The sequence below is a fragment of the Schistocerca cancellata genome, chromosome 9 (assembly GCF_023864275.1).
Source record: "Schistocerca cancellata isolate TAMUIC-IGC-003103 chromosome 9, iqSchCanc2.1, whole genome shotgun sequence".
Classification (NCBI taxonomy): Eukaryota; Metazoa; Arthropoda; class Insecta; order Orthoptera; family Acrididae; genus Schistocerca; species Schistocerca cancellata.
This window is the reverse complement of record NC_064634.1, coordinates 458956927-459029015: the sequence shown is the minus strand read 5'-3', so window position 1 is coordinate 459029015 and position 72089 is coordinate 458956927. Positions and strand designations below refer to the sequence as shown.

The 72089-nt window shown below is 45.0% G+C and overlaps 1 non-coding gene across 1 annotated transcript; it reads left to right on the top strand.

Annotated features, from left to right (window-relative positions):
• Positions 1-39119: 39119 nt before the first annotated feature.
• Trnae-uuc (transfer RNA glutamic acid (anticodon UUC)) lies at positions 39120-39191 on the top strand. Its single transcript has one exon. It is a non-coding gene; the product is annotated as a tRNA-Glu (tRNA).
• The last annotated feature ends 32898 nt before the right edge of the window (positions 39192-72089 follow it).

The window sequence follows — 72089 nt, the reverse complement described above, 5'->3', positions numbered from 1 at the left end:
ACATTTTCACGCAATTTGGGTGCATAGATCATGAGAAATCAGTACCCAGAACAACCACCTCTGGCCGTAATAACGGCCTTGATACGCCTGGGCATTGAGTCAAACAGAGCTTGGATGGCGTGTACAGGTACAGCTACCCATGCAGCTCCAACACGATATCACAGTTCATCAAGAGTAGTGACTGGCGTATTGTGATGAGCCAGTTGATCGGCCCCCATTGACCAAACGTTTTCCATTGGTGAGAGACCTGCAGAATGTGCTGACCAGGGCAGCAGTCGAACATTTTCTGTATCCAGAAAGGCCCGTACAGGACCTGCAACATGCGGTCGTGCATTATCCTGCTGAAATGTATGGTTTCGCAGGGATCGAATGCAGGGTAGAGTCACGGGTCGTAACACATCTGAAATGTAACGTCTACTGTTCAAAGTGCCGTCAATGCGAACAAGAGGTGACCGAGACGTGTAACCAATGGCACCCCATACCATCACGCCGGGTGATACGGCGGTATGGCGATGACGAATACACTCTTGTAATGTGCGTTCACCGCGATGTTGCCAAACACGGATGCGACCGTCATGATGCTGTAAACAGAACCTGGGTTCATCCGAAAAAAATGACGTTTTGCCATTCGTACACCCAGGTTCGTCGTTGAGTAGACCATCGCAGGCGCTCCTGTCTGTGATGCAGCGTCAAGGGTAACCGTAGCCATGGTCTCCGAGCTGATAGTCCATGCTTCAGCAAACGTCGTCGAACTGTTCGTGCAGATGGTTGTTGTCTTGCAAACGTCCCCATCTGTTGACTCAGGGATCGAGACGTGGCTACACGATCAGTTACAGCCATTTGGATAAGGTGCCTGTCGTCTCGACTGCTAGTGATACGAGGCCGTTGGGCTCCAGCACGGGGTTCCGTATTACCCTCCTGAGCCCACCGATTTCATATTCCGCTAACAGTCATTGGATCTCGACCAACACTAGCAGCCATGTCCCGATACGATAAACCGTAATCGCGATAGGCTACAATCCGATCTTTATCAAAGTCGGAAACGTGATGGCACGCATTTCTCCTCCTTACACGAGGCATCACAACAACGTTTCGCCATTCAACGCCGGTCAACTGCTGTTTATGTATGAGAAATCGATTGGAAACTTTCCTCATGTCAGCACGTTGTGGGTGTCGCCACCGGCGCCAACCTTGTGTGAATGCTCCGAAAAGCTAAACATTTGCATATCACAGCATCTTCTTCCTGTCGGTAAATTTCGCGTATGTAGCACGTCATCTTTGTGGTGTAGCTATTTTAATTGCCAGTTGTGTATTTTCGGTCAGAGTATGTCAGTTGACATTTTTCGATAGCTTCTCGTTACTATTCAATAGGTAATTCAGAAGCAAAACACTAATTACTGGCCGGCCGCTGTGGCCGAGCAGTTCTAGGCGCTTGAGTCCGGAACTGCGCTGCTGCTACGGTCGCAAGTTCGAATCCTGCCTCGGGCATAGATGTGTGTGACGTCTTTAGGTTAGTTAGGTTTAAGTAGTTCTAAGTCTACAGGACTGATGACCTCAGATGTTAAGTCCCATAGTGCTTAGAGCCATTTGAACCATTTTGAACTAATTATTGACGTTCATCATAACCTGAAGGAAGGCTAAGATTTGCACTCTGGTTATTAGCAACTGGAGAAATTTAAGTTACTGCTTGTCTCCCATTCCAATAGCTGCTACACTGCTTGACATTTGCTAAACAACAGAGACGCTATTGGACAGGAATAAGCACAGGTGATAATCGGCGACATGAACCACAGCACACACGTAGTAGAGGTGGGGCAGTATATTTAGAACGCGAAATGTTACAGACTTCTCGACGTGCGAAAGCAATGTGACAGACATAACTAATATTCATGACTGACACAGATAAGATTCAAAAGATAAAGGTCGATATCGGACTCACAGTAATGAATATGCCCGTCCCTGGCAGTAACGCACATTTTGCACCTGTTAGTCCTGCTGGTTACCAAACAACTGAGGTGTCCTTTCTCAAGGCAATTTTCAGTTCTTGCACAGTTCGGAGAGGCGGGTGTTCGTTGAGAAACACATCAGTCACTAGCATCCCAGACACGTCCTATGCGGTTTGGGTCATACGTTCAATATCTTCACTTTCCAGTGCGTCCGACGCCGCACTGTTCCACAGAGCGAGGTGGCGCAGTGGTTAGCACACTGAGAACTCGCGCTCTGGAGGACGACGGCTCAAATCCATCTCCGGACATCCTGATTTAGGTTTTCCGTGATTTCCCTAAATCGCTTCAGGCAAATGCCGAGATGGTTCCTTTGAAAGGGCGCGGTCGGTTTTCTTCCCCATCCTTCCCTAATCCGACATTGTGCTCCGTCTCTAATGACCTCGTTGTCGACGGGACGTTAAACATGCATCTGTTCCTTCGCCGCACTGTTTCTGTGGGGGCGGGCATTGTCATTCATAGAAAGGCAGTCGGGATCTGCCACACCACTAAACAGACGGACACTTTCCAGAATAATCTCCCTGTAATATCGCTCTGATGTAACGGTTGCTCACGCAAAGATATGCAGGGGAGTTCGGCCATTGTGCACAATTCGTGCCCACACTATGACTCCTAAGCCATACGGATGGTGTTAATGAACATTCGTTGATGTGTAAGGTGTTCAGTTTTCTCTTCACACTGACTGATGGCCAGAATTACGTACCACAGTGCAGCGGGATTCGTTGCAGAAAATCAGTCTGGAGCATTGTTGCTCACCCCAATCAGCATCCTCCCTACACCAACGAATTCTGTCTCTACGGTGGAGTGGTCGAAGTGGAACGCATTTAGCAGGCTTTCGAGCCCGCAAACCAGCCTGATTTAGTCGCCGCTGACAGAGACACGTGTACGAGTAGCAGTAGCAAGGTCTGCAGCTATCTGCCTAGGTCTGAGGTAGCTGTTCCTTTTCGCCACAGAGCTACGTATCGATCCTCTTGCGGTGTAGCGATGGTTCTCCAACCTCCAGCATGCTTTCCCATAGCATTTCCACCTTTCTTCATAGCGGGATAACACTTCTGAACACACACGTTGCTGTGGCCTGAGTCGTGATACTATGACCAGCATCGAGCCGTCCAAATGCTGGTACACGATCGTAAACACTCAAATTATGTACTGCAGACATGTTGCCGTACCACACGAAATGTCGCACGAATCGGTTCCACAGCAAACTTTGGCACACACCATACCGCATGAACTGCCTAATGTATACAATGCGCTTACGCACAGACTTCGCTGCACTTAACAAGCCCCTCCCTCTACATTTCCTTTTTATATCATTGGCCGGGTGTTTCGAAGCAATTGTCGGTTGTTCCTTAGCAACTGGCAGTTGTTCCTTAGCAGGTGTCGGTAGCTTGTTAGCAGTTGTCAAGCAGTGTATATCTCACATAGTTTTGATATCTGCAGTAATGTATGTGAAGCAATTCAAAGATTTCATTAAAGTAGGTGTAAGGGAGATTATTATAAATAAAATATGATTAACGAACCATGAACCTTGTCGATGGTGGGGAGGCTTGCGTGCCTCAGCGATAGAGATAGCCATATTGTAGGTGCAACCACAACGGAGGGGTATCTATTGGGAGGCCAGAAAAACGTGTGGTTCCTGAAGAGGTGCAGCAGCCTTGTCAGTAGTTGTAGGGGCAACAGTCTGGATGATTGACTGACCTGGCACTGTAACACTAACCAAAACGGCCTTGCTGTGGTGGTACTGCGAACCGCTGAAAGCAAGGGGAAACTACAGCCGTAATTATTCCCGAGGGCATGCAACTTTATTGTATGATTAAATGATGATGGCGTCCTGTTGCGTAAAATATTCCGGAGGTAAAATAGTCCCCCATTCGGATCTCCGGGCGGAGACTACTCAGGAGGACGTCGTTATCAGGAGAAAGAAAACTGGCGTTCTACGGATCGGAGAGTGCAATGTCAGATCCCTTAGTCGGACAGGTAGATTGGAAAATTTAAAAAGGGAAATGGATAGGTTAAAGTTAGATATAGTGGGCATTAGTGAAGTTCAGTGGCAGGAGGAACAAGACTTCTGGCCATGTGAATACAGGGTTATAAATAGAAAATCAAATAGGGGTAATGCACAAGTAGGTTTAATAATGAATAAAAAATAGAAGCGCGGGTAAGCTATTACAAATAGCAGAATTATTGTGGCCAAGATAGACACAAAACCCACGCCTACCACAGTAGTACAACTCTATATGCCAACTAGCTCCTTAGATGATGAAGAGATTGATGAGACAAAATAAATTATTCAGATAGTCATGGGTGACTGGAATTCGATAGCAGGAAAAGGAGGAGAAGGAAAAGTAGTAGTAAGTGATTATGGAATGGGGGTAAGGAATGAAAGAGGAAGCCACCTGGTACGATTATGCACAGAGCATAACTTAATCATAGCTAGTACTTGGTTCAAGAATCATGAAAAAAGGTTGTATACATGGAAGAGGCCTGGAGATACTGCAAGGTTACAGACAGATTATACAATGGTAAGACAGAGATTTAGGAACCAGGTTTTAAATTGTAAGACATTTCCAGGGGCAAATGTGGACTCTGAAAAGAAATACAGTAGATGAAGAATGGGTAGCTTTGAGAGATGAAATAGTGAAGGCAGCAGAGGATCAAGTAGGTAAAAAGACGAGGGCTAGTAGAAATCCTTGGGTAACAGAAGATACATTGAATTTAACTGATGAAAGGAGAAAATATAAAAATGCAGTAAATGAAGCAGGCAAAAAGGAATACAAACGTCTCAAAAATGGCTAAGCAGGGATGGCTAGAGGACAAATGTAAGGATGTAGAGGCATATAACACTAGGGGTAAGATGGATACCTTTGGAGAAAAGAGAACCACTTGTATGTATACCAAGAGCTCAGATGAAAACCCAGTTCTAAGCAAAGAAGGGAAAGCAGAAAGTTGGAAGGAATATATAGAGGGCCTATACAAGGGCGCTGTACTTGAGGACAATATTACGGAAATGGAAGAGCATGTAGATGAAGATGAAATGAGAGCTATGATACTGCGTGAAGAGTTTGACTGAACACTGAAAGACTTAAGTCGAAACAAGTCCCCGGGAGTAGAAAACATTCCATTAGAACTACTGACGGCCTTGGGAGAGCCAGGCATGCAAAACTCTAGCATCTGGTGAACAAGATGTATGAGACAGACGAAATACCCTCAGACTTCAAGAAGAATATAATAATTCCAATCGCAAAGAAAGCAGGTGTTGACATATGTGAAAATTACCGAACTATCAGTTTAATAAGTCACGGCTGCAAAATACTAATGCGAATTCTTTACAGACGAATGGAAAAACTGGTAGAAGCCGACCTCGGTGAAGATCAGTTTGGATTCCGTAGAAATTTTGGAACACGTGAGGCAATACTGACCCTACGACTTATCTTAGAAAATAGACTAAGGAAAGGCAAACCTACATTTCTAGCATTTGTAGACTTAGAGAAAGCTTTTAACAATGTTGACTGGAATACTCTCTTTCAAATTCTGAAGGTGTCAGGGGTAAAATACAGGGAGCGAAAGGCTATTTACTATTTGTACAGAAACAAGATGGCAGTTATAAGAGTCGAGGGGCACGAAAGGGAAGCAGTGGTTGGGAAGGGAGTGAGACAGGGTTGTAGCCTATTCCCGATCTTATTCAATCTGTATATTGAGCAAGTAGTAAAGGAAACAAAAGAAAAGTTCGGAGTTGGAATTAAAATCCATGGAGAAGAAATAAAAATTTTGAGGTTCACCGAGGATATTGTAATTCTGTCAGAGACAGCAAAGGACCTGGAAGAGCAGCCGAACGGAATGGACAGTGTCTTGAAAGGAAAATTAAGATGAACATCAACAAAAGCAAAACGAGGATAACGGAATGTAGTCGAATTAAATCGGGTGATGCTGAGGGAAATAGGAAATGAAAAACTTAAGGTAGTAAATGAGTTTTGCTATTTGGGGAACAAAATAACTGATGATGGTCGAAGCAGAGAGGATATAAAATGTACACTGGCAATGTCAAGGAAAGTGTTTCTGAAGAAGAGAAATTTGTTAACATCGAGTATAGATTTAAATGCCAGGAAGTCGTTTCTGAAAGTATTTGTGTGAAGTGTAGCCATGTATGGAAGTGAAACGTGGACGATTAATAGCTTAGACAAGAAGAGAATAGAAGCTTTCGAAATGTGGTGCTACAGAAGAATGCCGAAGATTAGATGGGTAGACCACATATCTAATGAGGTGGTATTGAATAGAATTGGGGAGAAGAAAAATTTGTGGCACAGCTTGACTAGAAGAAGGGATCGGTTGGTAGGGCATATTCGGAGCCATCAAGGGATCACCAATTTAGTATTGCAGGGCAGCGTGGATGGAAAAATTGTAGAGGGAGACCAAGAGATGAATACACTAAGCAGATTCAGAAGGATGTAGGTTGCAGTAGGTACTTAAAGTTGAAGAATCTTGCACAGGATAGAGTAGCATGGACAGCTGCATCAAACCAGTCTCTGGTCTGAAGACCACAACATCAACAACAACATATGACGTACAACACAGGGACTTGATAAAATGTGCTACACTGCCGGAACAGAATGCAACACCCTCAAGACTATTTTCAGTGACACCAGGGTATAATACACTCCTGGAAATTGAAATAAGAACACCGTGAATTCATTGTCCCAGGAAGGGGAAACTTTATTGACACATTCCTGGGGTCAGATACATCACATGATCACACTGACAGAACCACAGGCACATAGACACAGGCAACAGAGCATGCACAATGTCGGCACTAGTACAGTGTATATCCACCTTTCGCAGCAATGCAGGCTGCTATTCTCCCATGGAGACGATCGTAGAGATGCTGGATGTAGTCCTGCGGAACGGCTTGCCATGCCATTTCCACCTGGCGCCTCAGTTGGACCAGCGTTCGTGCTGGACGTGCAGACCGCGTGAGACGACGCTTCATCCAGTCCCAAACATGCTCAATGGGGGACAGATCCGGAGATCTTGCTGGCCAGGGTAGTTGACTTACACCTTCTAGAGCACGTTGGGTGGCACGGGATACATGCGGACGTGCATTGTCCTGTTGGAACAGCAAGTTCCCTTGCCGGTCTAGGAATGGTAGAACGATGGGTTCGATGACGGTTTGGATGTACCGTGCACTATTCAGTGTCCCCTCGACGATCACCAGTGGTGTACGGCCAGTGTAGGAGATCGCTCCCCACACCATGACGCCGGGTGTTGGCCCTGTGTGCCTCGGTCGTATGCAGTCCTGATTGTGGCGCTCACCTGCATGGCGCCAAACACGCATACGACCATCATTGGCACCAAGGAAGAAGCGACTCTCATCGCTGAAGACGACACGTCTCCATTCGTCCCTCCATTCACGCCTGTCGCAACACCACTGGAGGCGGGCTGCACGATGTTGGGGCGTGGGCGGAAGACGGCCTAACGGTGTGCGGGACCGTAGCCCAGCTTCATGGAGACGGTTGCGAATGGTCCTCGCCGATACCCCAGGAGCAACAGTGTCCCTAATTTGCTGGGAAGTGGCGGTGCGGTCCCCTACAGCACTGCGTAGGATCCTACGGTCTTGGCGTGCATCCGTGCGTCGCTGCGGTCCGGTCCCAGGTCGACGGGCACGTGCACCTTCCGCCGACCACTGGCGACAACATCGACGTACTGTGGAGACCTCACACCCCACGTGTTGAGCAATTCGGCGGTACGTCCACCCGGCCTCCCGCATGCCCACTATACGCCCTCGCTCAAAGTCCGTCAACTGCACATACGGTTCACGTCCACGCTGTCGCGGCATGATACCAGTGTTAAAGACTGCGATGGAGCTCCGTATGCCACGGCAAACTGGCTGACACTGACGGCGGCGGTGCACAAATGCTGCGCAGCTAGCGCCATTCGACGGCCAACACCGCGGTTCCTGGTGTGTCCGCTGTGCCGTGCATGTGATCATTGCTTGTACAGCCCTCTCGCAGTGTCCGGAGCAAGTATGGTGGGCCTGACACACCGGTGTCAATGTGTTCTTTTTTCCATTTCCAGGAGTGTATGTGTGCTTCTGTTCAGGCGACCGCTGACACCGCGACACTGCCAGGCACGGCTGCGCTGGTACGTGAAGGAGTCGACTGGTGAACGTAAGGACGCTGACTCGTCTTCAGCGGTGGCAGTAGGTTCTGTCTGTGGGCGAGTGAGGTGTGTCCACGTGTACGGCGCAGACCTGGTGAGCGGTCTGTTCCGGAGTACACTCACGCACCGCAAACAGGTCCCACCCCCGGCTTCACGTCAGTGACGACTCGCTGCAGTCACTTGGGGTATTTCTGCGAGGTCGGGGGTACCGTCGTTCCTTCGGCAGGAAGGTGATGCTGTTTCTCAGGAGGACAGTCCGTTTTCAGAAACGGCTGCCACGACGCAGCGTGGCGAAAAACAACAGCCTCGACCAGCCAGATCACCAGACCTCGCGCCAGGTAGACACGATGAAACGGGAACTTACTCACTCTCCACGACCCGGAAGAACCATTTCCAAACTACAACGAAAGGCGCGAGATGCGTGTGACACTCTATCACAGGATGCCATTCGGCAGTTTCGTGATCGTTTCGTGCGAGAAACCACGCCCGTGTTGCCGGCAGAGGGAACACGAAGAAAGGGGGAGCATTCACTGTATACTAATGCGACTGTTTGGATACCCTTCACACTGACGTGTGCTTCATTTGGTCTGAATTTGTTATCGTGTACTCCTGCAACGATGTGCTACCTGTCACATCACTCGCAAATAAAATAGCATTGTCCTTGAGGGCGTTGCGTCTTTTTTCCCAGTAGTATCTATAGTCTGTTAAAGAGTAAGCGATTTCTATTTATCATCAAAAATTTCCGACCTAACAGTGATGCATAAGCCATGCAGTTACCATAGACGTAGGCAGCGAGAATGATCAGATCTTTTATACATTTTTAATTTTAATCATCATTACAGATACATATTCCCACTCGCTTATTTTTAAGAAAATTTATCGTTCTTTTTCTTCTTAAAAAATGAAAAGCAAGGGTTATGTATATTCAATCTGTTATGACTGAGGCAAGCATCTAATGAATTGATCGTCTTTCTGACTTGTCCAGTTACATCTTTTGAATGCTTCGGCAATTTTCTACCATTCGTATTTCTTTTCCTTCCGCATTTGCGTTACGGATCTCTTGGGTCACAGGGCCACCTGCTCTTCTTGACCCAACATCACATTCTCTTCAGACCATTCCATCGCTCACATAACTTACGTCAATAACAAATGTGGACAAGGTAGCAGGCGAAAGCTTTCTGCACTCCTAGTGCCGAAGCGAAGGGCAAGAGAATTTACTTTGACGGTCCGCTTAAAAACCGACAACAAGCAGAACGCGAGGGAACACAAGCGAAAACGAACCGAACGCGAGCGAGTGCAGTTCGCTCGTGCTCGCCTACCATTCACACTGCCGGTTGTTCAAATGGTTCAAATGGCTCTGAGCACTATGGGACTTAACTTCTGAGGTCATCAGTCTCCTTGAACTTAGAACCACTTAAACCTAACTAACCCAAGGACATCACACACATCCATGCCCGAGGCAGGATTCGAACCTGCGACCGTAGCGGTCGCGCGGTTCCAGACTGTAGCGCCTAGAGCCGCTCGGCCACATCGGCCGGTTCCGCCGCTTGTGTTCCCTCCGTTGTAAACAAGGGTCGTTAACTGAACAACTTTCTAGTAGAAGTCGATTGTTCGTCTTAGGTACGCATCACATGCCTGCCTGTAAGGTCGATTCCCACTTGACAGAACGTTGTGCCGAAACATTTTACAATGCGTTTCAAAAGACGTCATTCACACGGGCCGTCAGTGAAAAGACACGGAACGCCTACATATACAGGGTGGTCAGAGACAGTCTCAGAGACAGTCCCAGCCTTTGGCTCGTGTTCGATCCTTATTACGGTCCCACGTCCAGTTTTTGCCTCACTCTCTTGTTCGATTTTAGGAAACCAAATGAAGAACACGTCTGGCGACACTGTCTGTGGCACGCCGCTCGAATTTGCGCACCCAACGTCCTGATCAGCTAAAATAAATGCCAGGTAACCTGGAAAGGGGCAATGTATTATAGCGAACTGAAAAATTCTTTCTAATTTCATATAGCGTGCAAATTCCTAATGAAATCGCCCTACGTTGAGAGCCAACAACTGACATCAATAATTAAATGAAATCAAGCACAACAGGTTGTGAGTTAAGGGGTTGATGAATGATTGGAACAGATTGCTTACATGTTTAAAATAAGAAAATATGTACTTATTTTCGTGCTGTTTACACAAACCGTAACAAAATTACAAATATCACGGCCGGTTTGACTAGGTGTTGGCACGACTCAGTAGTTGAGGGGGAAGACTCGTCTAGGCATTGGTCGCGTGCTGCCCTCGGCGGCAGGCACGGCCCCCCGCCTGGGAGGTGTGCGGCGCGAGTCGGCAACCGCGGCTTTGCGGCGGGGCCCGAGCTGCGATATGACGGCGGAGGACAAAGAGCGCGCACGCCCTCTCGCTTCTGCGCTGTCTCATCCACTCCCCCTTCACTCCTCAGCCATCTCTCACCTCAACGGTTCCTCGAAATACACTCCTGGAAATGGAAAAAAGAACACATTGACACCGGTGTGTCAGACCCACCATACTTGCTCCGGACACTGCGAGAGGGCTGTACAAGCAATGATCACACGCACGGCACAGCGGACACACCAGGAACCGCGGTGTTGGCCGTCGAATGGCGCTACCTGCGCAGCATTTGTGCACCGCCGCCGTCAGTGTCAGCCAGTTTGCCATGGCATACGGAGCTCCATCGCAGTCTTTAACACTGGTAGCATGCCGCGACAGCGTGGACGTGAACCGTATGTGCAGTTGACGGACTTTGAGCGAGGGCGTATAGTGGGCATGCGGGAGGCCGGGTGGACGTACCGCCGAATTGCTCAACACGTGGGGCGTGAGGTCTCCACAGTACATCGATGTTGTCGCCAGTGGTCGGCGGAAGGTGCACGTGCCCGTCGACCTGGGACCGGACCGCAGCGACGCACGGATGCACGCCAAGACCGTAGGATCCTACGCAGTGCCGTAGGGGACCGCACCGCCACTTCCCAGCAAATTAGGGACACTGTTGCTCCTGGGGTATCGGCGAGGACCATTCGCAACCGTCTCCATGAAGCTGGGCTACGGTCCCGCACACCGTTAGGCCGTCTTCCGCTCACGCCCCAACATCGTGCAGCCCGCCTCCAGTGGTGTCGCGACAGGCGTGAATGGAGGGACGAATGGAGACGTGTCGTCTTCAGCGATGAGAGTCGCTTCTGCCTTGGTGCCAATGATGGTCGTATGCCTGTTTGGCTCCGTGCAGGTGAGCGCCACAATCAGGACTGCATACGACCGAGGCACACAGGGCCAACACCCGGCATCATGGCGTGGGGAGCGATCTCCTACACTGGCCGTACACCACTGGTGATCGTCGAGGGGACACTGAATAGTGCACGGTACATCCAAACCGTCATCGAACCCATCGTTCTACCATTCCTAGACCGGCAAGGGAACTTGCTGTTCCAACAGGACAATGCACGTCCGCATGTATCCCGTGCCACCCAACGTGCTCTAGAAGGTGTAAGTCAACTACCCTGGCCAGCAAGATCTCCGGATCTGTCCCCCCATTGAGCATGTTTGGGACTGGATGAAGTGTCGTCTCACGCGGTCTGCACGTCCAGCACGAACGCTGGTCCAACTGAGGCGCCAGGTGGAAATGGCATGGCAAGCCGTTCCACAGGACTACATCCAGCATCTCTACGATCGTCTCCATGGGAGAATAGCAGCCTGCATTGCTGCGAAAGGTGGATATACACTGTACTAGTGCCGACATTGTGCATGCTCTGTTGCCTGTGTCTATGTGCCTGTGGTTCTGTCAGTGTGATCATGTGATGTATCTGACCCCAGGAATGTGTCAATAAAGTTTCCCCTTCCTGGGACAATGAATTCACGGTGTTCTTATTTCAATTTCCAGGAGTGTATTCTCCTCTCGCGGCTTTGTCGTTGTCCGACACAATTTGCGATGGCGCCAAGTGACTGACCGCTGTTTCGCGTCCGCGCCTCTCCTTGCAGTGTGAAAAATTCGTATCTTGCGTGGGTTGGTGTGTGGCTCGAGAATTGGCGTCTTCTCGCTATTTCATCAGCGTTGGTGGTACTTTCTTCCGATGTTTTTCTGCATGCTGAAGTTGCTATGAGAGCAGCCACTTCTCTGCAAGAGCTGTCTCTGCGCGAGGCCTGGACAGACTCACGTATGTGTTTCGTCCCAGAGCCTGCTGGCGTCCACGATTTATAAGGAACGTGCTCGGTGTGTGAGCCGTGGTAAAAATTGCTGTTTTGAAGAGCGCGCCGCAGCGCGTTGTGTGAAGCAGTGGCCCTCTGTTTCTGGCGGTGGCGCCGCTGTGGCAATCGCAGCTTTGGTGTCTCCCTCTGGTGGGAAAGTTAGCCTGTTCATTTAAGGGGCGCTATGAGCTCGCTAGGCGGCGAGTCTGGTCAGTTGGTCAGTCGGAGTGAGGCTGGGTCAGTCTCGTGTCACCAGTTGCTGGTCTGCCTCTCGTTCGCATTTGTGCTTCAGTTAGTGTCTGTTGTCGGAGTGCTAGTATGTCTGTCGTTTGGATCTAACTTTAAAGACAGAAAATGAGAGTCTTGCCACTCCGCCAGTAACAGAACTCAGCTAGTGGTCGCCCGGTCGGGGCTGAGTACCTGCATCTGAGTCTGCGCGTTGGGCCGCCAGTCTGCTCGAGTTGCTCGGGCAACGGTCATTGGCGGTTGGATCGATCGGTTGCTAGGTCGCGCACTGAGACACGAGATGAGTTGTCCGGCTTGAGCGTCGGCGCATGTGAGGTTTCCATGTGAGTCCAGTGGGCAGCGCCCTATAGAAAGGCGAAGTGGCTTCGCGGTTCACACGAGAGCAACAGGAGTCAAACCACGACATCGGGCTGGCCGGTGCGAGCAGCGACGCCGTGAGACGGGAGATCGGCGCGCCTTCCTGCGCCCGTTGAAGCGGCTGGCAGCGGACGGTTCGGGAGAGCGTTGGGGGTGCTGCGTTCGCCAGAAATCGCAGTTAATTCGAAGTTAAGTGATTGGAGATATGTTGTTTCGTTCACTTGTTATATTCTACTTGTTTTCTTGGTGAGGTCACCAGCCGCTTTGTTTTGGGGTCGTCCCACCATTCTTCTCCGTTTGCCCACCCGCGGGAAGGTGGTTATTTATGAATCGGGTGGTCCGTTTTTCCCTTGTGGAGTAGGGACGGGTTAGAGCAATCTGCCGTTCGGGTTGTTCAGTAATCCCCCTGTCAATCTGCCATACATTAAAAGCTGCCTCTGTCATGTTTGTCGGATTCGGTGTTAACGAATTTATTACTTAAGGTGTAAAGCCCGAATTCGTGAAATATGTTTTTATCTTGCCTATCATCTTGAGAGAGCATGTTTGTACATTTTATGTAAGATTGCATTCCATGGGTTCTTATTTAAATGGCCATTTTAGTACATAAAGTTGCCACCCTTCCACCGTAAGAGTTTCCCTTTAAAAAAAGTTGCACTTTCGGTGGCAAGTAATTTTTTTTTTTTTTTAATGTGAATGTTTTGCACCATTTCCGTCCCTCCTAAGGCGTGCATAGTTTATGTGTTTGTGTGAGTTGTTAAAATTTTTAGTTTAAAGTAATCTGGTGTGTTGCAGATTTGCACCAGTGTAGTCTTTCAGAGGTTGTTGTGAGCGGTCGTGGCTATGGCCGTATTAAAAGGGAGCGGCAAGGTTCTCAGCCCGAAAGCTCATACTGTCAAAAAAAAAAAAATTGTTATTTCTGCCTCTGAATAAATTATAACTTGATATTTAGAGGGTGCTTTCTGATTATAATTTTAAATCTGTTTTTCTTTTCTTTTCTTTTTAAGAAAGGGTTTTTAGGAATAAAAATTTCCATTTGTTGAAAGAAATTTGTTTTCATCAGTTCACTGGCAACTACTTCCACGCTCACATCGTGTGATTAAATGTGTTAGTGTTCTTGATGAATCGCTAGTAAATAAAGTAAATTCTTTAAGAAAAGATTTTGAAAGTAAATCCACGGTTTAGTGTGCAGAAAACATCTTTTCGGAAAGGCTAACTTCTTTCACACGCGTCCCTATGCGAATCCTTCGCGCTTTGTGTACACTTCTCCCAGTGCCTGTAGGGTGCCGGAATTGTCGACAAACTCTTGCTTTCTAAGGCAAGTAAAAACACTGCTGACAGGCCAGAAAATTTCCCATTCTTCCGCGAGTGCATTTTTGGTGGTCCATCCTGACGGCTGCAGGGGTCTGTCAGTTTGCGGTACACTTCTCATTGTCCTCCCAGGTCTTCGCAGAATGATTCCAGTGCACGCGCTTTCTCGTGGGTTGCTGGAGATATGAGTTGGCGAATGTGGCCCCCGCCGGAGGTATCGCTGTATGTATTTTTAATAAGTATCTCTCAGCGCAACCTGCCCGGCAACACCCTTAAGCTTTTCAGATTGTTTCTGAGCACCACGTATAATCCGCAGGCCGCCTTGCAGCGCGTGGCGCAGGGCCCTTGGCGTAGTGTTGTCACTTCTCACCATTACTGTTCCAGCCGCCAAGGAGAACCACTTTTGACAAGCTTCCGCGTGACCTCGTGTGATGTCGTCAGTCATACGACCACACCTCCGCCTGAGAGATCGATCCGGCAGATGCGATTCTCTCGATAAACGGAACAGAAGAACGGCCGTGCTAACCAAAGAGTGCGCAGCCAGTCGCAGTACTTATGCTCGCCGCTAGGCACCGCTAGGCGACTCGCACACGCTACGTGGACTTTCGCGCGCCGGAGATCGCCGCCATCAGTGTCTTGTGTGTGCCGTCGTGTTTCGTGTTCAGTGTTTCCCGTCACGCTCCGTTGTTCACCAGTGCCATCGTCTTCTTCAGTGTCTGTGCGTCGTCTCAACAGTTTGCAGTGTGGTTTATCGTCAAGTGTGAACGGCTCCGTGTTTGTCTCTCTGTGTCTCCTATTTTCTCGCCCACCATTTTGTGACTTTTCTGTTTTTCCTCCTGTTTTTTGTGCTTATGTCTCATTTGGCTGAAGAGCAGCGTAGTGTGCTGCTGCCAGCCTGCTTATTGTATAGGCATTAAAATGACAATAAAGTAAAAAAAAAAAAAAAAAAAACACCGCTAGGCCACTTCACGTGTAGCAGGAGAGTAGTGCAGTTGTGCCAGTCTGCAGTTCGTAGCCGCGCTCAGTGGTCAACCAGCGCCGACGTTAGTCAGTCATCGTCTACAGCTCAGTCATTGCTGCCATCAAGTCACTGTAGCCCAGTTCCAAATTAATCTTCAAATTCACCGGCATCGAGATTACGAGAGATTAATTCGTCACTGAAAGATTTGTGACTTGTAAATTATGTCATCGTACAGACGCTTAATCTAGTCGGTTCTTCTACACTCCTGGAAATGGAAAAAAGAACACATTGACACCGGTGTGTCAGACCCACCATACTTGCTCCGGACACTGCGAGAGGGCTGTACAAGCAATGATCACACGCACGGCACAGCGGACACACCAGGAACCGCGGTGTTGGCCGTCGAATGGCGCTAGCTGCGCAGCATTTGTGCACCGCCGCCGTCAGTGTCAGCCAGTTTGCCGTGGCATACGGAGCTCCATCGCAGTCTTTAACACTGGTAGCATGCCGCGACAGCGTGGACGTGAACCGTATGTGCAGTTGACGGACTTTGAGCGAGGGCGTATAGTGGGCATGCGGGAGGCCGGGTGGACGTACCGCCGAATTGCTCAACACGTGGGGCGTGAGGTCTCCACAGTACATCGATGTTGTCGCCAGTGGTCGGCGGAAGGTGCACGTGCCCGTCGACCTGGGACCGGACCGTAGCGACGCACGGATGCACGCCAAGACCGTAGGATCCTACGCAGTGCCGTAGGGGACCGCACCGCCACTTCCCAGCAAATTAGGGACACTGTTGCTCCTGGGGTATCGGCGAGGACCATTCGCAACCGTCTCCATGAAGCTGGGCTACGGTCCCGCACACCGTTAGGCCGTCTTCCGCTCTCGCCCCAACATCGTGCAGCCCGCCTCCAGTGGTGTCGCGACAGGCGTGAATGGAGGGACGAATGGAGACGTGTCGTCTTCAGCGATGAGAGTCGCTTCTGCCTTGGTGTCAATGATGGTCTTATGCGTGTTTGGCGCCGTGCAGGTGAGCGCCACAAATCAGGACTGCATACGACCAAGGCACACAGGGCCAACACCCGGCATCATGGTGTGGGGAGCGATCTCCTACACTGGCCGTACACCACTGGTGATCGTCGAGGGGACACTGAATAGTGCACGGTACATCCAAACCGTCATCGAACCCATCGTTCTACCATTCCTAGACCGGCAAGGGAACTTGCTGTTCCAACAGGACAATGCACGTCCGCATGTATCCCGTGCCACCCAATGTGCTCTAGAAGGTGTAAGTCAACTACCCTGGCCAGCAAGATCTCCGGATCTGTCCCCCATTGAGCATGTTTGGGACTGGATGAAGCGTCGTCTCACGAGGTCTGCACGTCCAGCACGAACGCTGGTCCAACTGAGGCGCCAGGTGGAAATGGCATGGCAAGCCGTTCCACAGGACTACATCCAGCATCTCTACGATCGTCTCCATGGGAGAATAGCAGCCTGCATTGCTGCGAAAGGTGGATATACACTGTACTAGTGCCGACATTGTGCATGCTCTGTTGCCTGTGTCTATGTGCCTGTGGTTCTGTCAGTGTTATCATGTGATGTATCTGACCCCAGGAATGTGTCAATAAAGTTTCCCCTTCCTGGGACAATGAATTCACGGTGTTCTTATTTCAATTTCCAGGAGTGTAATTAATTGTGTTTTCCTGTTGTAGCTACCAAGCAGCCTCGGCATAGTAGAACGCATGTTTCCACCTCCTTGGCTACCTCATGTTGATGGACTCGGTTATAATGTAAGATCGAGAGCCGTCACCTTGAATGTCTTTAATTTTATCTTCATGATCTTTTTGCGAGTTACAAATAGGAGACACCAAATATAATTGACTGTTCTAGAAACGGAACGCAGAATTTCAGAATTTTAACAGGGAACTGCACCATTATACACAGTGCATCTCTGCGGTCCTCTACATGAACCTTCAACATCGCAGCGCGTCAGCAATCGTTGGTTACTACATTAAAAAACTAGAAACCCGCCTCGATTGCGAGCTTCCATGCTTTCAGTCTTACCAAACGAACGTGTAACAAAACGTGCTGTTCTTCTTTGGATCTCCTCTACTTCGTCTGACAATCCTGTCTGGTATGGATCCCAGCACCACTGCTCGAACTCGGGTTTGTAAGGTACCTCCTCTGTGTGTGTACTGCACTTTCTGATGATTCTTCCAATGAATCCCTGTCTGCCATTTGCCTTACCTGCGATTAGTTTCATGTGATCTTCCCACATCGGATCAATCGCTCTGTGCGTATGCTCACAGAATCGATGTGACTGCCTCCAGTGATTTTCCTGTAGTCATATAGTCACAGAACGATGAGCCTTTCTGCGTAATTATGCGCAACACATTACAGTTTATCGAGGGTCAACTGCCAATCGCTGCGTCAGGCCTCGATCCTCTGTAGGTATTCCTGCGTTCGGTACGTTTTTCACGTATTACCACTTCATTATGTACGACAGTTGGTGGGCATGTTTCCACGTGTGAAAGATGATTTCTACTCAAATTTCGTGCAAGTTGCGTAAGACTAGAGCCGCTACGAGAATCAAAATCAAGTTTCCTTAAAAAAACACGCTGTAACGGTCGTGAGTGTCAGTTATCTAAGGTTGGATGTGGTGAGCTGTGAGTCAACAATGACTCTAAGGCGACAAAGAGGCTATTTTTAACACCTCACCTTCGAACGAAGTCGTGTAACAGGGCTACGAGAAGCCGGATGTCCCTCCTGAGGCTAGAGATGGGTCGAACTCGTTCATTCCCGTGAACTACTTCATTCATTTCACTCTTTGCCGTGAAGCGTTCAAATGAAGTAGTTCATTCATGAAGTATGGAAGCCTGGCGAAGTTGCCCAATTCGCCGCTCAGCCGCGGCTACGCTAGCTTCGCCTCGCTCGTACAATAAAGCTTCGTAATACTTCATAATTTTACCAACAGGTGGCCGAACTATGCAGTAACGTACACGCAACGTTTTACGCTCTTACAGCGTCTGAGTTAAACAGAGCATGGTGGAAGGGGACAAAGGAAAGATAAACGGAGAAGCCTGTCACATATAAAGAAGGTATTACATTTAACATTGCTCGACATTTTCTCATGAAGTGCCCAAAAAAGTCTATCTGCCAAATGAAACATTATTTGTTGTATTCATGGACTGAAAACTAGGGCTACCAACGAAATGCAGTCCAATTTTATGTTCCTTTTAAAATTTAATTCAAAATAGAATGAGTATGTTTACCAATGTCACAAAGTCTATATACCTACGTTCAGTAATTATTCAGAAGTTTTCCTGTAGATTTTATTTTTGTTGGGAATAATAACCCTCCAGATTCAAAACGTAAACTGTCACCTGTAGTCATTGGTACGATTTCAGGTAAAATCCCTCTTTCAGTGTTATTAACAAACCTTTTATTTTCATGTTGGCTGTGCGTGCTCACACAGCTAGCCTCTTCGTATGTATCTTTAATATTCATTTGTTTGCAAGCGCTGCCAACGGTAGGCTATCCGTGGACGTGATAGTCACGGGTAATGATGGCAGCACTGCAGGAAGCAACTGACGCTGCTTTCCCCTCGCCCCTCCCCACCCCAACCCCTCGTAAAACTATCGTTCCCCATAAACACCGCGCGATTCGTCGACAGGCAGTATAGGGAGGACTGAAGTGACGGGAGGATGAATGACGTAGCGCCGATGTAGTGGGAGAGGGAGAGGGGGTGAGTGTGGAGTGTGCCATCTGTGAAGAGTTTGAAGTACCAGTTCATTGAAATTGAGTGGTTAGTTCACACTTCACTGGAGTGAAGCGTTCATTTGAACGACTCGTTCACGAGCTCCCCATCACTACCTGAGGCACCTCAGAAAGACTTGGCAGGAATGTCTCCACTGTACATGACTGCTCGCTGCGGTGGTCACGACAATGTACGGTCGCAAGAAGTCCGGGCTCCGGATGGCCACTCGGCACTACAGAAAGGGAAGACCGTCGTGTTCGGTACATGGCTTTGGCGCATCGTACTGTACGTGCAACACCAATCTGAGCAGCAGTGCGCACCAAAGTGATGCAACGAGCTGTTACAAATTGGTTACTTCGAGGAACAGCTCCGAGCCAGACGCCCTGTACCATACATTCCACTAACCCCAAACCACCGCCATGTACAGTGATGTCAGTAGAGAGCTCACTGGAGGGCAGGATACAGGTCTGTTTTGTTCTCTGATGAAAGTTGATTCTGCCTCGGTGCCAATGATGGCGGTGTGTTGGGCACAAGAAGCCCAGTTGATGGCGTGCAACCAACCTGTCTGCGTGCTAGATACACTGGACCTACACGTGGACTTATGGTTTGTGGTGAGATTTCGTCTGACAGCAGGAGCACTCTGGCCGTTATCCAACACACCCCGACTCCAAATTTCTGTGGCAGCCTGGTGACTGTACCTGTTGTGCCGCCACTCATGAACAGCACTCCAGTAGAGATGGGCAAAACTGTTCTTTTCAGAGATTGGATCAGAACTGTTCACTCCCTGAAATGAATTAGCTCTTTTTCATGACTCACCACTCATTTACAATAGAAAATAAATGGAAGGCACATTGCCCTTTAAACTTGGTTTATTCCAGTACTATACCTGTATTTTGATCTTATTTGATCCTATTTTGAAGTAACACAGATAATGAGTAAGAATTTTGTATTGTTTATTGAAATTTCCATGATATGACAAAGTTTTTGATTATTGATTTATTTTGCACTATCGTGGTTTTCTTGGTGATCGGAAAATGTTGTAACTTGAGATTTACATTAACAATATATTTGGCTATAATGAATTAAAATTTCATTAACCTCATACAAATACATCGCAAGCCATATATTTTTAAAGTGAACGTTTCCTTCCGAAGACGCCTAAAATCGCAAAATCCGTACCAGAATACAAAAAAAAAAAATAAATTTGACTGTAAAACGAAAGTGCTGCATATAGCCTTACGCAGAATAAAACAAGGAAAATATTGGTGTATCACATTTTGCGATACGTTTATCGGTTCGCTCGTAATTAAAGCGCAAATTCGAGTGTCCGTAATAAAAATCCTATAGTAAGAGGAGTCATCAGGAACCTAATCTAATCAGTTTAAACAAATAAAAATAAAATAAAAACAATTGATGTATACATAACATAATAATGTAATATACATAGCGGTATTACTACGAAGAACAATATCCAGTAGGGACGAACTCCGATGCAGAGGCGCTGAGTCGAGCAGGTCGAGCCACGAGCTGTATTACTGCGTGAGCTGAGACCGCAGAGACCAGAGTGACACCTGAGTCGCTTTGCTCAACGCTCTAGCTAGAGTCGAGATGGTGGGGTGAGCGTTGAGCGGGCGAGTTCCGAGGGTGGGGGGAGCGGTGAACTCACCCGCTCCGAGACAAATCGTCGGTTCCCTTGCGAGCAGGTTGTTGCAAGTAGTTCCTATGTTATCTGCTAGGTGGCTCTCTGCCCTGTTGCTCGCATCAACTGCCCAGAGGGCAGGACGTGCGACTGAAACGATCGCCGACAGAGTGCGATGCGAAGTTAAGCTGCACCAGACACTGCAAGCGGCAGACGACGCACAGAGACGGCACGGCATATGTGAAACACAAAATCCAATGGGGCACTGCACAATGCAGGCAGCCAAGGTAGAAGCAGGGCAGAGGCCGGCGCTGGCTGTGTTGTGTGGCGTGCACTGTGCTCTGACCAGCAGAGGCGCTGCTGATATGCTCCGTCTCTCTCTCTCTCTCTCTCTCTCTCTCTCTCTCTCTCTCTGTCGTGGGAAACGTTTGGAGCTACCGTTCTTTTTTTCTGAATCACTGATTGTTCACTCCTTTGAAAGATTGAACTCTATGAATTAGTTCAAGAGCGGATCCCCCATCTCTACACTCCAGAGGCTGTTTCCCAACGAGATAACATTCGGCCACATACCATTGTTGTAGCCCAGCATGCTCTACAGAGCGTCGACTTGCTGCCTCGGTCTGTTCGTCTGTCCCCAGTCGAGCACCTAGGAGACACGATCGAACGACAACTCCAGCGTCATCCAAAACAGTACCAACCGTCCCTGTATTGACGGACCCACTGTAACAGGCATGTCACGTTAGCCCACAAACTGACATCCGGCGCTTGTACCACACAATGCATGCACGTCTGCATGCTTGCATTCAACCTTCTGGCGGTTATATCGGTTATTAATGTACCAGCATTTCACATTTTCAATAGCTTATCTGAAGCTTACGTTATTCTGTGATCTTGCAGTGTTAATCACTTACAAACGATACCTAGACAGTGTATTCCACAAATTTCATTACTCTACATTAATTATTTTTCAGTGAATCTATTTTTTCCTGTCAGTTTCTATACATATAATCGGTAATTACCAGGATCGGGAAAATGACATGGAAGTATTAGGCCCTTTAAGGGGGGGTAGGACGTCAAACGGGCCGACTTGGAGCAGGAGAGGCACTACAGGACATTTTAATTTCTACTGTCTATACTTTTACAAATAAATTCAAAAACCTTGTCAGAATGACCAGGAAGGATTCAGGATTCACACTCATAGCAGTGGAAGTGCAAAAACGTAACAAAATAATTTTTGTACATGTGAAATTTCATCATTTATTCACTTACTTCTGGCTGCATTTGTTGCTATAGGTACACTTTTCTGCATAAGTGAGACTGTTGGATGAATTTTGCACAGCATACAAACCATACTTACAGGTGTCTGAAACTCTAGAATCTATTTAATTTAGAAAAAAATCTAAGTTTGTAGTTAATTATCTCAATTTTTACCACAGTTTTTAATAGATTTGGGAAATTCTAGAGTTTCATACACCTGTAAGTATGGTTTGTATGCTGTGCAAAATTCATCAATGAATCTCTCTTACTTGTGAAGAAAAATGTACCTATAGCAACAAATGTAGCCAACAGTAAGTGAAAAAATGATGAAATTTCATATTTTAAAAAAATATTATTTTGTTACGTTTTTGCACTTGTACTGCTACGAGTGTGAATCCTGAATCCTACCTGGTCATGCTGACAAAGTTTTATGAATTTAACGGTAAAAGTATAGACAGTAGAAAATAAAATGTCCTGTGGTGCCTCTCCTGCTCCAGGTCGGCCCGTTTGACGTCCTATCCCCCTTAACAAACATCATTTATCCTTTTGAAAACGAACATTTAGCAGCAGGTACCCTTTAAGAGAAATTTGTATGATAATTCCAAGTTAGTTTGTCATGTTAAGTTTTTCACGCTTGGAAGGCGTTCAAAATTGTGGATTACGCAGTTACTGCAGTACAATAATATTCTTTTAATGACCTTAAACAACATGCAAGAAGGTAATACTTTAACAATATTGGTTTTTAAAAAACTTTAAATAAACCAGGAAAATAATGAAACTGATCTCTAGACAAATTTCTGTAAACGAGCTCAAAATCAAAACATTAGGTAGACTCCCAAAAGAAAAATATTAACTAGTTAACGAGACATAAGAGTCCACCTTTACGGATTACCCAAAGGGTTTACACCTAATCATTTAAAACAAAATTTAGAACAAAGTTACATCATGTATTAAACAGAACAATAAGATTAAATGGAAAATTCTGTGTGCCAAGACAATTACTGAGATACAGTCGTCTTGACTGACGGAAAAATTTCATTTACGGTGCAAGTTAGAGAATACGATGTACTCAGTCAGTCAGCACAGTCAGTCAGAGCACGCGACTGCAAACGAATAGCAAGCCGCCTTAGGAAATGATCGAGAGAGCCTTCCACACGGCGGCAAGCGAGCTCGGCCAACACGGGACGCTTCGCCGGCGACTCAGTTGGAGCTGTCAACAAACACCGAACATAAATGTCTCACTGGATAACGCTACAGCTCCAAGTTATTGTTTAATGTAACCCTCGCACACTCACATTGACAGTGCGCCACAGAAATTGCATCACAATTGAAAACTACATGCTTCGTGGGGCCTTCTAACCAAGAGTCTAACATTGCCACTTTCAAGATAGGTAACACCTCCTGGGAGTCCATTAGCTCTTATCCGATGCACTGCTACCTGTTTACTCTATTTCTTGCACCCCTCATTGATGAAGCGACATTGAACTTGCAACACAATTGAAAAATATAGGCTGCATGGCAACTGCTCTCCAAGAAACTAACGTTGCTATTGTCACCGACTGCTCTCCAAGAAACTAACGTTGCTATTGTCACCGATGTAATCTTTCCTGGGAGCCAAGAGGCGCGTATCCGATATACTACTGGCCGTTTGCTGTATAACCCTCGCACCATCACATTGATGATGCGACACAGAAATTACAACACTATTGAAAACTACAGGCTTCGTGGCGACTTCTAACCAAGAGTCTAACATTGCGACGGTCACGGTAGGAAACACCTCCTGGGACTCCATTAGCTTGTATCCGATGTACTGCTCCGCGTTTACACTAATCCTTGCACCCCCTCACTGCCGAAGCGGCAAAGAAATTGCATCGCCATTGAAAATTATAGGCTGCATGGCAACTGATCTTCAAGAGACTAACGTTGCTACTGTAACTGTATGTAATCTTTCGTGGGAGCCAAGAGGCGCGTATCCGATGCACTACTGGCCGTTTGCTGCAACCCTCTCACCCTCACATTGATAATGCGACACAGAATGACATCAAGATTGAAAACTACAGGCTTCGTGTCGACGTCTAACCAAAAGTCTACTACTGCCGCGGTCACGATAGATAACATCTCCAGGGAGTCCATTAGCTTGTATACGATGCACTGCTACCTGTTTAATCCTTGCACCACCTCATTGCCGAAGCGACAATGAACTTGGATCGCGATTGTAAATTATTGGCTACATGACGACTGCTCTCCAAGACACTAACGTTGCTATTGTAACCGCATGTAATCTTTCCTGGGAGTCAACTAGCGAGTGTGCGATGCACTACTGGCCGTTTGATGTAACCCTCGCATCCCCACATTGATGATGCGACACAGAAATTACATCGTGATTGAAAACTTCAGGCTCCATGCCCGTTTATTGAAACCCTCGCACACTCACATAGACGGGGCGACACAGTAACTGCATCACGACTGAAAACTACAGGTTTCGTGGTGACTTCTAACCAAGATTCTAATATTGGGACGGTCACGATAGGTAACACCTTCTGGGAGTCCATTCACTTGTCTCCGATGCACTGCTACCTGTTTACTCTCATCCTTGCACCCCATCATTGCCCAAGCGGCAAAGAAGTTGCATCGCAATTGAAAATTATAGGCTGCATGGTAACTGCTGTCCAAGAGACTAATGTTGCTATTGTCACCGCATTAGTATTTCGTGGGAGCCAAGTAGCGAGTATCCAATGCACTACAGCCCGTTTAATATAAACCTCGCACAATCACTTCGACGTAGCGACAAAGAATTTGCATCGCAATTGAAAATTATAGGCTGTATAGCGACTGCTCTCCAAGAGACTAACGTTGATATTGTCACCGTATGTAATCTTTCTTGGAAGTCAACTAGCGCGTATCCGATGCACTACCGGTCATTTGCTGTAGCCATCCACCCTCACATTCATGATGCGACACAGAAATTACATCGCGATTCAAAACTACGGGCCCCATGGGGACTTCTCTCCAAGACCCTATTGTTGACACGGTCGACGTACGTACCTCTCCAGGGAGCCCAGTAGCTTGTATGCGTTTCACTACTGCCCGTTTATTGTAACCCTTGCACCCTCACATAGACGGCGAGACACAGAAATTGCATCACGACTAAAAACTACGGGCTTCGTGGCTACTTCTAACCAAGAATCTAATATTGCGACGACGGCCGCGGTGGTCTCGCGGTTCTAGGCGCTCAGTCTGGAGCCGCGCGACTGCTACGGTCGCAGGTTCGAATCCTGCCTCGGGCATGGATGTGTGTGATGTCCTTAGGTTAGTTAGGTTTAAGTAGTTCTAAGTTCTAGGGGACTGATGACCACAGATGTTAAGTACCATAGTGCTCAGAGCCATTTTTTTTAATTTTGCGACGGTTACGATAGGTAACACCTCCTGGGAGTCTATTAGCTCGTATACGATGCACTGCTACCTGTTTACTCTAATCCTTGCACCACCTCATTACGGAAGTGACAAAGAATTTGCGTCGCAATTGAAAATTATAGGCTGCATGGCAACTGCTGTCCAAGAGACTAATGTTGCTATTGTCACCACATGTAGTATTTTGTGGGAGCCAAGTAGGGAGTATCCGATGCACTACTGACCGTTTGCTGTAACCCTTGCATCCCCACATTAATAATGCGAACACAGAAATTCCATGGCGATTGAAAACTACAGGCTTCATGGCGACTTCTGTCCAAGTCACTGAAGCTGACACGGTCAACGTACGTAAGCTCTCCTGGGAGCGCAGCAGCTTGTATCCGATGCACAACTACTTGTATAAAGTAACACTCAAAACATCACTTTCAGAAAGCGACAAAGATGTTGCATCGCAGTTGAAAATAATGGGATGCATGACGACTGCTCTCCAAGAGACTAACGTTGCTATTGTCACCGTATGTAAACATTCTTGGGTGTCAACTAGCGCGTGTCCGATGCACTACTGGCCGTTTATTGTAACCCTCGCACCCTCACATAGATGGGGCGACACAGAAATTGCATCACGATTGAAAACTACAGGACTCGTGGTGACTTCTAACCAAGAGACTAATATTGCGACGGTCACGATAGGCAACACCTATTGGGAGTCCGTTAGCTTGTATGAGATGCACTACTACCTTTTTACTCTAATCCTTGCACCCCCCTCATTACCGAAGCGACGAACAAGTAGCATCGCAATATAAAATTATAAGCAGCATCGCAACTGCTCTTCAAGAGACTAATGTTCCTATTGTCACCGTATGTAATCTTTCGTGGGAGCCATGTAGCGAGTATCCAATGCAATACAGGCCGTTTAATGTAACCCTCGCATCCTCGCATTGATGATGCGAAATACAGTAGAAATTACATCGCGATTTAAAACTACAGGCTCCATGGCAACTTGTGTCCAAGACACTAAAGCTGACACGGTAAACGTACGTAACCTCTCCTGGGAGCCCAGAAGCTTCTATCCGATGCACTACTGTCCGTTTAAACTAACGCTCGCACCATCACTACCAGAAAGCGACAAAGAAATTTCATTGCAACTGAAAGTTATAGGATGCATGGATTGCTCTACAAGAGACAGACGTTGCTATTGTCACCGTATGTAACCTTTCCTGGGAGTCAAGTAGCGCGTATTAAATGCACTACTGGCCGTATGCTGTAACCTCCGCACCCTCACATTGATGCGATACAGAAATAACATCGCGATTGAAAACTACAGGCTCCATGGGTACTTCTCTCCAAGACCCTAAAGTTGACCTGGTCGACGTATGTAACCTCCCCTGGGAGCCCAGTACCTTGTATCCGATGCACTACTGCCCGCTTCCTTTAACCCTCGCACCATGATATTGACGGTGCGCCACAGAAATTGCATTACAATTGAAAACTACAGGCTTCGTGGCGACTTCTAACCAAGAGTCATATAAGACGATAGGTCACGATAGGTAACACCTCCTGGGAGTCCATAAGCGTGTATCCTTTGCACTGCTACCTGTTTACGCTAATCCTTGCACCCCCTCATTGTCGAAAAGACAAAGAACTTGCATCACGATCGAAAATTATAGGCTGCAATGCAACTGCACTCCAAGAGACGAACGTTGCTATCCTAACTGTATGTACTCGTAATCTTTCGTGGGAGCCAAGTAGCGTGTATCCGATGCACTACTGGCCGTTTGCTGTAACCCTCGCACCCTCACATAGATGCTGCGACACAGAAATTAAATCGCGATCGAAAATCCAGGCTCAATGCAGAATTCTCTACAAGATAACAAAAGTTGACACTTTCGACGTACGTAACCTGTCCTGGGAGCTTAGTATCTTGAATCCGATGCACTACTGCCCGTTTAAAATAACCTTCACACCATCCCTTTGTCGAAGCGACAAAGAACTTGCATCGCAATTCACAATTATAGGCTATATGAGGACTACTCTCCAAGAGACTAACGTTACTCTTGTCACCGTATGTAACCTGTCCTGGGTGCCAAGTAGCGCGTATAATATGCACCACAGGCCGTTTGCTGTGACACTCGCACCGTCACATTGATAATGCGACACAGAAAGAAAATCGCGATTGAAAACTACAGCCTTCATGGCGACTTCTCTCCAAGTCACTAAAGTTGACCTGGTCGACGTATGTATCCTCTCCTGGGAGCCCAGTAACTTGTATCCGATGCACTACTGCCCGTTTCGTTTAACCCTCGCACTATGATATTGACGGTGCGCCACAGAAATTGCATCACAATTGAAAACTACAGGCTACGTGGCGACTTCTAACCAAGAATCTTACATTGCTACGGTCACGATAGGTAACACCTCCTGGGAGTCCATCAGCGTGTATCCTTTGCACTGCTTCCTGTTTACGCTAATCCTTGCACCCCCTGATTGTCGAAACGACAAAGAATTTGCATCACGATTGAAAATTATAGGCTGCATGGCAACTGCTCTCCAAGAGACTAACGTTGCTATTGTCACCGTATGTAATCTTTCGTGGGAGCCAAGCAGCGTCTGGCGTAAGGTCAGTCGCTTGACGGCGCGTTTCGGCAAGGGCCTGCCCGTTGCCGGCGCGCCGTAAGGCATGGAAGCTCGCACTGGGGCGTATCGCTTCCAGTCGGGTGTGCCGCGGCAGTCCTCACTCGGGGAAGTGATGCGTCTCTCATAGCCTCTCCTTCCCAAGTGGCTCTTTCCGCCTTCCCGTGGTGTCAGATGTTAAGCTCGGCATTCTGCCTTGCGCCAAATGGGAGAGCTGCGACCCAACCCGATGCGAAAGCGAAGGGTGCGTGGCACAGGGGGAGCTGTGTCGAGGCACCGAACACCAGTCCCTTCTGTTCGCAGGGCACAGACCAGCACGTGCTCTGCATGCCGGCGATCTCGTTTGTCGGCGTGGGATCGCGGCGCGAGTCGGCAAGGGCGCTTCGCCGCGCCCCTGGGTAACCGGGGCGTGTCCTGCCAAACCCAGGAGGTGGTGACATCGCCTGGGCCAGGTTAGATGGGTCCAGACCGCCGAACGTCTGGGGGACCGGCCCGCCACCTGAGCAGGAGTGAGTCCCTGGCCGAGAGGTGGAAACTCGGGCTGGCAGCTGGCGAAGGGCGAGAGGTGCATCAGCCTCTCCGGAGTGCGGGGTGCAGTTGCCGAGGAGCGTCGCGTGAAATAGTCGATGACGAAGTCACCGAGGGGGACCAGTGCACTGGCGACGGTGCGTTGAACCCGGCAGCTCGGAAGTGCCCTTGACCTAGGGGCGAGGTCGGTGGGCGAGCTGCAGAAGTCCCTCCCCTCCCCCCCCCCCCCCCCCCATGCCAGAGAAGCCGGTCCGGGGTAAGAGACGGGCTCCCACCTTTTTCATCACTCGTTGTAATCATGGCTACAAATGAAACGAGTGATTCGTGTGCGCCTCAATGGGCTTCCGCTGCGCCTGATCCCTCTCCCCAGGACGAGCTGGGACAGGCAGAGAATGAGTCAGTGATGCAGAGATACTCCAGAATCACGTCGCTCATGGAGCAACAAATAAAGAATGGCAAGATAAGCCAAGCTGGACTTGCCATAATCAAAAATGAGCTGGCAGCATGGGCTATTGCCCACGCTAAACTTGAAGGTAGGGTGGAAGAACTTGAAAAGGAGAATGACAGATTAAGGAGGCAACCGGCAAAGACGTGGGCGGCCGTGGCCGCGCAAGCGCCCACTAAGCGCCCACAAAGCACGACCAGAGACACTATTGACAAATTGAAAAAAAGAACAGATATAGCAGTCTTCCTCAGGACGCTGCCTGGGCAGGATACAAGCGTCAAAAAAATACAAGAACTATTTACAAAAAATATAGACCCCGTTAAAGACAAAATCAGAATTAAAAAGGTAAAACCGAGCAGAAATCCTGTTATAGTCGAAGTTGCCTCCGAGGAAGACAAAGACAAACTGTTGAATAACCAGACACTGAACTCGGTGGTTAAATGTGAACCACCGAGAAAAAGAAATCCTCTCGTCATACTATATGACGTTCCCACGATCATGACAAATGAAGAACTCCTAGAAACAATTAGACAACAAAACTTTGATGAAATAAATGAAGAAGAATTTAAGAGCTGCTTTAAGTTAAAATTTAAGACTGGGCCACGGGGTCGTGATGTTGTTCATCACGTCGCCGAAGTATCAGCGCCAATGTGGAAGAACATAACAACAATGGGCAGACTATATGTTGGTTTTCATGCCATCAATACAAGGGATTATGTCGTGGTACCTCGTTGCCACAACTGTGGTGACTTGGATCACATCTTAAGGCTGTGCACCAGGGAGCCGGCGCACACTAAGTGTGGGGAAAACGGTCACAGCCGCAAAGACTGCAAGGCGGCGGCACTTTGCATACCATGCAAGACTCGAGGGAAAAAGTCTTGCGGAGCCACAGGCAGGAATTGCCTGACATACAGAATGTTGGAGCAGAGATTAATCTCCAGAACTGATTATGGTTGAGCCCGGCATACCGAACAGGATGCCAAAGCGAAAGTCCCCGAGCAAAAGGAGGAGGGATGCCATGAGGGCAAATAGATTCAAGGATTTTTTGAGGTCGCTTTCGGGCGCCACTAAAATTGAGACAAAAGACCAAGCTATGCAAACTCAATTTCCAACAATGGACATAGGTATACAGACCAATATCCCTCTCATGGCTGAAACTCTCTCCTCTGGAAGCCGGGGAACAAAGCCGAAACTACACCAACAACGGCAAGGGCTTCCTGTAGCTGTGGCAACTTCTAAAGACAATTATACAAACAAACAACCTATTCAAGAAAACATAGTGACAAGCTCAAGCATGAGCCCCACTATACAAGGCACACCAATAGTTAGACTACCACCGGTCGACCCGGTTAGGGTGTACCCTAACTTGGGGTACACCATGCAACTATCTAGACTGGAGCAGCCGGCTACCCTGACCACTGCCTTACGACATGTGGTCCGCGTAGGACATGAAGACGGCAGGAACATAACCTCCTCGGTTATGGAGGCTGTTGACAGAATCCAGCTAAAATCAGTGAATCTCCCCACCAACTCTGAAGCCTTGCGAGACCTGCTCAAGAAAGTGTTCGAAAGACGAGGTGAGAAATTTGATCTTGACGACATTTACCAACAATCAGTAATAGCACATGGATGAATTGCATTCGACTGGAGTAAGACATGGCCACATGACCGAATACATACGTACTTCCCCTAATGACAAAAATAACTATTGGACAGCTTAACACTCACAACAGCAGACTCGTAATGCAGGAGCTCCGAAGGGAGGTGGAGGAGAGGAGACTAGATGTACTCTGTCTACAGGAGCCATACTCCCTGGCTGGGAAAATAGCTTTTGCTGCTGCGAGCTGGCAAATAGTCAGCAGAGGGGATGACCCGAAGGCAGCGATTATAATCACAAATAAACTTTTGAGAGGCACCACACTCTCACAGTTCACAACTAGCCACTGTAACGTCGTGGAGCTTCAATCCCCTATGGGAATCATAACTCTCATAAACATGTATTTTCAGTATGGAGACAACATAGAACATTACATAGACCACCTAGCGAGAGTTACCACGGCGTTGCGGGGAAGAAAAGTTGTAATAACAGCCGACATTAATGCAAAATCCCTCCTGTGGTACAGTGGCACAAGAGATGCTAATGGTGAAAAAGTCGAGGAACTTATTATGGCATCACAACTTGTGGTGGCCATCAGGCCTGGCAATCCTCCTACCTACGCTGCAGGAGGAGGACAGGGCACAAATATTGATGTCACCCTTGTAACTCCAAACACAGTTAACAATCTTCAAAACTGGAGAGTCACAGAGAATGCCCCCACAAGCGACCACAATCTGATAACTTTCACCTTAGGAGAAAGAGAGTGCCGCTGGGCCACGGAGTGGGAAGTACAACTAAATTACAGAAGAGCCGACTGGGAACGCCTAGCGAGGGAGTGTGACATTCCTCCATCACCGGAAGGTGACATGCATCTGGACATGGACGTAGACCAGAGAGCAGAGGAACTGGTGAACGCAGTGACAAGAGCAGTGAGGGCCATGGAGGCCTCTCCGTCACCATGGTCTACTGAACTAGGAGAACTGCGTCAATCTGTCAGAAGGCTGAGGAGGCACTACCGGCGCAGTGTCGTCTGGCAGAAACGACAAAGGTGGCAGTTGCTATACAGGGAGGAAAAGCGGAAGTTCCAAAAGGAACTGCGTGAAGTTAGGATGAGAAGCTGGGAAAACTTTGTGCTCAACCAGCTAGTCATGGACCCATGGGGGCTTCCATGTAAGTTGGTGAGAGAAAAAAATCCGCTCTCCTCTGGAGCTATGAACAGTCAGGTACGGGGACAGGATGACGGAGTCCTGGCAGGAGACTGCGGGGGTCCTCCTCCGGTCCGTGTTGCCTGATGACAGTTCAGATGGGGAGACAGAGGGGCAGAAACAACTCAGAGATGAAGACCAAGAGCATACATTAATGAGACGGCTGTCTACCCCTTCTCAGAGGAGGAGGTAGCAAACATTCTGTCAGTAAAACAATGCTGTATATTTCTGAAGGGTGCACATGTGAAATATATACTCATGACTTATTCATAGCGACACCAAAATTGTGGTCTACAATTACTCGCTAAAAGAAAATGGCGTGCTTCTCACTCGTTCACTAGCTGAGCGCGAATACTTCCTTGCTACTACTGGTACAAGAAAAAATGGTTCAATGGCTCTGAGCACTATGGGATTCAACTCTCAGGTCATTAGTCCCCTAGAACTTAGAACTAGTTAAACCTAACTAACCTAAGGACATCACACACATCCATGCCCGAGGCAGGATTCGAACCTGCGACCGTAGCGGTCGCGCGGTTCCAGACTGTAGCGCCTAGAACCGCTCGTCCACAGCGGTCGGCTCCTGGGAGTCCAACAGCATGCATCGGATGCACTACTCCCCCTTTACTGTAACCCTCGCACACTCACATTGCAGATGCGACACAGATATTGCATGGTGATTCAAAACTACAGTCTCCGTGGAACCCACTTTTCAAGAGACTAACGTTGCTACGGTTACCACACATAACCACTCCTGAGATTCCTGTAGCTTGTATCCGATGCACTATTGCCCGTTTATTGCAACCCGTGCCCCCCCCCCCCCCCTCATTGACGATGCGACATAGAAATTGCATCGTGTTTGAAAACTACATACTCCATGGCGACATGTCTCCAAGTGACTAAGGTTACTACGGTACTGTACATAACGTCTCCTGAGAGTCCAGTAGCTTGAATCCGATGCACTTCTGCCCGTTTACAGTAACCCTCGCACCCAGATACTGGCGATGCGGCACAGAAATTGCATCGCTACTGAAAACTGCAGGCTCCATGCCGACTACTTTCCAAGAGACAAAGGTTGCTATGGTCACCGTACGTAACCTCTTCTGGGAGTCCTGTAACTTGTATCCGATGCACTACTACCCGTTCTGATAAACCTTTTTCATTTGTTACTTTTATGTTTTCGTCTTCTTTAAAGGCAAAGCGAAAAGATGAGCGGTTGCCCAGCGTAGATCGTGTGCAACCGTAGTGTATTTATGATTTTCGGCTGTTAAAAAACAGAGGCGTTTTTCTTGTAGCAGCCGGCCGTAGTGGCCGTGCGCTTCTAGTCGCTGCAGTCTGGAACCGCGAGACCGCTACGGTCGTAGGTTCGAATCCTGCCTCGGGCATGGATGTGTGTGATGTCCTTAGGTTAGTTAGGTTTAACTAGTTCTAAGTTCTAGGGGACTAATGACCTGAGAGTTGAATCCCATAGTGCTCAGAGCCATTGAACCATTTTTTCTTGTACCAGTAGTAGCAAGGAAGTATTCGCGCTCAGCTAGTGAACGAGTGAGAAGCACGCCATTTTCTTTTAGCGAGTAATTGTAGACCACAATTTTGGTGTCGCTATGAATAAGTCATGAGTATATATTTCACATGTGCACCCTTCAGAAATATACAGCATTGTTTTACTGACAGAATGTTTGTGTGAGTTATTATTTCAAATAGTACGATAATTAGAAGAACTGAAGGCCACCTGTGTACTACGGACTCTTCCGAAGATCCGAGAAGCTCAAAAGGAACATGGTAAAGATTTGGAAGGTGAACATTGCGACCATAATGAAGGGTAAACAGAAATATACTGCGGAGAATGAAACTACTTCCACTCTGCAAAATAATATGAACCAATACGAACTTCTTTTCAGGCGTAACTCGGCCGGAGTGGCCGTGCGGTTCTAGGCGCTGCAGTCTGGAACCGAATGACCACTACGGTCGCAGGTTCGAATCCTGCCTCGGGCAATGATGTGTGTGATGTCCTTAGGTTGGTTAGGTTTAATTAGTTCTGAGTTCTAGGCGACTGATGACCTCTGAAGTTAAGTCGCATAGTGCTCAGAGCCATTTGAACCATCTGAACCAGGCATAACTCAGCTTATTGTGCTTCACATTCATACCGAAAAATTAATCTCATTAAATCAATACATTTTCAAAAGCCACATAACTCATCATGTTATTATAATTTTTCCATTATTTTATTATATTATTCCGTTTTCTGTAAGCATCGCACCCTCATATAGACGATGTAACCAAGTTGTATCGCGATTGAAAACTACGCGCTCCATACCGAATTCTCTCCAAGAGACTAACGTCGGTATGGTCACCGTACTGACCTCTCCTGGGAATCCAGTAGCTTGTAACCGAGACACCATTGCCCATTTCCTGTAACCCTCGCACACTCACATTGAGGATGCAACACAGAAATTGCGTCGCGATTGAAAACTGCTGCCCCATGGCCACGTCTCTCCAAGAGAGTAACCTTGCTACGGTCACCATACGTAACCTGTCCTGTGAGTCAAGTAGCTTGAATCACATGCACTACTGCACATTTAATTTAGCCCTCGCACCCTCACATTGACGATACTACACAGAAATTCCATCACAACTGATAAACACAGTCTCCATGGCGACTTTTATCCAATAGACTTAACGTTGCTACGGTACTGTAAATAACCTCTCCTGGGAGCCCATTAGCTTGAATCCGATGCACTACTGCCTGGTGTAATGGTCGCCTAGTTGTAGATATTGCTAATTGCTATAATCGCACTATTTCAGTCCCATTTACGGAGCTTGTTAGCACTTGATGTTAGGTTGGCACCATTAAAATGTATTGTGCTGTGGTAATCGCTGCTACTTGCTGGATCGCTGCCGTGTGTCGATGCTGATGCTGGCTCTAAATCTGGTTGTCTAGGGTTAAAAACATGAGGTCCCGTGTTTTTTATGTGCTTTTGATGATAAAGAACGAGCGAAACCAACAAATATGTAAACTTCAAATATTTATTACTCTGGTGGCCATCTTAATTCCACTGTCCACCAAAGACCATGACACAACACAAAGTAGTACTTCCTTTACATGTTCTTTGCATTGTTTATCCACCTCAAACAATAACACACAAACACACTTTACCAAAGTGACATTCCGACTGCCTCTCGACCCTTCTTGCTGCTTGTATTTATAACATTGTCAAATAACTACTAAAAAGAGATATAGTTTATAAGTCACATGTACATCTGTTATCATAATTTGTGCAGAAAAGTTATTAATTTGCATCGAGTGACATAATTTAACATGTTATTAAAATGACAGACAGATTTGTTGACTTGACAGAATAATTCTTTGTTACAAAAAGGCCGTTTTTTAGAAGTTTGTCAATTGACTTCTCTAATTTGCATAAATAAGTAAATAACATGAATTATTAAGAATTGCATTGGTTTTCGTCTAAAATAGGATTGATTACATGAATACTGAGTAAAAACGCTCCTAGTGAACAAATAGGTTTCACTGGGTGATTTTTATTTAAGGAGATCCAAAATACCTAAGTTGGCCACTATTTTTCGTACTTCATATTAATTATTTAAGATGAACTTAGTGCTTTACATGATGACATTTGCTGTATCAGTGATCAAGTGATATAAACTTTTGTGTGGGTCAGTTATTCAGTATAATTTAATGGGTTGATTGCTTATGGAGACATGTTATGCAATCATTGTTAACATACACAATAACTTTTCTATAATCATAAATACTCGTTAAACTGGTTGAATTAGGAGGGTATCGCATACTTCGATAAAGTAAAGCCTTTAATATGTTCCGTTACACTGGTTACTGTAGCCATCGCACCCTCACATTGACAATGCGAAGCAGATATTGTATCACGATTGAAAACTACAGGCTTCAAAGCGACTTCTATCCAAAAGAGTAACGTTGGGATGGTGATTGTACGTAACCTCTCGTGGGAGTCCACTAGCTCGAATCCGCTGCACTACTGCCCGTTTACTGTAACCGACGCACCGTCACATTGACGATGCGATACAGAAATTAGAACGCGTTTCAAAAATACATGCTCCATGGCGACGTCTCTGCAAGTGACTAAGCTTGCTAAGGTACTGTACATAAGCTCTCCTGGGAGACCTGTAGCTTGTATCCGATGCACTACTGCCCGTTTACAGTAACCCTCGCACCGTCATCTTAACGATGCAACACAGAACTTGCATCCAGAAAAAAACTACAGGCTCCATGGCGTCTTCTCGTCAAGAGATTAACGTTGCTACGGCCACTGTCTGTAACCTCTAATTTGTGTTGAGTAGTTTGTATCCGATGCACTTCTGTCCCTTTACAGTAATCCTCGCACCCAGACACTGACGATGCGACAGAGATATTGTATCGCGGCTGAAAACTACAGGCTCCATGTCGACTTTTCTCCGAGAGACTAACGTTGCTATGGTCACCTTACGTAAAATCTCCAGGGTGTACAGTGGCTTGTATAACAGGCGCCATTACACATTTAATGTAACCCTCCCACCTTCACACTGACGACGCGACACAGAAATTGCATTGCTATTGAAAACTCCATGCTGCATGGCGACTTGATCCAAGAGACTAACGTTGATTTGGTTGCCGTACGTAACATCTGATGGGAGTCCACGTGTCCGATACACTACTGCACCTTCACACCCTCAGACTGTCGTTCAACACTGAAATTGCACCGCGTTTGAAAACGAAAGACTCCATGGAGACATGTCTCCAAGTGCCTAAGGTTGCTACGGTACTGTACAAAACCTCTCCTAGGAGTCTAGTAGCTTGAATCCGATGCATTTCTGTCCGTTGGAAGAAACGCTGGATCTAACACGGAGGCTTATCGCCAATCGTTCTTCCCGCAAACCTTTTTGCGTCTGGATCAGGAAGGTACCCTCCGCAACACACAGCAATGTGGCTTGCCTAGTGTAGACGGATGTTCAGCTGTATAAGAGCAGTGAGATATGCTACTTGTAAGCTCTTACAGCTGAACGGAAATAGGATTTTAATTGCACGTGTTTGAAGTTGCAACTATCAGAGACCTAACATTGCCCACGTTAAATACGATAATGAAGTATCTTGTGTAAAGAAATACTACATTTAAGTTAACCACGTAACGTGCAACTATGTAAATGCGGTGCAACGATGCTAGCCAGCAAACCATCTCGCCGTAATCAAGAAGAAAGTCGCTTCCCTGTGACCATGGCATTCCTACAAGACGAAGCGCCTATACTGAACAGATCAGCAGGTCTTCACAGCAGCAAGCTGAAGCAGGCTGTGTGCAGCCCGAAGCGACCCCTTGTCTGCCGACCCGACGGCTGCCATCAAGATTTCTTATTGGCTCCCTTGTGGCGCAGCTCAGGCGACTTGTCGAGACCCAACACACCGTATTCAGCCAGCGACATACTGCTCCAGGCGACAGCTGGGTGGCTACCGGCTGTCCGAGAGAGCCAAGCACCTACTGACGCATGCACGAATTCGTCGGCAAGAAATTTGCGTAACATACGTGAAGCATTAGAACCAGCCTGCTGCACGTGGATTTTCCTACCTAGAGTGGCAGCATTTTGATTTAACATCACAGGATCATAATATATAATACTTCGTAGTTATACATGCTAAGCTGCAGTGCGCTTCTGGTAAATCGACTAGTGCGGCCCGTCAGATTTAAGAAGCGTGACTGCAAAACTATCAGAAATTACTGTTAAACATGTTGGCTCTAAGGGCATCAAAATCACCGGATATTAGAGTTAATGAACGTTTCCCTGCAGTATACTAATTTCTGCTTTTTAATTTGAGGAGATGCGTAACAAATTATTTATCCTGTTTTTATCGCTGACTCAAAACGCACAATAGCATAATTGATGGCGATGCGTGACACTATCCTTGGTAAAACAGAAGAAATATAGAATGAACGGAAGAATGAAAAAACAATGAAAGGAACAATTTCGGTTCTGTAAGACAACATACGGCGACGGTGAACGGCTTACGGCAGCACGTCGTCACGATCTCACGGGGACAACTGAACTCCCTCCCCCAGTCCGCCGTTTCTCGCCACAGCGCGGAAGACGCGCTCTCTGCCGTTGTCACTCGGCGGCTTCTTTCCCAACTGCCGTCCCTCAGGCAAAACGGCCGGCTCCCTTTCGATTAATGACGTTAAGCAGAGGTGGGCGTGGTTAGTGATTAGATGGGTGATAGGCGGGCACTCTGCGTGCTATTGGACCTTTCCACCTTCACCCCCACCCTCCCCCTTTTGTGTTACAGTGTTGATGTGCTGTGATGCCTCCCTCAGCAATTTAAATTACGTTAACATATGATCCAAAATTTAAAGAGGTTGTTTGCAAAAAGAGCGAAGGTAAAGTGCCAGAACGACTTTGGCAGTAACACAACCGTACGAATCCACAGATAATTTCTCAAATATCGTAGATAACACTGTAGCGAAGCAGTGAGATTTCCGAAATTTGTAAATGAAAATTTAGCGTTTCGTATTGAAAAGGAAAGGTATTCTTGATTACCTTATTTCTCGCAGCCGATTGTAGTACTTCTCCTCTCATATGGGCCCCACCGCCGATGAGACGAGCATATACTACCCGCGCCGCAACACTTAGCAATTTCGAGGGTCGCTTGGTGTTGAACACACACTATTGCGGTACGCGAAAATGACAATGCTCCTGCGGTGGCCGGGAACGGAACCCGGATCAACTGCTTGGGAAGCAACCATGCTGACCGTTACACCACCACCGCACCGCGCTGCAGGCCTCCTGTGTCGTGATCCGTTGCTGCCCCTGCCGCCATCAGAGGCCGAAGCGAATCTGCAGCAGGCGCCCTGCCCGCCAAGCACATCCGAGCTCTTTGCCACGCTGCTTCCAGGGCGTTGCACTGTAACTAGACGCAGGATTGACTTCCGCTGAGAAGTCCACCCTTTCGGGCTCGGCATGGTGGGACAAGAATTCTGAAATTAGTGAGGCTGGCGGTGGCGAGTATTGCTGTGTGCCTCCCTGGCGCAGCGGGCAGCGCGTGTCATCTTCTTAAGGGCGTACGTTCGATCCTCACCTCAGCCATCTCATTTTCTCTCCACGACGGTGAAACGCACAGCATACTTTTTTCGAGGTAAGGCCGTATTTGCCGTTTATTACCACCTAGGCTTCTTTGCGTCAACGTGAGAGTGTTTGTTTCCAGTTATTCCTAATTACAGTTTTGCTAGTTGCACTCGAGACTGAAAGCTATGTTTGTGTAGTACGACCTGAGCGCTTTGGGAGTGAGTAAGCGGGATCGTGGTGGCGGACAGAGTTGAGCGTTGGCGCCATATCCGGCCGTAAAGTTGCGTGGAGGAGAAGTATTTCTGGACGCATACACACGTAGTGGACCCTTGAGGTATGTCCGGTATGGTCTAGTGGCTAGGATACCTGACTTTCACCCAGGAGGCCCGGGTTCGATTCCCGGTACCGGAACGTGAATGTTCTGGGCTGAGATGAGAAAACTTCTCACGGCCGTTTTTCGTCTTCGTGGTGTTGCTGCTCTGGGTTCAAAGTATAAGGTGAGAGAAAGTCAAGAAAAAGAGATACATTCGCTCGTGAATGGCGGGGACGTAAAGTTGTGTGGAGGAGAGATATTTTTGGAGGCATACATACCCAGTGGATCCGTGCGGTATGGTCTAGCGCAAAGCCGGCACGATAGCTCAGCGTGTTCGGTCAGATTGTTGCTCGCCCTCTGTAATAAAAAAACTGAGTTATGGAATCAATGAACAACCTGAACGGATGTCTTGTGACGTCCTCCCAGACCAAACGCAGCGAGTAATACCGAACAAAATGAAAAACAAAGAAAAAAAAGAAGTGTCTAAGATACCTGGCCTTCACCCAGGAGGCCCGGGTTCGATTCCCGGTATTGGAACGTGTTTTTTCTGGGCCCAGATTAGTAAACTTCTCACGGCCGTTGTCCGTTTTCGTGGCGTTGTTGCTCTGTGTTTGAAGTATTAGGTAAGAGAAAGTCAAGAAAAAGGGATACATGGTCACGTGAATGGCGGGGCCGTAATCAAGGAAGAAGAGATGGTTTTGCGGTTTTGGCCTGCTGATGCGACAGTGTTGTGTGGCCCGTTAGCTCAGTGGGCTAGAGCATCTTGCTAATAACGCGAAGGTCATGGCTTCGATCCCTCCACGGGCCATTCCATTTTCTCCTCTAATAGGAAATACTGTCTCCTTCGAGACTCGGTCATGCAGATTCCAAATGATCTGCACTTCCAGCTAGGAGTCTGAACGTTTCGCTAAGAGGTCGCCAACGGCTGGCTCCCTTTCGGTTATCGAGGGCGCCACGGTTACAGTAAATGGGAAGTAGTACATCGAATACAAGCTACTGTATTCCCAGGAGAGGTTACGCCCGTTGACCGTAACGACGTTGGTCTCTTGAAGGGAAGTCGCAGTGTAGCGTGTAGTTTTCAATCATGATGAAATTTCTGTGTCGCATCTTCAATGTGTGGGTGCGAGGGATACAAGAAATGGGCAGTAGCGCATCGGATAGAAGCTTTTGGGCTCCCAGGAGAGGACATGTACAGTGACAGTAGCACGTTTGCCACTTGGGGACAAGTCGCCATGGAGCCTTCAATCCCGATGCAATATCTGTGTCGACCGGCAAGCAATTTAGGGAAACGACGGGAAAACTAAATCGGGATTGAACCGTCATTCTCCCGAATGCGAGTCCACTGTGCTAGCCACTGCGCCACCTCGCTCGATCTGTGACAGGATAGCTGTGATAGCTTTGTGCGGGCTAGGATCCTCTGCTGAGGAAGTATGTGTAGTATAGCGGAAGAAGGACCGATTATGTTAGAATGACTGCTTTACTGACGCTGGTTTGCAGTCGTTAGTGGGCAACGCGGTGCAAACGGTGGAGATTCCCCGCTGTGGTTCCCTCTGCTGTTGAATGCAAGCTTCCGCTGCCGCGTCACCATGTTGCCGGTGAGGGCGTGTCTGTCGGCTGTGGACAAATGTATCATCTCTGCCAGTGGTACTGAAATGTGAGTCAGCAGGCAACACGCCGTGCAGAGGGACGAGTTCCCAATTTGTACTGCAAATGATGGCTGTAGATTTCGAGCTGGGTGAAGTCCGAGGTGTAGTGAGAAGAGAGAAACCATACAGAAAAAGATACACCAGAAAATGAAAAAAACTGTTACCGTATGCAGAGAAATAGTTAATAAAGGTAAAGATATGTAGAAAGAGTTAATGAAGGCTCAGATTGCTACCTTACCAATTGGGAGAAGAGCTTGTATTAAGAAAGCTCCCAATAAACAAAATAACTATAAGAAGGTCGTCGCTTACGTGATGAGCCACGTCGAGCTAGGCTGGCTTCTAAGCAGAAGAAGAATCCACAAAAATGGCGGCCACCTGTGGCATCAATAGATTTTCTGTTCGGAGTCTGAAGAGAGACTTTGGTCGAGGGATGGAGTTCCCAGTCAGAGACCTGATTCCTCAGCCTTCGTTGTAGTGTCCTATTTGCTCTTCCCTTAAGGACTTGGAGATGGCGATTGAGATCCTCCATGACCTCACAATTACGGCTCATGACCCGATCATGGAGAGCCAAGGCTGATAGCGGCAGTCCTTCACCTAACTTTTTTTTTATTATGACCAATTCTCATATGTTATTCTTCATCTTTAACTTGCGTAGGGGATTCTGAATACTCCTTTCCAGAGATTCCCTATTGCTACACGTTTTTCACTCTAGCACAGTACCATTTCTGCAGGCAATAATTAGGCCTAGCAATTACTTTGCAGTGGTGAAGGCCTTCTACTGAGGATTCCGGCGATATCAGTCACAATACATTCCTCAAATTAGTATTCACGTTTGAGTTCACATTTGTGGTCGTTAGTACCGCAGAATGTGCTACCTGACCTCACGTACCAGCCTAACGTTCGGTTACATAGTTGTACTGTGCGCAATTGGTATACTCAACTCTTCCTTTGTTAAGGTATGCAGTTTGACATCTTACTTTGTCTGCTCCTTTCTCTCATCAGCAAGCTAGCCTCAGTTAGTCAGTATTATACTTATTCATATCTACTTTACTAGTCCAATACGTCTCACGTCTGTTTAACCTCGGTCGCCTTCTCTCTTTCAGAGGAGATTACTTCAGTTTGTGTGTGGGTAATGAGAACTCTTGATACATGATAGTACAGTGTACTGCAGTTACTACTCTTAAGCCCTGTATTGGATTGACCACCTGTTACTTACTCCGTCATCTTTTCTTGAATCATGTGGCACCATCGTCCCTCTCCCAATTTCTTGGCTGGTCATTCTTCTGTTGCCACTCACCAGGAATCTTCGGTGAAAGCCCCAGCTGCCCCTGAAGCAAGATTGTCTAGGGCACAGTGTACACGCAGGGTGAGCCGGCCACCTTGCAGTACGCTGTCGCTGACGGTCGTGTTTGCATGCAGAAGGGGAGTTTCACTGGAACCCTTGTGAAGGAGCTTCCTGGTAAAAGCCGTGGCCCTCTGGGCTGTCAGTGATGCTGTTCAGTTTCCCGCTGTTGAGCAGCCATTTACTGGTGCACACAGACCACCAGCACCCTCTGGGCTGTCAGTGATGCTGTTCAGTTTCCCGCTGTTGAGCAGCCACTTACTGGTGCACACAGACCACCAGCACCCCTTCCACAGCTGCGGAATGTGCTACATTCTTACGGCATGTGACAGCGTTTCCAGCAGCTCGAAATACCAGATGTATTTTTAATCCCTACAGTCCGCTGCTACTATTTGTCTGAGTCCCTGATTGACCAGTCAGTTTTTCCTCCCCTGTGTATTCTAAACAGCTGTTTCACAGTTGATATAAACCAGTGTTTCATTTCTTACAGAAGCAGAACCAGTTCAGCTATTTCCATTTGTGCACGTGATGCACTGTGTTGTTACCTACTAGACTTTACTTCTGGGAACCCACCTTCGTGCACTATTCTTTCCTATACTGGTACAGATAGTGTGTGAATTGCAGAGCCCCAGTACAACGAAATGCGCGAATGGAACACCCCAACACCCAACCGTAGCTACAGACGTAGTGCAGCGTTATCAGGACGGGCAAAAATTTTCAGTGACAGTGATCGTTTGAAGATGACATGCAAATATTATCTCAGCCTTCATAACTTCTAACATACTTGGAGCTCATTACACTTTGAATTTGCTTTTATCCGTTATCCATATATTAACAGAGGCTCAACCAATTCCTAGGGCATAGATATTGTTAAATCTGTTGGCCACTGTTTCAAAGATAATACCATAATAATGAATGATTTGTCTGTAATGGAAAGAATATTTAACTCAGGGTCATGTGGTTACTGGAATCTTGAGCATTATAGAAAATTTCTGATATTACAGTCAATCTATAGTTCAAAGAATTTTAAAAATGGGGATTTCACAGCTGAGATTTAATTTGAGGTTAAAGACTACCCAAAAATGCAAGGATGGCCTTGATAATAAGCGAGGAGAATTTTAAATCTGCATCAATAAATAGGAAGAAGCTAGGATAAAATTGTTGAATCCCAAGCCAACAAGTGCAAACAGGCAAGAAGAAAGTACTGTTACCATATTTTTGTGAAATGTAAGATGCAGAGAGAAACACAAGGGAAGTAAGTTTGGGACCGTTCTTAGTATTGCCGATTCGGATGATAACTTAGATAAAGTCTTTAGAGAGCGAAGTTTTTTGTGACAGTGATACATGTAAGGAACTACACCACTTTCAATAACTTAAATTTTATCCAAATGAGGTGCACTCCTTCTTCGATGGTGTGTACATAAAAGCCACTTTACAACGGGATCGACATAGGCGAGTAAGCAGAGAAATAACAGTGCCTGCTGAAAAGGTGGTACTCCAGGTTTTTGGGTGGTGGGCAGCAGATGTCCCAGCTACAAGAGATGATTTAGATGAATTTGACATGGGATTGGTGGATGACTACTAGTCCAAAATTGGTTAGGTACGAAAATATTTTAAGTTAGCCCTGCGGGGAAAGGGTAGAAGAATTTTGTGAGAAAACAAGATCTGCATTTCTACATGGCTAACTTGGTTCACGGTTTATGGTGAACGAACCCAAGTGTAGGCTGCCCGTCTGGTTCCAGGGGAAAGAAATTGGATTTTCTGTATTTCATGCAATAATTGACGGTATTTAAAAACATAAAATGTTGTCTCTGAAGTACAGTATTACGTTACGTCACACACAGTAAGACAATCATGGCATTTAGAAACTGCATATTTGTCGAGGCAGCATCAGGATGTGTAAATAGCCAAGACTAAATCCATTCAGCATTTAAGTGTAACGGCACTTAGCGACTACTAAAATTTTTCTCGCTTACATGCTGACCGTCGAATATGTAGCTCATTGACTCATTAGTAAAACAATCGGATGCCTGAATATATTTTATGGATGGTAGTTCACATGTTCCAGGAAGTAGGTGCTTAGTGGTAGTCCCTTCTAAAAACAGAACAGTAAAATCAATTTCCCTAGATTTCTAACACCTCACGCATTTACCTGAAACAACGTTCATGCACATGGAAACCATTTCGACATCACAAGAAGACAGGTGTATACTTAACTCAAGAAATTCCAAACAAAAACTGTTAAAATTTAAAATCTTTTGCATTTTCCCCAGAAAGTTCTCTCTGTAGGTTCCAGAGAGAGAAAGTCAGGATTTGAAACGATAACTTTGTTCGCCTTACCTTTTGCTGCAGCATCCACTTCATCTACGATAACTACAAAGATTCTTCAACCTTCAGTAATTATTAGTTCATATGTCGTAGACCTGGGGCTCCCACACTCAATAAATGTGTGGGTATTTACAGTCACATCTTGACTTCAACATTATCGCAGTAAAACAAGAGATAAGAGGCACGCCACCTGGTTAGATTAATTTCTGTATCTTCATGTCTGTTTCTATATGTGGTAGCGAGCGGACATATGACGCCATCCAGCATACCTGAATTGTTTAAAAATGAATATTTCAAGCGTACATTAAAAGGCGTAATGAAAAAAATTTATTGGGAAGGTAAATTTTTATTCATATATTCGCATCGATGACACCTGTCTGTTCTTCTCATCCGCGCCGATAATCCTGCATCGGGAGGTTCGGAGAAGACGAGGAATTTGCGCGAGCAGCGGAGGAGCAAGCCTGCATCGACATTGTTACAATCTGGATGACGCATAATGGAATTAATGTGAAGTACTACGTAACTCAAATGATGAACATTGATCTTAAATGTATTTACACTGAAGTTCTGTTAGAACTAGTTGAAGTTCACGCAGGATGTGTGCGCCAAGTTCTGTCAATTATTTTTTCGCTATGCAGTTGCCTGTCCCAGCAGAAATGGTCAGTATATTAAAGCATGGTGGGACGAACATTCGAAGCAAAACTGTATAGCAAGCATGGGCACTCCTTACGGACATCAGCATTTCTTCAGCGCAAGAGATTGAAAAAGTACTGATAGTCCTTAGATTAGCATTTAGAGCCCACTAGAAAATGTTTACCAGTTACTGTTTCCTTGTTTTGGCCCATACAATAAGCTCTCAAAATATGGAAAGCAAAGGAATTGCAGTAGAAGAGATTTGTTTCCCAGTACTGAAGTCGGAAAAGGGCTATCGATGAATGTCAAACTTTTCTCCTGGGACATCCTGCACACATTGAACTAAAGCATTCAAAGGAGTGACGCTAAAAAATTTTCCGGCACATACGCAATCTGGTGATAAGAATGTAACAAAAAACTTTCAGTTGTAATTGAAGTGCATGCCTATGAGGCAATATGGTATAGGGAGAACTGATTGTTAGCAGAAGCCTGTTACAATATTGAAACATTTTCAGTTAGCTTCCTAGCTTAAGTATCGTGTTCTTTCCTTTTCGGGAAATTGAATACTTTTGGTTGTGGATACTGTATATGGTGTAACGACTAATGATGGTAATATTTTTATTGTATTTCACTTCCATCATTTTAACTTAGCCTAAGGCAGTATCGTGAGCAGTTGTGTGAACAACTCTGCAGTACTCGTGGCCGGCTCCCACGCTATTACTCTGAGGGAGGGACGCCACCACGGTATTGCTGAGTGAGAGGTGCCAACTTTTTGCCACAAACCCGCCGATGGGAGGGCGTTTGCCGTCACGTGAGGTACGCAAAAGGGTCGACGAGGTAGCGGCTGCCACAGCGGGTCGCTCTTTTGCCTGTCAGCTGCTAATGCACTCCCGTCCTTCCTATTGGGGGCGAAGGGCTCTTCGTCTGTGTCCGTTGTCCGTTTTCGTGAATATTGCACCCTTTAGTAGTAGTTCTTGAGAATGAAACCCATTTTTCTCTGAATCGGAGCCCTTCGCACTTCACGTGTAGGAAAATCACGCCTGTTGGCCCCCGGAGCTCCTGGTATCGTCCTGACACGTACAAAGTGGTGTCATCGAGTGGGATCTTTATCACAGTTCGATCCGAATAGGTATTCTCCTGCCGTTCCTATGAGCTGGCAACCACAGAAATGCCTAGCGGTCATCTTCCGCGGGCAGCTTAGCTGTTTTCGCTGGACGCGTCTGGTGGCGACCCCCGACAACGTGTCAGGCCGTGACGGCAAGTGAGAGCGCGCTACACGGCCACGCGCCGCTTCACCTCGCCCCACGCCGCCAGTACAGCAGTGGTCGCGTGCTGCGCTGCCGCTGGCGGCTGTGACGGGTCAGCCGCCTCTCGCACAGCCGCCGTCGCCGAAGCCACCTCCGCGTGGTGCGAGTGTCGCTGCAATGAAGTCTGCTTGTTAACAACTCCGGCCAACTTCCGCCGAGGAATCTCAGCAGCCGGCCGCTGTGGCTGAGCGGTTCTAGGCGCTTCAGTCCGGACCGCGCTGCTGCTACGGTCGCAGGTTCGAATCCTGCCTCGGGCATGGATGCGTGTGATGTCCTTAGGTTAGTTATGAGCCGTGCGTTTCTCATCTTCCCCCATTATCTATTTTACATCCTGTTTTTAACGTACTTCCCCCTCATTACTTTAAAATAAATTACTGGTGTCACTGAGTTGCTGCTTTGCCTGATCGTGAGCGGCGCTAGCAGCGCGTTTTGGTACATCCCCTCTCGTTGTATCTTTGCTCGACTGCTATTACTTCCTGGTTGTTGTCTGTTATAAGCGAGTTTGGGTCGCGAGTTCGGAGTGCCAGTCAGTTGGAACATGTCTGGAGCAAGTAAAAAAAATACATATATACAATTTTATTCTCTGTGTAAATCAAGGGCCTTCACCACGCATGAGTAAGCTGGAATTCTGGCAAGTGGATATTTTGCTGAAAGTTACTGTTGTTGTGCTATCTTTTCATTTAGTGCGCTGTCAGCCACTTAAAACGTAAAGGTTTAAGGTATTTTTTGATCAACTGTGGGCTTTCAGCCGCTTGAAGCCTTATTCTCAAAATTTCCCCTTAAGGGAAAACATTGCGGCCTTCTGCCTTAAAGGATTATGGTAATATATTTTAAAATTTTGAAATTGAATTGTGGCCTTCAGCCATTTGTATTGCACCTTGTATATGTTTGTTCGATCCACTTCTGCCTTGAGGCTTTCAACCTGGCTGTGATTATAATATTTCATTTGCAAGGATAGGCTATGTGGCGTTTTGGTTTAAATATGTTAAAAAATTACAATTTTGAAGTGAAACTGACCGCCACTTTATTTGGCCCTTTGCACAATCCTAGTCAGCTGTTTATCCCTGCGGGATTAGCGGGTGTTCCAACTTAGATTTAACTAGTTCTAAGTCTAGGGGACTGATGACCTCAGATGTTAAGTCCCGTAGTGCTTAGAGCCATTTGAACCATTTGGATTCTTACCATAACCTAGAATAGTGATACCTTCATTGGATACATCTTCTCGGTCCCACTCCCAGTTTTGTAGCCATGCCTGATTTACGTCCTCCCCAAACAGCGGAAAGAACCGAATCGGCTTCGGATGCTCCAACTGCGGCACCGAAAGAGCCTTATCTCATTACTTTACTGCAATATCAGACAAGCAGTCAGTCAATTAAAAAAAATAGAGCTACAGGAACGGTTTAACGCGATAGCTCTCGAACGTGAAGCCGGAGCTGCCATAAGTGCGGTAACAACTCCAGGCCTTCGAGAGCCTCTATAGATGAAACAGAAAAATTAGTACCAGACATACACATTACGCTTCCAGTCATAACTTTTGTACCTTCTTTTGCTGGAAAGCTAGGCGAAAAAGCAACATTTCCCAAACTTCAGGGAAGTGGGATGTACATGGGCATGGAGAGACAATTTTTTGCCAAATGCCACCCAGCTGAAGTTTTCGGAGCGCTGCTGGGCTTCATGTTGAGAAATACCATACAGGGTCGTTGTCCGCAAACTAAGTGGCCGAATTCCCCCAAGACTAGCGTGGCAGCAGGCAACGTAAACAATGTTGAAACAGGAGTACTACTCCACTGCCACCCACTTTAGTCCCCAGTGAAATATATGGACCCTATAAAAAGGGGAGAGACCACTGAGGTAAACCACTGAGTTTGAGGTAAAGCTTAGAGGAAAGGCCGCCAAAATTCTTGCAGGCACAGGAGCTCAGATTCTTGTTCTTTTTGTTGCCAATAACGACAAGCGTCGAATTAAGTTGGGTGATGCTGAGGGAATTAGATTAGGAAATGAGACACTTAAAGCAGTAAAGGAGTTTTGCTATTTGGGGAGCAAAATAACTGATGGTCGAAATAGAAAGGATATAAAATGTACACTGGCAATGGCAAGGAAAGCGTTTCGGAAGAAGAGAAATTTGTTAACATCGGGTATAGATTTAAGTGTCAGGAAGTCGTTTCAGAAAGTATATGTATGGAGTGTAGCCATGTATGGAAGTGAAACATGGACGATAACTAGTTTGGACAAGAAGAGAATAGAAGCTTTCGAAATGTGGTGCTACAGAAGAATGCTGAAGATTGGATGGGTAGATCACATAGCTAATGAGGTGGTACTGAATAGGATTGGGGAGGAGTTCGTGGCACAACGTGACTAGAAGGGATCGCTTGGTAGGACATGTTCTGAGGCATCAAGGGATCACCAATTTAGTATTGGAGGGCAGTGTGGAGGGTAAAAATCGTAGAGGGAGACCAAGAGATGAATACACTAAGCAGATTCAGAAGGATGTAGGTTGCAGTAGGTACTGTGAGATGAAGCAGCTTGCACAGGATAGTGTGGAGAGCTGCATCAAACCAGTCTCAAGACTGAAGATCACAACAACAACAATAACAACAACAACAAAAACGACAAGCGTGTGCTAAAACGGCCACGCTACAATATAAGCAGACTTGGAGACAAGATAATTATTCCTGCAGGTACCTGTGCAACATACCTGCACCCTGAAGGGAAAATGATATGGAAGTAGTAAGGGAACGGAGGTGGAACTGCTATGTTGTCTTAGGAAACGACCTCCTAGCAATCTATGAGGCTGTGATACATTATAGGACGAGCATTGTTTGGATCAGTGAAACGGACCACTGTGTGGACAATGAGCATGCGTCTCATTTGCGAGGAACTTGTGAATGTGGAGGCCTGCCTCACAAGCTCCAACTGAACACAATAATAGCCAGTGGCGAAAAATTTGCGCAAAGAGAAGATTCGAACCACAAACAGTGTCACGAGAGAAGACATAAGTAGTTACCTGTGCGGAAGGTTTGTGCACCAGCACTCTCGATAAGAAATCAGTTGAAAGAGTAGTTGCCACATTTGCCAAATTGGAGCAAAGGCTTCTGTATTCAGTTTTAGACCAATATGTGAGGTTAGTCGAGGAAAGGCAATATTTGCCAGCAACTGAAGTCATACAACATGAGACGCCAGACCAATTCAACAGAAGACGTATCGTTTACCCCGTCAATTACAATCTCCTGTCGAAGATGGGATTCAACAGCACTGGGCTGCAAGGATAAGTCAACCCTTTGCAAGCCGGTGTGCCTGTCGGATTGTCATTGTCCCAAGGAAGTCAATGGGCAAAAAACGTGTCGTCTGTGTGTTGATTTGAGAGCGGTAAACAAGATTACCACGCTGGATATGTAACCTCTGCTATGTGTCGACGAGACCTTAGAAAATTCCAAATAATTCATCAGCCTGGATGATGATCTGGGTATCATCTGGGTATCATCAGATCCAATTGCACCACGACAGACAGAAAACTGCTTTTGTTGTCCCATCTGGACTGTGTGAATTCTTATATATGGATTTTAGTCTACGAAATGCGCTTGCCAATTGTGAGAATTTACCGACTTGATAACACGTTCAAATCCTACTGTCTCTCTTGACTATCTCGATGGGATAGTAGTTACTGCGAAATCAATTTTACTGCAAAATCAATTGCAAAGCATACTGAACGATTAAGAAGTGTGTTGACTAGATTGAAAAGTGTACTCTTAAATTCAAATCAAGAAAAACGTTCATTTCTACAGCCACAGATTCAGTAGCTGGGGCACATAATCAGTTCAGATGGAGTCAAACCACATCCTAGATTAATTGAAATAGTAGATAATTTTCCAACCCCAAGAAATGTTAGTTACAATCTTACCAAAGTTTAACCAGTTATTACAGGGGTTTTGTGCACGATTATGCTGTAACAGAAAAACTATTAACAAAATTACTAAAGAAAGATCCAGTATTTGAATGAACAGAAGAGTGTGATGGAAGAAGCAGAACTGTAATGGACGTAGTTTTGAGTAAACGCGAGTATACCAGTCCCGTTAGGAATTTCAGTTAACACTTCCCAGCAGACTTGGCCGTCCTATCTGTCACTGTAGCATGGGTGATTAACGGAGATTCATATTTTAGCAAGGGCCCGCTACGATATGGATTGTCGTGGAAAACCTAGCTACGTGGGAGAGAGAGACGACATACTATGTCAGTATAGTCAAAACCTGCCCAAGTGAACATAATCCTTGCAGAGCTTTGAAACTAAGCAGATAACGCACATTAAGATACAAATACCCTGAAGTTCTCAAGATACGATGTAAGTAACGTCCATTACTGATCTTCTTCCGTTTCGTCTCATTCAAATTAGGGCGAGAGCTGCCATTTATTTTGTAACTGTAATCACAGCGCGAGGACCTGAGCATGCGTAACCAACATAAAAATCTGCAGTATTTACAGCTGTATCCATTTGCCACAAAACGAAACGGGAGTGTACTAACAGCTTTTCATATGTAACAATGACGAGAGTTATCGAGTATTAAAATTTGATATTGATCGAACTACTGTGCCAACCAGCCAGATACTGCTTCCGACGTTTCTCAGTCATGTGAACAGGTTGGCATAAAGGCCCTAGTGGGCCACTCTCGCTCCAGAGGTACGCCCGTTACCGATGCTGCTGACTACAGCACATGCCACTGGTATCACGCCACAGTGACTGCGTGGAGCCTCGCTTAGCTACAGCATCTAGCAGCTTTACATAATGCTGCTAGAAAACTTAGGAACACAATCGCAGTCTGCCTTCTCCACATAAAAAAACTGTATTGATTTCACCAGACGTAGTTGTCCTTACAAAACACACACGAAAATTCACGCCACATATCAGAAATAAAAAATTTCTACCTACTGTCCATGATTTAGCACGCTAACCAGAGATTTTCAGACACCAAGGAAGGTTCGTTGCCGCCAGAATGAACTGTCTTTGTCTGCGAAAATCTCCATCAACCACAATAATTCATAGGATATTATAAGTAGGTTGAATAAATCACCGCAGATGCCATCAATGATGACTTACTGTAATGAACAGTGCAGGCACGAAGAAACAGATTGTGGAATGATAGAAGTGATCAACGAATATATCCCCAGTATTAAGGCATTTGACAGCCAAAAGTTCTTAGATATATACTTTCTTAAGAGGAGAATATTGGAATTCATGACACACTGTAAAGTGTATGGAGAAACACTGCTGAGGACTTCCATGTGGAATATACCAGCCTAGAAGTGGAAGTAAATGACAGAAAAAACAAGAGAAAAGTTACCGCAACAGCCCCTGTTCTAGCTAATAAGAGGACTATGTGGAAATGTTCGTGTTCAGCATAAGAGTTTGGATCTCTGCCGGTATGTCCTTATGGTTTATTATGTATTTTACCTGACAGTCGACCTCGCTGTCTCTGAGCCTGTTCACACATTTTGAAGCGTGTTTTTATTTCATGACGTAATATATAAAATATATAACCCCCCCCATGAACCATGGACCTTGCCGTTGCTGGGGAGGCTTGCGTGCCTCAGCGATACAGATAGCCGTACCGTAGGTGCAACCACAACGGAGGGGTATCTGTTGAGAGGCCAGACAAACGTGTGGTTCCTGAAGAGGGGCAGCAGCCTTTTCAGTAGTTGCAAGGGCATCAGTCTGGATGATTAACTGATCTGGCCTCGTAACAATAACCAAAACGGCCTTGCTGTGCTGGTACTGCGAACGGCTGAAAGCAAGGGGAAACTACGGCCGTAATTTTTCCCGAGGGCATGCAGCTTTACTGTATGATTAAATGATGATGGCGTCCTCTTGGGTAAAATATTCCGGAGGTAAAATAGTCCCCCATTCGGATCTCCGGGCAGGGACTACTCAAGAGGATGTCGTTATCAGGAGAAAGAAAACTGGCGTTCTACGGATCGGAGCGTGGAATGTCAGATCCCTTAATCGGGCAGGTAGGTTAGAATATTTAAAAAGGGAAATGAATAGGTTATAGTTAGATATAGTGGGAATTAGTGAAGTTCGGTGGCAGGAGGAACAAGACTTGTGGTCAGGTGACTACAGGATTATAAACACAAAGTCAAATAGGGGTAATGCAGGAGTAGGTTTAATAATGAATAGGAAAATAGGAATGCGGGTAAGCTACTACAAACAGCATAGTGAACGCATTATTGTGGCCAAGATAGATACGAAGCTCACACCTACTACAGTAGTACAAGTTTATATGCCAACTAGCTCTGCAGATGACGAAGAAATTGAAGAAATGTATGATGAAATAAAAGAAATTATTCAGATAGTGAAGGGAGACGAAAATTTAATAGTCATGGGTGACTGGAATTCGAGTGTAGGAAAAGGGAGAGAAGGAAACGTAATAGGTGAATATGGATTGGGGCTAAGAAATGAAAGAGGAAGGCGCCTGGTAGAATTTTGCACAGAGCACAACTTAATCATAGCTAACACTTGGTTTAAGAATCATGATAGAAGGTTGTATACGTGGAAGAACCCTGGAGATACTAAAAGGTATCAGATAGATTATATAATGGTAAGACAGCGATTTAGGAATCAGTTTTTAAATTGTAAGACATTTCCAGGGGCAGATGTGGACTCTGACCACAATCTATTGGTTATGACCTGTAGATTAAAACTGAAGAAACTGCAAAAAGGTGGGAATTTAAGGAGATGGGACCTGGACAAACTGATTAAACCAGAGGTTGTACAGAGTCTCAGGGAGAGCATAAGGGAACAATTGACAGGAATGGGGGAAAGAAATACAGTAGAAGAAGAATGGGTAGCTTTGAGGGATGAAGTAGTGAAGGCAGCAGAGGATCAAGTAGGTAAAAAGACTAGGGCTAGTAGAAATCCTTGGGTAACAGAAGAAATATTGAATTTAATTGATGAAAGGAGAAAATATAAAAATGCAGTAAGTGAAGCAGGCAAAAAGGAATACAAACGTCTCAAAAATGAGATCGACAGGAAGTGCAAAATGGCTAAGCAGGGATGGCTAGAGGACAAATGTAAGGATGTAGAGGCTTATCTCACTAGGGGTAAGATAGATACTGCCTACAGGAAAATTAAAGAGACCTTTGGAGAAAAGAGAGCCACTTGCATGAATATCAAGAGCTCAGATGGAAACCCAGTTCTAAGCAAAGAGGGGAAAGCAGAAAGGTGGATGGAGTATATAGAGGGTCTATACAAGGGCGATGTACTTGAGGACAATATTATGGAAATGGAAGAGGATGTAGATGAAGATGAAATGGGAGATACGATACTCCGTGAAGAGTTTGACAGAGCACTGAAAGACCTGAGTCAAAACAAGGCCCCCGGAGTAGACAACATTCCATTGGAACTACTGACGGCCTTGGGAGAGCTAGTCCTGACAAAACTCTACCACCTGGTGAGCAAGATGTATGAAACAGGCGAAATACCCTCAGACTTCAAGAAGAATATAATAATTCCAATCCCAAAGAAAGCAGGTGTTGACAAATGTGAAAATTACCGAACAATCAGTTTAATAAGCCACAGCTGCAAAATACTAACACGAATTCTTTACAGACGAATGGAAAAACTAGTAGAAGCCGACCTCAGGGAAGATCAGTTTGGATTCCGTAGAAATACTGGAACACGTGAGGCAATACTGACCTTACGACTTATCTTAGAAGAAAGATTAAGGAAAGGCAAACCTACGTTTCTAGCATTTGTAGACTTAGAGAAAGCTTTTGACAATGTTGACTGGAATACTCTCTTTCAAATTCTAAAGGTGGCAGGGGTAAAATACAGGGAGCGAAAGGCTATTTACAATTTGTACAGAAACCAGATGGCAGTTATAAGAGTTGAGGGACATGAAAGGGAAGCAGTGGTTGGGAAGGGAGTGAGACAGGGTTGTAGCCTCTCCCCGATGTTATTCAATCTGTATATTGAGCAAGCAGTAAAGGAAACAAAAGAAAAATTCGGAGTAGGTGTTAAAATCCATGGAGAAGAAATAAAAACTTTGAGGTTCGCCGATGACATTGTAATTCTGTCAGAGACAGCAAAGGACTTGGAAGAACAGTTGAACGGAATGGATGGTGTCTTGAAAGGAGGATATAAGCTGAACATCAACAAAAGCAAAACGAGGATGATGGAATGTAGTCGAATTAAGTCGGGTGATGTTGAGGATATTAGATTAGGAAATGAGACACTTAAAGTAGTAAAGGAGTTTTGCTATTTGGGGAGCAAAATAACTGATGATGGTCGAAGTAGAGAGGATATAAAATGTAGACTGGCAATGGCAAGGAAAGCGTTTCTGAAGAAGAGAAATTTGTTAACATCGAGTATAGATTTAAGTGTCAGGAAGTCATTTCTGAAAGTATTTGTATGGAGTGTAGCCATGTATGGAAGTGAAACATGGACGGTAAATAGTTTGGACAAGAAGAGAATAGAAGCTTTCGAAATGTGGTGCTACAGAAGAATGCTGAAGATTAGATGGGTAGATCACATAACTAATGAGGAAGTATTGAATAGGATTGGGGAGAAGAGAAGATTGTGGCACAACTTGACCAGAAGAAGGGATCGGTTGGTAGGACATGTTCTGAGGCATCAAGGGATCACCAATTTAGTATTGGAGGGCAGCGTGGAGGGTAAAAATCGTAGGGGGAGACCAAGAGATAAATACACTAAGCAGATTCAGAAGGATGTAGGTTGCAGTGGGTAGTGGGAGATGAAGAGGCTTGCACAGGATAGAGTAGCATAGAGAGCTGCATCAAACCAGTCTCAGGACTGAAGACCACAACAACAACAACAACATATATAAAAAGGACTCAGTGCTGTTAAGAGGACACTCGCTGAGCTATTGCGAAACAGCAGACACGGATAATTCATATTATTGCAACTTTTTTCATTAGAAAAAGCAATTGAAGGAAACATTCCAAATACGAGAATATACTTCGTTCTCCAAGTGCTGTAAACAATCATTTGCTCTCATTGGGAGATTTGTTCGCAGTGCACTGCATGAAACAAATACTTTTCATACTGAATACAAGTACAGTGTGTGCACCATAATGCCTGTTACTCCAATAGTATAGGTACAGCACCAATCCCCAATAGAATGCGAGATAGGAAAGCTTAGCCCATGAGAACCAATAGGAGTTACCTGCACTTACATGCATTCTGAATAATTCACTACCAGCGTCGCCACGACGTCTGTCGTGTATGCCACAATAAGGCACACACAGTTGCAGTTGGGCATGTCACTACGCGCTTAGTGAAAAGGAAACGCCGAAACATCTAATCTGTGTATTGACGGGAGACTAGGCACGTGTTGATTTCTGCTGTAGTCAGAGTAAGCTTTAATCGATTCTGATGATGGGGTTATTTACGCTATCGGCGGGGCACTTGTAACGACTACTCTCGGGCGTACGTTAACTCTTTGAAGCCTGTACTATGGTAAGTTGACGGGCTTCACCTTATAAGAAAGGATTTTAGTAAATATGTTGACCGCGTGTACCTGAATGGAGGCAGAATCAGACTTACACCCACTCAGTAACAACAATGATACGTCAAGCAAGACTAAAGTGCAACTACACGTTAGGACGGGCAAGAAACATACACAGCAGATGCTACCTATTGTTAATAATACGGTCGCCAGCCTAATTAGGCATTAAGTGAGTTTTTTCCTTGTACAAGTGGATGTACGTACAAGCATAAAAACACGTAGTAATACTGCATTAAATGGTAAATTTTAGAACCAGAAAAATCTACTGAACTAATATTTTCACTTTCTGTACTAATTTGGACAAGCTGTTAATACACAACATTACACTACAACGATTATTACAAACTACGTTTTGTCTATTGATCCGACTGAAATCGGGCATAGGTTACCCTAGAAACAGCACTTTTGAAACATACATACAGTGTAAATTTTGAGAAGGGTAAAACACTGATAAATTTAGGTTTTATATTGACTTTAACTTTGCTGGTCAAAGCAGTTCAGTACACTTCAGGATTAAAATGAATAAAAAAAAGAAAGGAGAAGGGGGGGGGAGGGATCCGGAAACTGTTATGATCACTGTAGTGAAAGTTTGATCATTCAGAGCCTTAAGCATTCTAGATTTCCAATATATGATTTACCACTCTTTTTGTCTATTTCCAGCTCATTTAACTACCGTTAATTTTGTCTCAATTTAAATAAACTTCATTACTAAACCAATTTCAATATTATCTTCCAACTTGGTCAGACCTATATTATTCGTCCAGGATTTCATTAACAACGAAGTTCTTTAAACATCATCCTAACATAGACAGGTCTGCAGGTAATTATTATTAACATAAACTTTAAATCTTCATCTTGGGACACTCGGATTGCACAACATGCGGAAAGGACCCTGTCTAGGTTAGTTGTGAGGATAATTAATTGATAGGACAGTTCAGGTAAAATTTAAGTTATTATTGAACAGTATGTAGCAAAAGTGACACTGGTCCACACGAATACAGTACTGAAAGTTTCAACCTGTTCGTATCGATGAGGCGGTCGGCAGGCAGCGAGATGGCGAGGCACAAAGCACACGTGCAATTACAGCAATGGCTCATGAAATATCGGCACTTTACTTCTTCATGGCGTCGCAATGCTTTTCCATTTAGTGCCTATGGAATATTGTCATGCTGTATAGAGGTCAGAAACAGTGCATCCGAGGCTCAACGAAACCACTTATTCCAGGAGCGCCTCCTCGATCCAGCACGTGTTTCTCAGATCGATGCCCAACTCCGACTACTACTGCTGAGCCCGTTATGCCATACCGCGCCCGTGTGCATTTTCCCGCGCTCACCTGCCTCCACCTTTTACCGCTCCCCTACAGACAGGGTATTCACCAAAGGTTTTACATTCTACTTATCCTAATACATTGCCTACGTATGGACCAGGCATACAATTACAACTTTCACATCTTACAATATTTCCAACATTAGTTACACTTCACTTTGATTACAACATTGCATGAAATTTGACATAAATATTAAAATTTACATCGAAAATTGTTTATAGCTTGTTCAACATAATGGCATGAAACAAAAAAGAAATGAAACCAGAATATCGATTATACTAATTTATAGAAATTCAGAAGAAAGGATTATTACATATACAGTAGGATAACGTTAGTGTTGTTACACATGCCCCTGTTTCCATTAAATTTCACTAAGTGTAAATTTGATGGGAACACTGAACTCTATACAGTGGTTCTGAATCTTTGTGTGATTGTCCCATAAAAAAAAAAAAAAAAAAAATTATACCACAAACTTCCTTTCACTCACTTTACATAAGTCTATAATTTTTTAATATATCAAGAACATTTACCTATCATTTGCTTAAGTGCCTTTGGCACAGTCAAACTTCCAATCCCAACATTATTTAAGTAGCAAACTACTCATCATTGTTCAATTTCTCAGACAAATAAAACCCAAATTTGGAACACAAACACTTACTTACAAAAGCAAATACTAATATCTATATACACTATAAAACAATTTGTTGCTGCTTGCATTGAATGGCAGTCCATTTCCTTATTTACTAAAAAAAACACACACACAATAATATTTAGAAAATTACTACACACATTTGCTGCCTATTATTCTGATTTGGGCAGTCCTTTTCACCTCATATTGTCACATCTCCTGTATCACACTTACAATTCTCCTTTGACTATTTATCTGCCCTCTTTGGTGTTTGGCAGTCCTTTATATTATGGCTCATACACTGCCCATTTTCATTTTTGACAGTCCCATCTTTTATCTGGCTGACAGCATTTATCCTTTCTTTTCAGCCCTTTTTTTCCATACCTCTGTACCTTTATAGTACAATTGGTAATCTGAATCTCACACAATTACATTAGTACACTGATATCGGTCTACCTAAGTTAGAAAGGTTTGTTACATTTGGCATAAATTAGCTTCAGCATAATATACAGCTTATTTACTGTAAATTGTTTTCTGATTGTACTTAGTTCACTCACTTCTAGGAACATACAGTTTCAGGTCCACAACATTTCTTACACCTAAAGGTCTTTTGGATTTTGGGTAGATCAGGTAGTAAGCATTATCGTGTGGAATGTTCTGTATTACATATGGTCCATTATAAATATATTTAAATTTGGAAATTTCATGGTTCAGTTCACTAGATTTTTCATGGGTTTTTAAAAGAACATAATCCCCAATTTTAAATTCTGAAACTTTCAGATTTTTATCATGTCTTTTAGATCTCGATTCAGCTTTTTGCTTTGCCCTATTTCTGACTAATTCTTTCTTTTGACTCAACCCCAAACTTGTACAAGGTGGATAACTCTAGTTTTTCCTCAATTAAACTTTTACTTCTGCTGTCTAACAAAATTTCTTCCGGTGGGAACCCAGTAGATTCATGATGTAAGGTGTTCATGACAGTCTCAAAGTCCGATATAAACTTACCCCAGGCCCGATGGTTATGACTGCAGTATGTTCTACACAATCTTCCGATTTATCGCATGTACCTTTCAACCGGGCTGCTAGCAGGATGATAAGCTGATATATATTTAACCTCCACACCATTTTGCTCCATTCCTTCTTTCCAAATTTTGGATATGAACTGGGGTCCATTGTCGGATAGTACTGCCTTGGGTTTCCCGATGGTTCTGAAGTATTCGACCATCCTACTAAATACAGCTTTTGCTGTTGCTCTTTTCAAGGGGTATAATTTCACAAACTTTGAGAATACTTCCAAAATTACTAAAATATATGCACAATTTCCCGAAGTCTTTGGGAGGGGACCATATAAATCTACCGATAATAATTCTAGGGTGTCTTCAGGTAATGTACTTTGCATTGGACCTCTATTAGTTCTGTTCGGTACTTTGGCCCTTTGACAGACATCACACGACTTAATTCGTTCCTTTACCCTCTTACTGACACTACCAGCAATCACTACTACATTATTCAATTTATCCAAACATTTCTTTGGACCACTATGCCCCAATGCTAAATGAAAATAGTCTATGACCTCGGTATCGAACTGGTGTGGCCAACATACTCCCCATTCCTCAGTGGCTAATTCTTTCCTCCTATAGAAAATGCCTTTAAAGATTTTGTAATACTTCTTAATTTGAGGATACTGCACACTGTCAAAATTTACTTTCACAGATTTCCATGTCAGATCCTCATTTTGATGGTATCTCATATTTTTACATATTTGTTCCATTTTCCTTTTTCCTGAAACCTCTTTCATATACCTTATCTGAAAAGTACCCTCTTCACCATTTTCATTGGGCACTTCACTCATACCATTAGGCAATCGAGATAACGCATCTGCAACATAATTCTCAGTACCCTTAACATAGCAAATCTCGTAATCAAATTGTTGCAGGTACAAAGCCCAACGAGTCAGCCTGCCATTAAGTAAACGACAATCCTTAAGAAAAGTTAAAGCTTTGTGGTCAGTATGTATGATGAGTTTATGGTCCTACAAATAATTTCTGAATTTCTTTAACCCCCATATAATGGCTAAAGCTTCCTTTTCCGATATAGTGTAGTTTCTCTCGTATTTTGTCAGAGTTCTACTTGCAAATGCGATAGTCCTGTGTTCGATTTCCTTGCCATCACAGATTTCTTGGAAAACTTCTATACCAATTCCATAAGCACTGCTGTCAGTACTCATATGGAAAGGTTTAGACAATATGGAGTGATGCAAAATATTGTCATTCAAAAGTTCACTTTTTAAATTTTCAAAATCTCTCGTGCACCCTTCGGTCCACACAAAAGCACTATTTTTCTTCAGTAGATTATTCAGATGAGGACTATTAAAAACTTTCCCCTTGACGAATTTTCTATAGAACCCACATAAACCCAAAAAGGCTTTCAACTGTTTTCTATTTCTAGGAGCTGGACACTCTGCTATTGCACTTAACTTTTCCGGGTCCTTGCCAATACCGGTAGTAGTAATAATATGCCCCAGGAACTTTATTTCCAACTTTACAAATTCACATTTCTTCCACTTAAGCGTCATGCCACCTGCTTGTAGAGCAACAAAAACTTTCTGCAATAATTCACAATGCTCTTGCCATTCTTCTGTAGCAATCAGTAAATCATCTACATAAATGGTTAGCCGGGAACTCAATTCTCTCCCTAATACAAAGTCCAGTGCCCTAATAAACACTGCCACCGAAGTGCTAAGCCCAAATGGTACTACTTTATACTGATAGCATTTCCCGGCAAATAGAAAAGCGGTATATTTACGGGATTCTTTACTCAAAGGAATTTGCCAGTATCCGGCGGTCATGTCCAAACTGGTTAAATACTTCACATTATAAAATTTTTGAAGCATTTCGTCCAGATTTTCAGGTCTGTCTATTTCCTTTTTTACAATTTTGTTCAAAGTCCTGGCGTCAATAACTACTCTTACGCCCCCATCCCTTTTGTTCACGATGATAAGGGGACTATTATATTCGCTGCTACTCCATTCGATTACACCCCATTCTATCATTTTATCTATTTCCACTTGCACAGCCTGCCTCTTTGATATGGGTATCGAAAACGGTCTTACAAAGAAAGGTTTATGCTCTATTGTCTCAATCTGGTATTCAAAGTTCTTAACTAGGCCAGGTTTGTCCGAAAATACGGTGCTTTTACTTTCTAAAATATCAAGCAATTCTGTTTTCTGTTCGGGAGGTATTCCCTTCAAATTTTCCACCATTTCTTTAAAATCATGCCCCTGCTTGTCACTCTCATATATTAACCTCTGGACATGGTACACCTCATACTTGTTTGTCAAACCATCATTCCCTTGGTCAATCTCTAACAATAAAGAATCAATTTCTGAATCGAACACCTTCCCATTTTCCTCAAATTTTACTTCTAAATCCCTAGATGCACTATCAGTTTTGATCACTTCCTGGCTACAATCAATAATAACCTTTTCTTTATCCAGCCAATCTATTCCCAGAATCATTTCAGTACTCAAGTCTGGCACAACCAAAAAATCGTGTTCAAAGTTTTGTCCTTTTATACTAAATTCAACCAAAATCTGGTTCTTCACCGGCTTGCTAGTCTTGCCAGTAGCACCAACAATTTTTACACCCGTCACTGACATAATTACTATTCCAGGCTCATCACAAATGTGTTCGAAAAACGACTGGGAGATTGCGCTTATCTGAGATCCCGTATCAAGAAGTACCTGCAATTTCACATTATAAATTTCAACTGGTATTACAGTTTGTTTCACTGTCGAATGTTTTTCATTGTTGTGATCTTCCCTAAGCAAATCCGGGTCGACGATAACATCTTCCAAAGATATGCTTTTCACATTCACCCCACCTATATCTGGCGGTTTCTTTGGTTCTGGGACTTCAAAGTCATAGATTACTTTAACTCTTTGTAAAATAGACACTGAGTCGTCAGGTGGCTCTTTCTTTCTTTGTTCGGTCTCAACATCTGGATTTTGTTTTGAAACTTCGTCATCATTAGGTATAATATCGCAAGTAACTATATTTCCATTATTTCCACTAGTACCAAAATACTCGTCCCCTGAACTGTCGTCCGAATCCGACCATTCTGGATCGCTTTCAGGTTCTAACATAAAAGCTTTTCTGAGACAGGCACTAAGTTCTCCCTCTGCATTTTCGTCAGGTTTTGATTTTAACTCAGTATCCTCTTTCGGCAAAACGTCCTCATTATCAGCTTTACTCACATTTACTGTTAATTCATATTTCGTGTAATCCTCGTGGACTTTAATTACTTTCAGGTAATTACCTGCTCCTTCCTCACGGTGCTTTTTGGTAGCAGCTCGTACTGTTGGCGGATCGTTAACAGAAGTTACTTCCTCGTCAATGCTTAGTATTTCATCCTCCAATTCCTTCCTATCTTTAATCATCATCCTATCGGCAGCACGCGTACTCAGCGTGGCGCTGTTTACTCTCTCCTCTTCAACTTTGGGCCACGTCACCTTATCGACGTCCCTATTATCTCCTTTTTCACTAATCAATTTCCTTGCCTCATACTCCTTCTTAAAATCCTCCCACTCACATTGCTTTAGGCCCTTGTACAGATCGTCGATCTGCACACACCAATCAGTTACTTCTGCTAGATCATTCCCGCCATTTACTTTTTTGCTAACACTGCTAACCGCGCCTCTCTGTGTGTCCACCGTTTCATCTACTATTTCCTTCGTCACGGAATTACCACCCATAATGTATTCTTCAGTTCTTACGGCAGTGTTCGTATCTAAAGCTGCCGCATTGCTAGCGGCTCCTCTCTGAACAGCTGTTCTGCTAGGCTGGGCCATTGCCCTCTGATGCTCCACTCACCTCTTAACATGAATCGCTCTGCTCGGCGAAGATGACTCATCCTCGCTTGCACCTGACGCTTGTTTCGCAACAACACGTTGCGTCGTTCCACGCCTGTCTCTATTCTGTCTCATTACATTATTGTCAGTTCGGTACTATTTCTTAAATCGGGGCCGGTATGTACTGTCCGCTTCCGTTTGGCCCGCAACGTTCGCGGAAATCAGTTTCCCGCGTCATTATTATCTTGCGCGGTATACCCTCTACCGCGACCTAGATAACTTCCCCTTCCTCTGCCTCTTCCTCTCTGTATCACGTTGACGCGAAACCCTTCGCCGTCATTTCTCTCGTCCCTATTACGATTATTTCTATTGCCAACATTCTGGTAATTGGCACGACTTTCGCGCCAGTGGTCTTCGTCTTCGACCCTTTCGAGAAACGCTTGGAAGCTGCGATGATTGCTTCCCACGTATCTCTTTGAATCTTCTGGAAGCTTTTTATATAGCTCCCATATTATTTCAAAATCGGATCTTCTTCCTCTTAAATGCGTCAACTTCCGGTACCAATATTCGCAGAAATCTTTTAAAGAATTCCTGCCCCTGTTATCATGAAGTTTGGCCATGATAAACTCGCGCCACAAATGATCCTGTTTTTGTTCGGACCAATATTCTTCCGTAAACTTTTACTTAAATTCTTCGAACGTCATTCGTTCGGTATTCAAATTAATTCCCCAGCGCTTAGCGTCACCTGCCAAGGCGCTAATTACTACGTTTATCTTTTCCTGATCAGACAAGTGTTCAGGAAATATTCTCTCGCAATTTTTGATGAAATCTAACGGATGCCATCCGTTATGTTTCTTGGCGGGATCGAAGCGTTCCTCACCTTCCAATAGCTTCGTAAGTGGTGTGCCATCACAGACAACACCAGGCCTATCTTTAATTTTACCCTCAAGATCGAAAATTTTGCCTTGAATTTTCCATGTACTTTGTTCACACTTTAGTACACAGCCGGTCACCTTTTCGCCTAATTCTCTTTCAGAGTCTGAAACTGCCTTTTTCAACTGTGATATTCCGTCTTGACATTCGTTTACGATCCCAGTTTTAAGACCGAAAACTTTTTCGTCTACTTTCGTTTCAACTAGAGGCTCTACTTTCTCTTGGATGTTGAGAATTTCAACATCAAACCTACTGTTAATGTTGTAAATTTCCCCCTGCATAGTATCCATATTTTTGTTAATTGTGTCAATTTCAAATTTCATAGTATTTACCACAGAACTTAAATTACCCACTTTTTGTTCTACCTGTTCTATTTGTTTACTAATTTTAATTCCTTGTTCTTCGACCTGTGCTTTAATCTGATTACTTTGTGTTTTAAGCTGCTCGTCAACGTGTGTTTTAAGCTGACTAACCTGTGTTTTAAGCTGATCATTCTGTGTTTTGAGCTGCTCTGCAACGTGTGTTTTAAGTTGATCATTCTGTGTTTTGAGCTGATCATTCTGGGTTTTGAGCTGCTCTGCAACGTGTGTTTTAAGCTGATTATTCTGTGTTTTGAGCTGATCATTCTGTGTCTTTAGCTGCTCTGCAACGTGTGTTTTAAGCTGATCATTCTGTCCTACAATTTGTTTAGTTAATTGTTCAAATAAATCGTTCATGCTTAAAATTTTCACACTGTCTTGTTCTACGGAATCGGTGTGTTCCGATCCTACTTCAAAATTTTCTTTCGGTTCTTTCTTCCTCTGTGGAGAATCAAACATGTCAGTAGATTCGTTCACGTACCCACTATCATCTACAAAGTCATCCCCTACTTCTTGTTTTATCCCTTGCTGTGTTCGAGGCAATCTCGAAATTTCAATCTGTTCATTGACATGTTCGTGATATTGTATGTATGCCAACTGTCTTCCGCTAACGCCATCTGTTATCTGGCCGCTTAAACTTCTGCTATTGCCATGCGCATCTTCCATTACGCTCGGCACATCTACCCTGTCTACTTTCCTGTCCATACTGAATGCAAATTACACCACCCAATCGTACTTGGCGTTCACTGCTATTTATTTTACTGACTAATATTGCAATTCGTGCCACTGAACATCCACTGTTCGGTATTCACATTAATTTGTTACCGACAACAAGTGGATGTCCTGTCACCGGGAAGCCACTTGTAACGACTACTCTCGGGCGTACGTTAACTCTTTAAAGCCTGTACTATGGTAAGTTGACGGGCTTCACCTTATAAGAAAGGATTTTAGTAAATATGTTGACCGCGTGTACCTGAATGGAGGCAGAATCAGACTTACACCCACTCAGTAACAACAATGATACGTCAAGCAAGACTAAAGTGCAACTACACGTTAGGACGGGCAAGAAACATACACAGCAGATGCTACCTATTGTTAATAATACGGTCGCCAGCCTAATTAGGCATTAAGTGAGTTTTTTCCTTGTACAAGTGGATGTACGTACAAGCATAAAAACACGTAGTAATACTGCATTAAATGGTAAATTTTAGAACCAGAAAAATCTACTGAACTAATATTTTCACTTTCTGTACTAATTTGGACAAGCTGTTAATACACAACATTACACTACAACGATTATTACAAACTACGTTTTGTCTATTGATCCGACTGAAATCGGGCATAGGTTACCCTAGAAACAGCACTTTTGAAACATACATACAGTGTAAATTTTGAGAAGGGTAAAACACTGATAAATTTAGGTTTTATATTGACTTTAACTTTGCTGGTCAAAGCAGTTCAGTACACTTCAGGATTAAAATGAATAAAAAAAAGAAAGGAGAAGGGGGGGGGGAGGGATCCGGAAACTGTTATGATCACTGTAGTGAAAGTTTGATCATTCAGAGCCTTAAGCATTCTAGATTTCCAATATATGATTTACCACTCTTTTTGTCTATTTCCAGCTCATTTAACTACCGTTAATTTTGTCTCAATTTAAATAAACTTCATTACTAAACCAATTTCAATATTATCTTCCAACTTGGTCAGACCTATATTATTCGTCCAGGATTTCATTAACAACGAAGTTCTTTAAACATCATCCTAACATAGACAGGTCTGCAGGTAATTATTATTAACATAAACTTTAAATCTTCATCTTGGGACACTCGGATTGCACAACATGCGGAAAGGACCCTGTCTAGGTTAGTTGTGAGGATAATTAATTGATAGGACAGTTCAGGTAAAATTTAAGTTATTATTGAACAGTATGTAGCAAAAGTGACACTGGTCCACACGAATACAGTACTGAAAGTTTCAACCTGTTCGTATCGATGAGGCGGTCGGCAGGCGGCGAGATGGCGAGGCACAAAGCACACGTGCAATTACAGCAATGGCTCATGAAATATCGGCACTTTACTTCTTCATGGCGTCGCAATGCTTTTCCATTTAGTGCCTATGGAATATTGTCATGCTGTATAGAGGTCGGAAACAGTGCATCCGAGGCTCAACGAAACCACTTATTCCAGGAGCGCCTCCTCGATCCAGCACGTGTTTCTCAGATCGATGCCCAACTCCGGCTACTACTGCTGAGCCCGTTATGCCGTACCGCGCCCGTGTGCATTTTCCCGCGCTCGCCTGCCTCCACCTGTTACCGCTCCCCTACAGACAGGGTATTCACCAAAGGTTTTACATTCTACTTATTCTAATACATTGCCTACGTATGGACCAGGCATACAATTACAACTTTCACATCTTACAATATTTCCAACATTAGTTACACTTCACTTTGATTACAACATTGCTTGAAATTTGACATAAATATTAAAATTTACATCGAAAATTGTTTATAGCTTGTTCAACATAATGGCATGAAACAAAAAAGAAATGAAACCAGAATATCGATTATACTAATTTATAGAAATTCAGAAGAAAAAATTTATTATATATACAGTAGGATAACGTTAGTGTTGTTACACACTGTGCACGTGCGTCCGTTCTGCTGAAATTGGCAGTGGGCGCCCATGACCGCATACTGCTGCAGTTAATGTTTTGACCCTCCCGCTTTCACCACTTAGCCCATTGACAAGTTGTCAGCTCTACTCCGCATTTCTTGCTGCTGTCGGTGAGCAGCTAGCGGGGTTAATCGGGACTAAAGCCTTAGACAGTACCAAAACTACCACATTCTTTTCCAGCCACATTATACCGAAATACCGCTCCTATCTTGTTACTGTGATCCGTCTTGCGAGGATGTATATCCTCGTATTGGGAATGTTTCCTTCAATTGCGTCAACAGCCTCCTACTTAAAGCAAACGTTTAGGAAGGTGTCAAATGCATCACACTTGGGTAATGCATGCCTGACCTTCAGGGATAGAAATGTAAGGCAACGGTTGTTGCGAACTGTGTTCCTTCACCACTCCGTTTGGTACTGCGAATATTGTTGGATGGCACGCTCAGAATTCTTCCCATCTAGTCGTCATTACCAGTGTCACGTCTGTGTCTGTAGCTCTGTTGGTCGTTCGCTATACTGCATGGATTTTGTATAAATCCACGAACTGTAAATCCCGCGAGGGCAGGTTGTGCCACATCACTGGCTAGACGTTGAATACCGTGGGTAACGTCTGATCAGGTGTGGCTGTCCCAATAGAGTTTTGTATAATTGTATACTCAAGTTTTAAGGAAACGTTGTAAAAGCAATTTCATAGGAAAGTAGTTTCCGGATCCCAGGAGTAAAAACTATTTGTAATGAAAGTGATTGATACTTGGTTTGTTCAGTTGCCAGTTACGCCTCTCACAGGCTCATCCTCTAATCGTGTCTGTGACTCACTGTTAGTTTACGCGCAGTTAGATGAGTAACTTTGAGCCTCCTTCGACACAATTCCCACAGCACTTTGGCTCTGCTGCAGCCCAGCTGTTGTCAGCCACTACGCCCACCAGCACCGCCTTGGCTCTGCCCATGCTATCGACTATCAGCTGTTGCACCGACACTGGAGGCTCCTCAAGGTGTAAAAAAGAGACAATCGTAGTAACAGAGACTCCAAATTATGGACAAGTGAAGTAACACCAGTGGACAATGATACTGTAAAGTAAAAGATCAAACACTATATCTCCTGCAGCTACCGAATATTTTGTAACTAGATTTGGAAAAATGCTGTTGGAAGCCTCCAGTAGTTTTAAGACATCTTATAAGAAAAAAAAAACAATGTAGGTCGCCTTCCATGTACATGAAATGAAAAATTTGTTTTAATTGGTCATTATGAGTGATCAGTGTCAACCATTGTAATAATCACTGAGCAGTAACCAGCTCTCGTGGTAGGGGTAAGGAATTGTACCTGGTAACGAGTAATGGTAAATTGTTTTATTGTATTTTATTTCCATCATTTTAACCTAGCGTCAGGCAGTAGCGTGAACAGGTGTGTGAAGTAACCTGCAGTACTTCACCAGCTCCCACGCTCTTGCACTGACCTAGGAATGCCACCGTGGTATCGCTGAATGAGAGATGCCAACTTTCTTCCACAAACCACCAGTGGCAGGCCCGGGTGTTGTCACGAGGGGTAGGCAAGGGGGTCAGCGATGTAGCGGCCACAACAGTGGGTCCCTCACTTGCCAGCCAGTTTCTCACCCTCTGGACGCTTCCAGTAATCATTCCTATTGGAGCAAAGCGCTGTTTACATTCCATGTGCAGGTTCATTTCACTGCCATTTCCAGTTTTCGTGAGTATTGTACACCTTAGTGATACTTCTTGAGAATAAAACCCATTTTTCTCTGAATCCCAGCCATTCTCGTTTCATGTGTAGGGAAAACATCCCACAGGCCCGCCTGATAGCATCCTGGCATGCACAGTACTTATTTATGTAAAGACTTACATGACGTAGTGTGTAATGTTTGTTGCTTTTCAATTAACATAATTATTGTTTTTGTTTCTACTTAATGGTTTGTAGTGTATTTTATGTCATGATTCTAATTCTGTAAGACTTTGTAATCTCCAATTCAAGCAATTGAAACAAGAACGAAACTATTTTTTACCATCAGCTGTTACAAGAACCTAAGTTAATTTATCCAAGTTCCTTTTTCTCTGTGTAACCTTGCGATACGGTGCACAGTGATATCTACAAGGTTGGACGAAGTGTTTTAGCGGCTAAATACAAGTAAGCGGATTCTGATGGCATCTGTTGGTGGCTGGAGCGAGTAGGCTGTCTGAAGATACTTAAAAGCACGTAGATGCCGTCTGTTGGTGGGAATTGTCACAGAAATATCTTTGCCACACAGTGAACGACGACCTGATGTCTTGGCATTATTGCTTATGAACGAATGGGGTGCATTAATTAAATTTCACATCTCAATTAGCGAAGTAAGATAGGTTTGTGAGGCTTTTGTTCGGATATCGTGACTGGATTTTATGAAGTTGTCGGGCTGTCGTGAAACATTTGTAGAACTGGTTTATTTTTCTCATTAGGAATTCTGCACAAATGTTTATATGTAAAAGCTAATGCCACTGCTCAAATAACTCGGTAACTGTAAACTGCGTTCACAGTACGTAGTTACAAAGATTAGTGATCTTCATTCTGCTGAGTCGAAGTGACGTGATAACATACATGTCTCTTGGTTTCCATTTGTTGGTTTTGCCCAATGCATATTTCCAACCTCAACTGAGACATTACGCACATGCTGCTGAACATGGCTCGTAGGACTCAAGAAGACATCTCAATGTACAGTAAAAGATGAGGTAAGTGATAAAACGTTGTACAGAGAAAATACTTCGAGTAGTGACGAAACAGACCTACAGGCTATCCGTCAGCCTGTAAGTGGATTTGGAAGGCACACGAGTGTCTGGCGGATGGGCACAGAGCAGTGGATTGTCAGTGTGGCTGGTGCCAAGTTCTGTGGACGACCAGGTGCGTCCCTCGTCTGTTGGAAGGGTTGGGCAGCCAGCCAGAGTGGGGGAGGTGGAGGTGGAGGCGGAGGCGGACCAGGTGCTCAGCTGTGGCTGGCAATGAGCGGCGCGGCCACAGTCCAGGCTGCTCGCTGACCACCTTCCTGTCTGAGTCGCCACTACTGAGCACAGGAGAGAGCGAGCGGGAGGGCGATGGCGAGGCTTTGGCTAGAGTTCTCAGTGGTTTGGTCGTCAGTATGCGCTTCTCGATAGCTACTGCATTCGGGCTCCAAGATATTCCATGTGTGTAGTGGAGGGCACATCTATCGCATCTATTTTTTCAATAGAAGCAGTATGAGGGAAGTGATCGTTTGTAACACTTCGTATCAGTTTAATGTTTTTTGTCGTAACCGAAAGCAAAAACGATCATTCCCACACTAACGGACTCCGTATCACATCTGAGGATTACCGTCTGTTCGTAATGTCTTCTTTGGAGAGCCAGATGGAAAGGGGATGAGACCCCTCTAACTGTTCATGTGTTCAGCTTCAACTGAGAAGCCAGGCACATGCACCTCAACTCCTCCAACTGGTAACTGACATCAAGATGTAATCAACATATATTTGAATGTGTACAGAGCTCAATCTTTTTGTAGTGACTAGTTTTACTTGATTGTTCACCAAAAGATAATGTTGGAATATAAATACTATTGTTTCACGGTCCCCCAACCAGAAGGGAGGAGTGTCTTAATCTGTGTACGGACTGTTCGATGGAATCAAATGTGTTTCTAATTCTATACGTGTTCACCTTCTGTGTGTTTACTGCCTTCTTTATTTTGAACTTAGCACCATTGAGGCAGTATGTAGTTCATCTGCACCTGTCAACTGAGAGGTCCAGCTGCCTGAGATACCCTTCTCTGCAGAAGTCCCTGCATAGTCAGATTGCGAACGTTGTTAGCAGATGATGGCAAATTTTCGTCTCTTATCACTGTTGTTACAGTAGTCCTACTTCATCTATACTCCGAAAATCTTGTTACGCTGTGTGGCGGAGGGCAGTTTGTGTTCCACTATCGCTTTCCCGGTTCCCCCTTTCCTTGCTCCAGTCACGAACAGTCCACCGGAAGAACGTCTGTTGGAAAGGGTCCGTGAGATCTCGCATTTGTCTGATTTAACCTCCGTGGCTCTTCAGGGTCACACACATAAGATGAAGCGATATATTGCTTGACTTCTGCAAGAATACTCCTAGATACTTAGTGTATGTGACGGCTTTCAGTCATTGTTGTGCAGTCGCGTGAACATCCAACAACAGGTCTTTCTGCTTTCTTACACGCTGTATGTTAAACTTGTTTGAAGGTCATTTGGCCCATTTCTCTACCGTTTTGACTTAGTAGTATCAAAGATCAGTATCAACGAAAAGCATCGTAGAACTTACGACGTTATCGGCTACGTCGTTTATATGTATTGTAAAGCGTAATGGTCTTCACATATCTCATAATATTTTGGGGATTGTGAATATCATTACGTTCTGTGCACTTCTGTGTCTTTCATATTACAAAAAAAGGAAAGTTCCTTCAGTGTCCGAAGTGTTACATTACCAAATCCACCGATATCTGTTGTTTACTAACTTTTATATAAATTATTTGCTGCAGTTATACTGTATTTCGTTACTTTCGATTGAGATGTAATGCCTGCGTCCTGTTTTTGAAAGAAAAGTAAAATGGTTCAAATGGCTCTGAGCGCTATGGGACTTAACATCTATGATCATCAGTCCCCTAGAACTTAGAACTACTTAAACCTAACTAACCTAAGGACAACACACAACACCCAGCCATCACGAGGCAGAGAAAATCCCTGACCCCGCCGGGAATCGAACCCAGGAACCCGGGTGTGGGAAGCAAAGAAAAGTAAGATTCAGGGCTATGTCGCATGTGTGCAATATGATGTGCTTCTAGAAATTCATGAACTGTGATACTGACCTCATAGAAATTGTTGTATACTGCTATGTTCAAGCCGGCCTCAGTGGCCAAGCGGTTGTAGGCGCTAAAGTCTGGAACCGCGCGACCGCTAGGGTTGCAGGTTAGAATGCTGCCTCGGGCGTTGATGTGTGTCATGTCCTCAGGTTAGTTAGGTTTAAGTAGTTCTAAGTCTAGGTGCCTGATGACCTCAGATGTTAAGTCCCATAGTGCTTAGCGCCATTTGAACCATTTTTTTGTCAAATACTAAGATGTGCCGTTCGAAGGCGGAGCAAAATATTGAAGCTTCTTTGTCAGGACATGGCAAAATTCATTATGAACATCCTTCACGATTACGACAATCGCCAAATCACGCACAAACACCTATAGATGAGCCATCCACATACAAACATTAAGCATGTACAGGACCTTCTGAGGGCGAGACCTACTCGCACTGGACCTTTTTTTTAATGAAGAGACCAGGACTGCAGATCCTTAGATTAAGGACAGACATCGTTCGGCCATATTGTTGTGCCTCTATACGAAATAGGAAGTTTTGTGTTGCTATACTGACATTACTTTCGGCCAAATTCAGAAGAAACTTAAGTGCATTTACTGCAAAGCTCAACAACGGTGTCCATTGAAGTTG